Below are 72,089 nucleotides of genomic sequence, written 5' to 3' on the forward strand. Positions count from 1 at the left end.
GTCATAAAATCGGTCTTGCCCATTTGTTAAATCCATTTAGCAGAAAAAACAAAGAACAAAACAAAAATAAGTTAGACATAACAAGAGGTTGAGGCCTTAATCCAATGGCAATTCAGTTGCAGCAGAGATTGATGTCTCTTAATATATTATATTCAGAATCAAATTAAGTAATGAATAAATAGAACTCTTAGATGTGTATGTGCGTGTAGTGTAAATGAGTTTGTGATATCTAAAATCGAAGATTGTTCAATCTCTCTAACCAAAAAAAAAAAAACCCTTACCATGATTTGGTCCTTGTGTATATGTGAGGTAATGTCAAAAAAAAAAAAAAATGAGATGAAACAAACGAAGAATAAAAAAAAATATTGGACATATCTAAAATAAATACAACAATTTTTTACGTATTAAATTGTCATATTTTTATAAATTAGATTTCATTACATAAAAATGAGAAGCTACTACAAAAAAGTATTAATATACTGTATTAAATATATAATACACTAGACGTCACTAGTATATAAATAAATAAATATCTTTTAATATATAATATTTTAAATGACAAATATAATTTTTTATTTTTAAATAATAAATATAAAATATATAAATATAAAAAATAAATTTTTATTTATTAAGATCAATCATGTAATAAAATTTTTATAATATTAAAAAATTATATTAAAATAATATTTTAAATTATAACATAAAAATATAAAATAATTAAATTTTATTTTATATTATTTGACAAATAATTAGATTGTGATATTAAAATTTTATTAACTAAATACTTTGTTAAAAATATTATTATATAATATAAATTTTTATTAAAATATTTATAAAAAATATAATTTATTAAAATGTTGATCTTTTTATTTTTTTAAATTTAAAAAAAGAAGGTTTCGAATAAAAAAATAGAAACAAATAAAGAATACGCATATCTTTTATAAAAAAAAGCATATTGAAAAATAAAAAATATAAAAAAAACCATAAGACGCAACGCCGCAACAAATTAAACACGACTTCTAAAAATATTTTTTTATTTTTTTTTTCTTTTTTCATAAAAAATACATGTATTTCTTATTTTTTTATTCAAAATAATTTTTCTTAAAAAGGTCGGTTTTTTCATGTATTATATATAATATTTTAAATAAATTATATTTTGATAAATATTTTAATAAGAATTTATATTATATAATAATATTTTTAATAAAATAATTAGTTAATAAAATTTTAATATAAAAACTAATTATTTATTAAATAATATAAAATAAATTTAATTATTTTATGTTGTAGTTTAGAATATTATTTTAACATAATTTTTTAATATTATAAAAATTTTATTGTATAATAATTGATTTTAATAAATAAAAAAAGATTTATATTTTTATATTTATATATTTTATATTTATTATTTAAAAATAAAAAATTATGTTTGTTATTTAAATTATTGCAAATTAAAAGATACTTATTTATTTATATACTAGTAACGTTTAGTATATTCTATATTTACAATAAGAAAATATAAGAGAATAACGTTTTTTCTGAACACCGTAAATAATAGGTTAAAAAAGAAGGTAATTTAAATTTTAAAAATTAGATTTTTAATTAATGAAATATAATCAGATTTTTTTTCAGCTTTTTCAACACTTACCTAATTCTAGTCTCTCTCAGCATCGTGCTTCTTCTTCTTTTCTCTCAGCGCCGGCGTCGCCTCTTCCTCCCTCATGTCGCCGTCCTCTTTCGCACCGCTCTCTCGCCCTCATATCGTTACCCTCCTTAATCGCACCTCAGTGGGTGCGTCCTCTCTCATGTCGCCCTCCATCACGCCATCGTGGCACCAGCCATCGTTCGCGCAGCCCCGTCGTCGTTGAAGCCCGCCGCCCCCACTGCCGCCGCATCATCGTGCCGCTCCTTCATCATAGGCACACTCGTCACCCTATGCTGCCTGACGGCCTACCCCTTGCTCCTCCCGACGGATGCCACCAACACAGTAACCTCCTCTCTGCAGTGCTGTTTCAATTTTTATGTTTCTCGTGTCATTAATTTTTCAAGTTTGAATGAAGGTGTGTTAGATATTTTGTATTCTTTTGATGTTTTGGAGTTTTTTTCATGAAGTTTGATGTTTAATTTACTCATATTGATTTGTTTTATGGATGGCAAAAAATACCAACGGGTCGAACTGAGTCCAAGTTGGGTCTAAACTCAACATATATAAACAACTTCAGTGAGCCAAATCAGCTCATAACATCACAAAAACACTAACCTAGTTGCTGAAGTGAGTTGAGAGAAGAAAGGGAATTTACTATTCACATCCATCTTAAATCGATCACAACTCGAGCTATGATGCTTCAATTCACGTCCCGTTTGTGGTTACGCGAAGCTCTCGCTGAGTCCGTCAGTTCTAATTAGGATTTGCTGATAAGATTTTAAATTTCACACTCCATTCTTTAACCCTAAGAATTTCAAAAATTTAGGTTTAGGTTTTGAATAATTTTTGTGATTTTGGTTGTTTAGGTGCCATGAAATAGTGGGTTATTGTTGGTTTGTACCTCAAACACCATTGAAAAAGGTAAGGTTCATCTTTACCCTTGTGGATTTGTGAATTTGGTGAACTTTAGATATTAATTATGGTAATAATGATATGTATAGCTTGAAATTGTAATTATTGGAGTTGATTTGGAGCATTGGAATTGAGATTGGTGGATTATTTTTTATTGAAAACTTGTTGGAATCAAATTTGGTAATTTGGTGCATATTGGGAATCGGCCAAGGTATGGTTTCAGTTTCCTCTATATAATGTGTAATGTTTTGTGAACCTTAGACTAGTAGACCTTAGGATATAATTGAATTGGTTGTTGATAATTGTTGAATTGATGGTATGTGATGATGATTTTGATGATTTTGGTGATTTCGATGAATTATGATGTTGATTATTGATGTTGAAATATGATTATGGTGGAGAGCTAATATGATGATGATAGATGATAAATGATGATTGTATGTATGGAGTAATATTCATGGATGATATTTGTTCATACCATGGCCCAACACTATGGTTCGGGCCAAAACACACTAAAAGGCCCGATCCAAAGATTGGCCTTCGCTTCCCACCGACCTCCTCGAAAGAGGTCGGATCCAACACAGACTCCTTCCCTAAGAAGTCGGGCTTGAAGGATAGCTGTCAAATAACACTTATTCAAATAAGTAACTGCCCCTAAAATCTCTCAACCCACTTCTAGGAGCCATATCCCAACTACCCGAAGATAAAGGGACGGTTATCCATCTTAAAAGGTGGAACTACTCCAACAGTGGTTATTGGTTCACCACTATAAATACACTGACATCTCTCAGGTATCTCTAAGTTCCAATACTTTCTAAACCTGCTTACCCCCTTGCTGACTTAAGCATCGGAGTGTCTTTGCAGGTACCACCCCCCATTCTTTCATACACACAAGTCGGACGGCAGCTCCCGGACGTAAACCAAGTCGGAGACCACCTCCTCTTAACGCTTGGGCCAATCTGACAAGCCCAATCCACTAGCTTCAGGTTACCCACGTAACATTGGCATCGTTGCCGGGGACCTGGAGTTCGACCAATGATGGCGGATGATTTGAACGAGGATGGAAACACAGCATCTGATTCTGAGCAAGAAAATCAGGACGCTGGTAACAACGACAGAGCTATAGTCACTCACCAAGGGGTGACTAACCAGCACAGAGAAGGCACCTCAGGGGTAAAGGACCCAAAAGAAAACTCCTCTGAGGGACACGAATCAGGAAAAGAAGGACAACCCCATGCAACCGATCTAATGGGATTGTTCCACGGCCACCAGGGGCGGCTGGAGTAGCTGGAGCAGGAGTTGAAACAATAGCGAGAGGCGGAGAGAAGCCTGAGGAGGGAGGTCGAGCGAAGAAAAGAGCTTGAAGAAAAGCTCTCAAGATTAGAATCCACTCTCCAAGGATGGAACCCTCGCAGTGACCGAGAAGATTCTCCCTTGTGAGGGGAAGAACCGTTCTGTGAAGACATAATGAGGGCAAAAGTTCCAAGAAACTTCAAAAGCCCCGATATGGACCTATATGACGGGACTACTGACCCAAAGCATCACTTGAGTAATTTTAAAAGTCGGATGTACCTAGCCGACGCTTCTGATGCCACTCGCTGCAAAACCTTCCCGACGACCTTAACAAAAGCAGCGATGAAATGGTTTGATAGCCTCCCCCCAAGGTCGGTCACCAGTTTCGATGACTTCTCGTGTAAGTTCCTTATGCAATTTTCAATACAGAAGGATAAAGTAAAACACGCACAGAGTCTTCTGGGAGTAAAATAGGAGGTCGGAGAACCTTTGAGAGACTACATGGAAAGGTTCAATAAAGCGTATTTAGAAATTCAAGACCTGCCCACAGAGGCAGTAATCATGGGCCTAGTAAATGGACTGCGAGAAGGCCCATTCTCCCAGTCCATCTCAAAAAAGTATCCGACTTCTTTGAGTGATGTATAAGAATGAGAGGAGAAGTACATCAACATGGAGGAAAACGCCAGGCTTTGAGAACCAACTTGGCAGCTTGGGCACTCTCACTCATCAAAAGAGAAAGAGAGATAGCCCAAGAAAAAAGAAGAAGTTGGCTTTGAAAGGCCTAGAAAATACCACTCCTATACTCCTCTACGAGTTTACCTAGTGGATGTCTACAGGAAAATTTTCCATACTGAAAGGCTACCTCCCCCTAGACCCATCAAAAACAAAAAAGGGAGAAGTCGTGGCGAGTACTGTGAGTACCATAAGCTATATGGTCACTCAACAAAACGAATGTTACGACTTGAAAAATGTGATAGAAAAGCTGGCCAGAGAAGGTCGGCTTGATAGATATCTCATAAAAAGGTCGGATCATCATGGTAAGAGAAAGCGAGATGAGGTGGATAGAAGAGACCTACCACCGCAGACCCCAGAAAGACACATACATATGATCTCAGGAGGGTTTTCCGGAGGAGGTCTCACCAAGTCATCTTGCAAAAGGCACTTGAAGGAAATCTACCAGGTCGGGGGCGAAGCTCCCGACCTTCCAACAATCTCTTTTACTAAGGAAGATGGGCAAAGCATAGTTCCCGGACATGATGATCCGATAGTGATCACTATGATCCTTGCCAACGCCCATCTACACAGAACCCTGGTGGATCAGGGGAGCTCGGCCGACATCCTGTTCAAACCAGCATCTGATAAGCTAGGATTGGACGAAAAAGAGCTAAGAGCTTACCCTGATACCTTATACGGGTTGGAAGACACACCGATAAAGCCACTAGGATTGATACCTCTACACACAACTTTTGGAAAGGGGATGAAATCCAAAACTCTAAGTATCGACTTCATAGTCGTCGATGTGGGTTCAGCCTACAATGCTTTAATAGGCAGAACAACCCTAAATTGGCTTGCAGCGGTGGTATCTACCCCCCACCTTTGCATGAAGTTCCCAACACCAGAGGAAATTACAACCATCAGGGGAGATCAAAAGTTGGCAAGAAAGTACTACAATGAAAGCCTAAACCTGAGAGGAAAAGGCAAGAAGGTTCACACCATTGAGCTCGGAGGAGTTCGAGCTAAAGAAGAATTACGACCACAGCCCGGGAAAAGGACCGAAGAGGTACAGATAGGGAAGAAGGAAGGAAAGAATACTAACATAGGAGCCAGCCTGAGAGAAGGGTTGAAGCAGAGCCTTATAAAGCTCCTACAAGAAAATTCCGACCTCTTCGCCTGGAAAGCCTCTGATATGCCAGGGATAGATCCCGAGCTCATGTCACATAAACTGTCAGTGTACCCCGGATCGCGACCTGTTCAGCAAAGAAGATGGAAGCTCGGACTTGAATGGGCCCAAGTGGTGGAAGAGCAAGTACAAGCCCTCCTAGAGGTCAGCTTCATCAAAGAGGTCAAATATCCGGCTTGGCTGACAAATGTAGTGCTAGTCAAGAAACAGAACGGCAAGTGGAGGATGTGCGTCGATTACACTGACTTGAACAAAGCGTGTCCAAAAGACCCATATCTACTTCCAAATATTGATACCTTAGTAGACTCCAGCTCGGGGTATCAATACTTGTCGTTCATGGATGCATACTCGGGATATAACCAAATTTCGATGTACAAGTCGGATCAAGAAAAAACATCTTTCATCATGCCTAAAGCAAATTATTGCTATGTGGTTATGCCTTTTGGGCTAAAAAATGCAGGAGCCACATATCAAAGGCTGATGAATAAGGTGTTCGCACCTCACCTTGGGAATCTAATGGAAGTATACGTGGATGACATGTTAGTAAAAACCAAGGATGAGGCCGACCTCCTGACCAACCTCTCGCAAGTTTTCAGCACCATTAGGAAGCACGGGATGAGATCGAATCCCGCAAAGTGCACCTTCGCGGTGGAGGTTGGAAAATTTTTGGGATTCATGCTAACATAAAGGGGGATTGAAGCGAACCTCAACAATTGTAGAGCAGTCCTAGAAATGAAAAGCCCGACTTGCTTAAGGGAGGTCCAGCAACTAAATGGCCGACTTGCAGCTCTCTCTAGGTTCTTGGCAGGATCAGCATTAAGATCCCTACCACTTTTTTTCCTACTTAGAAAAGGATGCCAGTTTGAATGGACTCCTAAATGCGAAGAAACATTCCAGAAGTTCAAAAGGTTTCCAAGCCAACCTCCGATTCTTACCCGACCACAAGTTGGGGAGGAACTCGTCCTGTACTTGTCGGTAGCCGACAAAGTTGTAGCATCAGCTCTAATACAGGAAGATAAGGTCGGGCAGTATCCTGTGTACTTCACCAGTAAGGTTCTACAAGGCCTCAAATTAAAGTACCAAAAACATGAGAAGTTTGCGTATGCCTTAATAGTAGTCTCTCGAAGGCTACGACCTTATTTTCAAACTCACACAATAAAAGTCTGAACGAACCAGTCCATGAAGCAAATACTTCAAAAAAGAGACATTGCAGGCAGAATGGTTCAATGGACTACAGAGCTATCCGAGTTCGACCTCAGGTATGAAATCCAGACGGCAATAAAAGCTCAATGTCTCATCGACTTTGTAGCAGAATATGCGAGAGACCAAGAGGAAACCACCACGGCATGGGAGCTATACGTGGATGGATCCTCTAACAAAGTTGGAAGCGGTGCAGGCATAATATTGGTCAACCAAAAGGGAACTCAAATAGAAGTCTCCCTCAAATTCGAGTTCCCTGCTTCTAACAATCAGGCAGAATATGAAGCCTTGATTGTAGGGCTAAAACTGGTAGAGGAAGTCGGCCGACCAAAGTAGTCATGTTCAGCGACTCCCAGGTGGTGACCTCCCAGATCAATGGAGAGTACCAGGCTAAAGATCTCAATATGAAAAGGTACTTGGACAAAACCTTGGAACATCTTGGGCGGTTCTCAGAAACCGAGGTAAAACACATAACTCGGGATCTTAACAGCAGAGCAGACGCCCTTTCCAAGTTAGCAAGTATCAAGCTAGGAGGGAATAATAGAAGCTTGATACAAGAAACTCTCAAATAACCCTCAGTTGCAAAGATAGATGGTAGACAGGACGTCCTTGAAGTATCTGGACTGGACCTCGGATGGATGAACCCACTAATCGAATACATGAAATTCGACATCCTACCCAAAGAGGAAAAAGAGGCCAAGAAAATCTGGAGGGAAGCACAAAACTACACTTTTATAAAAAATATCCTCTATAAAAGAGGGATATCTACACCATTGTTAAAGTGTGTCCTGACCTCAAGGACAACAGAAGTCTTAGAAGAGGTCTATAATGGTATCTGTGGGAACCATCTTAGTGCAAGATCTTTGGCTAGGAAAGTCATACGAGCCGAGTTTTACAAGCCAACCTTACAGAAAGATGCCACCGAATTCGTAAAGAAGTGTCAACCATGCCAAATGCATGCAAACTTTCACGTTGCTCCCCCCGAGGAGCTCATTAGCATAACTTCTCCATAGCCTTTCACAAAATGGGGATTGGACCTATTAGGACACTTTCTCCAAGCGCCTGGACAAGTAAAATATCTAATAGTGGGAGTGGACTACTTCACAAAGTGGATCGAAGCAGAACCATTAGCCACAATCACAGCCTAGAGTAGTCGAAAGTTCCTCTACAAAAATAACATTACAAGGTATGGAGTCCCCACTCCATCACCACTGATAACGAAACACAGTTCACCGACTCTACCTTCAAAAATCTAGTAGCCAGCATGAAGATTAAACATCAGTTCACCTCGGTGGAATACTCACAAGCAAATGGGCAAGCTGAGGCAGCCAACAAGGTTATACTGGCTGGGTTAAAGAAAAGGCTGCAAGACGCAAAGGGAGCATGGGCTGAAGAACTCCCTCAAGTACTGTGGGCCTATCAGACTACACCTCAGTCTGCCACAGGAGAAACACCCTTCCGACTTGCTTATGGCATAGAAGCCATGATACCAGTTGAAATCAGCGAGCAAAGTCCAATGGTAAACTTCTACGACGAAGTTGGCAACATACAGGGACACAAGGAAGAGCTCGAGCTACTCTCTGAAGTCCGAAAACAAGCCCAGATAAGGGAAGCAGCGTTGAAGCAAAGGATGACAAACAGATATAACAAGAAAGTCATTCGAAGAAGCTTCGTCCCAGAAGACTTGGTCTTGATTAGAAATGACATCGGAGTCAACAAATCGAGGGAAGGAAAGCTAGCTGCCAATTGGAAAGGACCATACAAAATAAGTGAAGTCTTAGGAAAGGGATACTACAAGGTAACCGACCTGAGCGGTACCGAACTACCTAGGTCGTGGCATGCTTGTAATATGAAAAGGTACTATAGTTAAAAGCGAACTCCACTCCCTGGTATACTCTTTTTCCCGACTTCATGGTTTTTTTCCAAAAGGGTTTTCCTGAAGGGGGTTTTAACGAGGCATCAAAGTGGAGGCTAGGGAGCAACAAGTCCTAAAGAACTCTCCTAGTAGCAAAAAGTACCTCCAAAAATAAATAAAGATCTTTTTCATTAAATCTCTTTACAAATTCCATTATTTGTTATTATTTTCTTATGAAACGCACCGACTTAAGCTAAAAAAAACGTAAAAATCCCGCGACCGACCTACGCGGTCGGCAGGATAAAACGACGAGGTACAAGTCGGTGTAAAGAGGTTACACGGACGATCATGATAACTCAGAATCCCAAGACCCTAGAACGACCACCTAGTCGGGGGATCCGAGAAAAAAGAAATACATCGCAAGAATAACCTAAGTTACGAAACAAGTTCAATAAAATAAAAATTGGACACAAAAGGAATACAAAAAGAGATAGGGAAATCCATCAAAGGTCAAAGGCAGGAGCTGTCTCAAGTCTTTGAAAATCAAGCAACTTAGACAAAGCAAAACCTGCCAAGAAAAAAAGTTTTTTACAAAACAAAAAAAGAAAATCGCAGAGAGCATGCACATGCCAAATATATCTCAAGTCCTTATCCAAAAAAGGGCGAATTAAAATAATGCAATTTTTTGTTAACGGCCAAAAGGCCAGAAGAGTCAACAGCAAACCACAACAAAAAAAAAGAGATAAATTGTTCAAATAGGAGCCCACAAGCCGGGCCCCAAATAGCTGAAATCATCTAAGAGGAAGGATTAGAGTCACCAATTGGAAGAGAGTTTGGATCGGCAACAGGAGAGGTCAGAGCAGCCTCGTCAGTAACGGGAGTCGGAAGTTCTGAAGATGTCGGAAGAGTCCCCTCTTGTTGTTCCTCACGAAGAGGAGACTCAATAAGCCTTTTTCCCTGGGTCTTCAACTCAGAGTCTGTCTTAGGTCATGGAGGAGAAACGATAGCTCCGTTTATAAAGATCTTATCAGGATTCAGAGAAGAAAGGTCCAGGTCAAGAGCAATAACTCCTACCTGCTCCTTAAAAATCCTCCAGGCCTCCTTCGAGCTCTCCGCCACGGAGTCCTCTAAATCCTAATAAGCCTCCCGACCTCTTTCCAACTCCCGTTGGAGATCAATATTTTCGGAGAAGACCATGACATAATTTTGCTCCGCCTTCTCCTTCAGGCCCTCTACCATGGCACACTAGGCCATCAACTTCTTCTCCCTTTCCTGAAGTCGAGACCTCTCCTCCTTCAACCAAGTAACTTCTCCCTGGAGCCTCTTCTCTTCCTCTTGATAGAGGACAATCCTCCCCTCCAACTCCTCAACCTTTTGGGTAGAACCCAAAGAGCTAAGGGGAGTCTTGTCCAAAATATCAAGAAGTTTTGTACATACCCCGACAGCCCGAACACTCCCCCGAACTAAAATTTGAAGATTGTTTCGAATGGAAGCATAATGTGAGTATGGGGGAAGATGTGATTCCGAACGAATTTGGGACCATCAAAATCAGTTTTCCCAAAAAGAGAAGAGCCAGACACCGAAGTCTTACGCTTCTTTTTCTCAGGTTCGGGAGATGGTCGGACTGGGGGGATGGGGGGAGGAAGAGAAGAAGCAGAGGCAGAAGTTACCATAATGGGACGAGAGGAGGTCCCCAGATCACGAGGAGGAGGAGAAGGAGGAGGAGGAGGAGCGCCAGCGGCCCTCACAGCGTTAGCCCGAGCCCAAGACCTTCTCTTGGCATCCTGAACTTTCTGGTAGGAAGATCCACTGTTCACCATCTCTGAAAAGAAAAAACAAACAAATCAATATACAGATCGGAAAAGCATCACAAACAAGTCAGAAGCTAATCTACAACAAAGAAAGACTACCTATCTGAGTCCGCACAAAATTCGGAGAACCCAGGAGAAATTTTTTGGTATCCAAATTAGGGGCTCTCCCCCAAACTTCTCGGAAGAACCCCACTACAGCCTCTTCAACCTCATCTAAATCATCTAGGCCGTACTTCTCTACCGGAGAGGCCTCTAGCCAGTACAAAGGAAAGCGGGGGTTGGAATTTTCATCAAGAAAAAAGGGATGGTGACCATCTACAGCTTGGACTTTGAAAAAGAAATTTTTGAAATCGTGGAAAGAATCGTCAAATATAGAAAAAACTTTCCGACCTTGAATGTCCCAGAAAAAATCCACTGTTGCTTATTATTTTGCCCACTAAAGGGCTTGGTCATATGAAAAAGGTAGAAAAAGATCTTCAAAGAGATCGGAAGATCTTGCTCTTGACTAACAAGCCAGTAAATTCTCATAAAACCCCAAGAATTGGGGTGAAGTTGGGTGGGAGTAACTCGGTAGGGGTGCAACACACTTATCTCAAAATCTGAAAAAGGCAGAAGAACCCCCAGGCAGGTAAAAAGGCAGTCGTACATAAAGAGAAAATGGGGATCAGAACCAGAAATTCTCCCATAACAAACCCGGTCTTCAGGATTCGGGGCTATCAACTCATACTTGGGCTCATCTTCATCAGAACCACAAATCCTATGATGGGTGCGAAGGTCAGTGATGTAATCGGTGTCCACTAAGGGTTCCTCCCCAAGAATAGTATCATCTACCCACTCAGAAACGGAAGAAGACATCTTTTCCAATAAAAAGAAGTGGGTGAAAAAGCGACAAAAACCTACAAAGAAAAAAAATGGAAAAGGATCAAAGAACAGAGCCTCTAAAATTCGAGACAGCCTCTCTAAAAGAGCTAGAAAACAGAACCGCTAGACCAACGCATTCACTAAGAAACTAAGAAACCACAAGAGGCAGGCAAACCTCCTCTAAACGCACAAAGCAAAACATCAACGTAAATGATAGAAAAGGAGAAGGAAAGGCTAACCTTTATTGATAAAAGCAGAAGAAAGCAGAGGCAACAACAATGCAGAACTCCAAGAAGGAGTGCAAAAAAGGCTTTTTCCTTGAAAAAGTAAGGATTGCAGGTAAGAATTTTTCAGAAGACGAAAGGAAACAGAGAAAAGAGAGGGAAAAGTATTTATAAACATGCCAGGGGCATAAAGCTAAACTGACGCGATCATTAATGCTGTTACCAATGTAACTGCTCCCCACGTGTATTTACAAAAACCCCCAATGGATGCGACGTTTGATTAGACACGACAGTGGAGAAAATTGGAAATCACATCGGTTTTAAAATCACGTCGGGTCCAAATTCACGTCGGCTATGCACCCGAATTCATATACTCGAATCCAACTCATAAAAAAAAGAGATAGGATTGGAGTAGGGGCACTGTTCATACCCTAGCCCAACACTATGGTTCGGCCCCAAACACACTAAAAGGCCCAATCCAAAGATGGGCATCCAACATAGACTCCTTCCCTAAGAAGTTGGGCTTGAAGGATAGCTGGCAAATAACACTTATTCAAATAAGTAACTGCCCCTAAAATCTCTCAACCCACTTCTAGGAGCCATATCCCAACTACCCTAAGATAAAGGAACGATTATCCACCTTAAAAGGTGGAACTACTCCAACGGTGGTTATTGGTTCACCTTTATAAATACACTAACACCTCTCAGGTATTTCTAAATTTAAATACTTTCTAAACCTGCTTACCCTCTTGCTGACTTAAGCATCGGAGTGTCTTTGCAGGTACCACCCCCCATTCTTTCATACACACAAGTTGAAGGGCGGCTCTTGGACGTAAACCAAGTCAGAGACCACCTCCTCTTAACGCTTGGGCCAATCTGACAAGCCCAATCCACTAGCTTCAGGTTACCCACGTAACAATATTGTTAAAATTTGATTGAGGGATTGGTAAATTGAATGATGATTAGGTATGAAAATGAAAGAGAAAGTGAAATGGTAAGTGATGGAACATATGGATGTAATTTTGGGTGTTGAACAGTGAGTTTTGATATGAATTAGAATGTATATGATTTGGTTTGGATTTGAGATTTTGGAAACTAGAGAACTTTGATGATTTTGTGCAAAACCTTATTTTTGACGCTTTGACAAGAAATAACTTGGCCTCCAGACCTTTATTTTTTATGAAACTTGGTTTTTATGAAATTTGGGTCCGAGAGCTTTTAGACGTTCAAAGAACAGACAAAAAATGTTTTAAAATGAAAAAGTTATGCGCGTTTGAAGTTCGGTATAAAAATCTAATTTCTACAACTTACAAAATTTTCTAAGTCTGGGAGTGTATGCGTACGCGGATATCTGCACGCGACGTGAGCATTGGCCACTACCAAGTGCTCTCGCATACGCGAGCACTAGCATGCGTAGGCGAGCATGTATTTTAAGGCATGCGTACGTGAGTTTTTAACACGCGACGTGAGGATTCCATTCTGTTTTGGATACTCGCGTACGTGAGCAGGGTGTTGCGTACGTGACCACCCTTTTTCAACCATGTGCGTACGCGGGATAAGGGTTCCCGTATGCAAGACCCTTGTTTTGCTAAAAAATAATTTTTCTTCATTTTCAAGGGTTCTCTAGCTTTCCAAACTTCTTTAACTTCTAGTTAAGATTAATTAGACTCTAAGACTAGTAAAGATGAGTTAGTGATTTAAATTGGTGAATTTCTATTATGAGTTTAGAAGATGGAGACTTAGGTTTCTGGAGTACTGAGGATGAACTAGTTGGATATTATGATGGAGTACTATATTGATGATGAACTTAAGGACTTGAGAATTGATCATGTTTAAGGCGAGTTTGGAACTTGGAGTTGAATGATGAATTTGTTGAGTACTAAAAGTGATCATTGAGAACTACTGATATATACTGATTTATACTGGGACTGTTGAGTTGTTATGCGTCTGGCAAGGACGGTGGTTAATCCCGCTTACGTTGAGATGTGAGGTCTGTGGCTGAATATCCCGCTCGCATCCTTTTGGATCACAAGAGTGTGTCGGGCACTATATCCCTTGGACAGTGTGCCGGGCACTATATCCCTGGGAGTTCCCATTTATATTCGCGACCGAAAGGCGACATTCCCATGGAAATATGTTGGGTTGGTAGTTGAACCGACAATGTGATATCACAGCCAATAGGACAGGCATTCATCATGTGTATTTTCTATGTGGTTGATTGCTTTGTTTACTTGCATCCTATGCCTAACTGTATAACATACTTAATTGCTTCTTGATTTACTTGCTATATATGAACATTATTTGTGTATTACTTATATGTAATTACTTGTGTTTTCTACTGGGATTTAGGAAGTTCGGTAGGCAGTGGCGATGGGATCGCATGGAGGTTAGGCTGGTGACACCTGTGGGACAGCGGTGTAAATGTTATCTTAGAAATCCCATAAGATAGATGATCTGTTTAAAGATTTTATTAAATTGTTTTATAAGCTTAATTCTTATGCTTGATGTGAAGTTCTAAGATTGCCTTTGGCGTCCGGAACCTTATATGTTTCATTACTAGGCACTGTTACCATACTGAGAACCTCTGGTTCTCATACCATATGTTGTTGTTATTTTTCAGATGCAGGTCGCAACTCACCTCGATGAGTTACGGGATGGTGACAGAGCGGATGATCTTTTACTATCTCTTTTGTATTTTTGGATCATTTTAATGTAGATTATCTCTCTCTTTTGTATTTTTTTTGTAACTTTGTAGCCTTAAAGGCTTACTTTGAGAGACATATGTTGCTGTTTAACCTTCCAAAAACTCTGTTATATCTGTATATAATTTAGTCGGCCTAAACTCCGCGAGCTGTGCCTTTACGCTTGTAGTTATCGTGTGCATTTTGCGCTTTTCTATCTCTATCTTGAGCTTTATTTTATTCATCGAGCTTCTTGTATTACTATTTCCTTCTATATATACTACTGTATGAGCGTTAGAATTATCGTGGCACTTTGTTATCCTTCACTTTACAGCTAGAGGTAAGGCTCAGGGTGATAAGGTGTTATATAAACAAACACAGTCACTTTGAAAGCACGGGAAGCAAGGTTAGCTAAGTGAGGAATACCTGCAATATCTTTCAAAATAAGATTGATACAATGAGCAGCACAAAGAGACCAAAAAATATTTGGATACTTGTCATGAATAAGTTTTCCAGCAGATACATAATTAGAAGCATTATCAGTGACCACATGCACAATATTACTAGGTCCAACCCACTCAATAACATCAGAAAACAAAGTAAACAAGGTATCGGCAGTTTTGATCAATTAGAAGCATCAACAGAATTAACAAATGACATACCAGCTGGACAATAAACTAGAAAGTTAATTAAGGTTTGTTGCCTTTGATCAATCCAACCATCTGCCATTAGCATACAACCGGGGCTTTTCCATGAGCTCCAATACTTTTCAACAAGCAATTGGCACTCTTTCTTAAGATCGACTAGCAAATGAACTCTCATTTCATCATATGATGGTCCCTTGAAATCAGGTCCAATTGCATCAATACCATCCAATGCAGGTTGAAAGTAAGGTGATTGAATTGCGTTGAAAGGAATACGTGCATCAATGATCCATTTAGCAAATCCCAACTTAGCCTTGTGCATAATTTCTTTACTGCCAAAACACTTTTCAAAGTCGGTTGAGACCCTGGAGTAGTCCTTTCTTTAAAATGACTTCCAATTTGTGTAGCAACAACATCTTTTCTCTTTTCTTTGTCTACCATTATTGTAGGAACAACAGGATGTACAAGATTAGGCGATTCAAACTCTTGTGCTTGTGGTTCCACACCATAAGACTCATTCTCAAATTTTTTTCCATCTTTTGTTTATTTTCCATCAAAAGCCTTTTGAATTGAATTTCAACCTCTTCAGTGACTTTGTTACATACTTAAATTTGTCTAGGAATTTTTGTAAAGTGATATTTCATTCTATATATACCCCCTCCATTATAAGTATTCAAACAAAAGATGCATATATATTGCGCCTTGTGATTTTTGTCATACTTCACAGTAAAATATTCCCAAACCAGGTCCGATTTTCCTTGAGAAGAACTGATAAACCGCTATTTTATGGTTTATTTTTATTGAATTGAGTGAATTTTATCCATTATTCTCACACTTATTAATATAATTCGCATGTTTTACATTTTTCCTTCCTAATTTTGTGCTATGATTGAAAACATGCTTCTTCGGCCTTAAATTCGCTAATTTTAATTCTCTCTTATTACCATTCGATGCCGTGATATGTGTGTTAAGTGATTTCAGGTTTTCTAGGGCAGGAATGGCTCAGATAATGGAAAAGAAGCATGCAAAAGTGGAAGGAACACAAAAAATCAAATTTTTCAGAATCTGATAACGACGCGCACCCATGGGCAACGCGTATGCGTGACCAGTGCAGCAGGCAAGCGACGCGTACGCGTGGCTGATGCGTACGCGTGATAAAGCGTCACGTGCTGCAGATATCAAAAAATGCTGGGGGGATTTCTGGGCCGCTTTTGACCCAGTTTTAGGCCCAAAAAGACTGCTTAACGGCTGCAGAATGGAGTTAGAAAGGAAAATCAATCATTCACACATTCATTCACATTTGTTAGGTTTTAGATGTAGTTTTCTAGAGAGAGAGGCTCTCTCCTCTCTCTAGGTTTCAAGGTTTTTAGCTTTATTCTTCTCAAATTCAGATTTCTACCTTGCTTTTATTTAGTTTTCTTCTACTTTTATTTATTCTAGTACTTTAGTTTGTCTACTTCTATCATTGATTCCTTTATGTTGCCAATTTAGTTTATGAATTCTTCTTGTTTCCTTTAATCTTTATTAATGCAAGTTATATTTTCATGTTTATGATTGTTTCCTTTACTTTGTTGTTATTGTTTTCTCTTGCAATTGTTAGTCTTAGATTTTGTCATGTCTTGTTAATTTTTTATGTTTTTATTTTATGCCTTCCAAGTGTTTGATAAAATGCTTGGTTGGATTTTAAATTAGATTTTTATGTTCTTAACTTGGATTGATCAATTAAAGACTCTTGAGTTATCGCAATTCTTTTGTTGATTGGTGATTGAGACTTGCTGGTTGGTTTAGGCTTCATTAAATCTAGTCTTTGATTAGGACTTGTGAACTTAAGTTAACTTTGCTCACTTTACTTTCCTTCATTGTTAGAGGTTAACTAAGTGAAAGCAAAAGGTAATTACCATCACAAGTGACTGTGATAATGGGATAGAAATTCCAATTCTCAATCCTTGTTAGGACTTTTCTTAGTTGTTATTTTATTTCCTTGTTATTTACATTACTTGTTCCTTATTTCAAAACCAAAAAATATACTTTTCCATAACCAATAATAACTACACTTCCCTGCAATTCCTTAAGAGACGATCCTAAGTTTAAATACTTCGATTAATTTTATTGGGTTTGTATTAGTGACAAACAATTTAAATATTGATTGAGGTTTAATTGTCAGTTTAGACTATACCTGCAATGTAAGACCCATCACTTTTGAAAAGTCTTATTATAAACAAATTTTAAATCATATATTTATTTACGGTTTTAATTTCAGAAATTATTTTATATATAAATAATTAAAAGTAGTTTCGATTAATTGAAGTCGAAATAAATTAAGACTCTTATCCAATTTTACAATTGTTGAGTTTTTCTATATTTAAATTATAAAGTTTAGTAATTATAAAATAATAAGAATTTTATAATTATTGATTTAAATGATTAAGATTTTGGAATTTAATACTTTAGTTTTTATGAATAAAGAAAATTAATTGTATTATCTCTAAATCTTGAATTTGAGCATTTAATTGAAAGTAATTTGTGAAATTGATGAGCAAATAGTATTTTCTATATATAATTAGTGTCGATTTAATTTGGGTTTCAATTACTATATTATTTCCATTTCTATTTGAAATTACTAAACTAACCATAACCCTAATTTTCACACCACACTCCTACCCTTCCTCCCTAACCCTCAGCTGCCACACCCCAGCCCCCTCTTTCTTACTCTCAGCAGCATAACCCCAAGAAAGAAGAAGGCATAGGGGAATCAGAAACACAACACACACACCCACAAAACACTTTTGTTCGAAGGAGAAGAAGAGAAGAGTAGGGAGGAGACCACGCCGGTGTGTCGGGCTTCACCACCGTCGTCGCGTCGTCGTCGTTGGCTCTGCGAGTTGCCATCCGCGTCACTGCCATCGCGCCGCTGCCTCCGTTTCGCGATGAGAGAATGTTTGCAGAGGGAGCCAGGGGAGAGAGAGGGAAATGATCCCGAACCAGACTGGGAGGGAGAAGCCATCCCCGTGCATCCTCGTTGTCGTCGCTGGAGATCTGGCTGTCGTCGCCAATCGTCCTTGCGCCGCGTCAGAAACTGAACTGCAAACAGAAGGGAGCGCGAGCCATAGCCACAGACGGAGAAGAAAGAGCGTGCGTAGAGGAGGTGAAGCCGTCGCTGTCACCGTCGCGTGTGGAATCGCCGTCGTGCCTGGTCCCCGTTGCTGTTGAACTTCGACCGCCGCCGTTTCTGCTGCCGTCAAGCCTCGGTTAGCACCTTCGGAGCGCCTACCACCATTGTCATTGGGGAAGCTCACCAGAGTTATCAGAGGCTGCCGCGGGAGAATGACGCTGCGTCACCAGAAAACCACTGCTGGTAAGGGTTTTGTTATTAGCTTGGTCCTTTTTTAATTCTGGGAATGTTGTAGTCACTGAATGTTGCTGCAGCCGCCGCCTGGGTCGCGTGGAGGGAGGAAGAGCCACTAGGTGTCGCCGCACCTTGTCTCCGCCGCCTCTGTCACCGGAAATAGCCGCTGAGTCCTATGTGTTAGTAAGCTCTAACCTTGCTTCAGCTTCTTTATCCGTTAAGTTCTCCTTTGCCATAAGAGTTGTTGCTAAGGCTATTTGTGCTAGGAGTTTATCGCGAGTTGCCGTTGTTCTGGTCACCGGCTGTGGCGTTGGTGTTGCCGGAACCGCCATTGGGGCTACCGCTACTTGGTTCCCTCGAGTATGGTAAGCGTTTTTGTTTTGAAGAGTCGTTTAATCGCTACTCTGTTATCATACGCTGAGGTTTTGCAATGTTAATGGCTATAAGATTGAGTTTTGGTTGTTATATGTCGCGATTAGAGTTGCTGTGGTTACTGTGAAAGTGGCTTGGAGCTGAGGTTGCGGTTGTCGGTGATTTCGGATTGAGAGAAAAGGTTCCTATGACGCGTTTGGGTTATGGTTTTGTGTCTTGAGGTAGGGGCTTTTCTAAAAAGCTATTTTATATCTGGAATTGTTATAAATGAATACTGGTGTGAGAATTATATACTTTTAGTGATTGTACCAGTCTTATGTATTGTTTGGCTACCTTGAATGAATATGATTATATGTTTTGATTAGATTATTGTTTGGTTTTGATAAATGAATTGTTGCTGAACTATTTCTTTAAAGTTTTGAAAATGAGTTTAATCAGTTGATAATGATTTGATTTTGAAACGGTTCCCTTGAGATATGAAAATGAGGTGACTGTTGGATTTAGCTTGCTTTTCAACTGATTATGGATTTTGGACCGTTGAAAAGGATTGTGAAATGGTTTAGTTGGGACCTGAACCGGGTGGCAAAGTCAAAGTTTTAGGGGAGGTGCTGCCGAAATTTCTATAAAAATCCTAGACTCTGTTTGAAAAGTTATTTAGAAAGGTTTGGATTTGAGAAATTGTATTATTTGATTTATTAAGAAAATATTTATGTTTTTGAGCTTAATTTATTTAAGTAAACTATATGTCTTGAGTTCGATTTATTTAGAAATGAATTATTTTACCATTTGAATCACTGAAGGAAAATATTATGTTCTAATATTGATTTTAATATAAAAAGGACTTTTGCTTTTGGTTAGACTTAAAGATTTTGTTCAGAGGAGCTTTTAGTGATTTTAAAGGAAATTGGACTTTGACTGAATAATTGTGTTTGTGACATTTTGGAAGAAGTTAGAGAATTGGTTTTAAGGAGAAACCTGAAAGTGGTTTTAATTTAAATGAATTGATTCCGTTTCAAGTGAATTGACTTTGGATTGGGTTGGGACTTGTGACTTTATATGATCCGGTTTTATAATAAACTCTGTTTTTATTTGCTTAAACCAAGGATCTGTGATTTTAAGAATTTAAATGAATTTTTAAGAAATTGAGATAGGTTGTCCTTCCTTAAAGTCTTGAGACTCGGCTGAGAAATTTTATTATTGAATCCTATATTAGGATGAATGATTTTGAATCCTTCAAAGGAGATTTTAATTTGGTCTGGTTTTGGAATTTTGGAAATATGATGCTGATGGTGACTTTGTTTTAGAAAAGAGAAAGTTACATTTGAGGAAAAGTGGCTATGAGGCTGAAAAGATTTGTGAAATGGGGATTTTAAAGCCAAGGTTGGAAAGAATTGATTTTCGATTTTAAAGTAAATTGAATTGAGAAAAAGTGATTTATGGCTTGAATGATGATTTTATGAGTTTGATGATGTTGGATGGTGGAAGTGCTTTTATGTTATGAGCCGGAATGGCTGTATATGATAATGAATTATGGCTGATTGTGGAATATGTTATGAGCCGGATGGCTGAGTATGAATATGAATGATTTTGAGCTGATAAAATGATTGTTGTACTTCCAATTATCTGAGATACGAGTTTTCCTGGGTGAAAGCAGTGGCTAGCCACCACGTGCTCCAGGTTGAGACTCGATACTCTGCTGACCCTATGTCGTAAGTATGGCCAGATACTGTGAAAGTTCCGAATGAGCTCGCCCCCGTGAATAAACACCAGTAAGGGTGTTGGATATGAATTATGATTATGATTGTGAATAACTCGAGTTGGGGATGCACGATAGAGGGACAGTCTAATGGTTAGCTACCAGGACTTGTCGGGTTGGCTTTATAATTGACAGATGATATCATCAGCCACTAGGACAGACATTCATCATATGCATCTATGTGACATTGTTAGGGTGTGTATATTGTACTTGGTTTGCCTTTGTGATTACTTGTGATTATATGCTAATTGCTCTACTTGCAGTAACTGTTTGTTTGTGCTTGAACTTTTCTATTTGTGTCTGCGATTGTGACTCTGTTGGACTGTGGTGATTGGTTGTTTTTGGGTTGTTTGGGCCTAGGGCCGTGGTTGATCATGAGGTGGGCCAAAGGCCATGTCTGGTTGATGTTTCTGGTTTGGAAAAGTATAAAAAAAAACTAATCTGACTCAGCATAGATAAACCTTTTGAAAGGCTTTTGAATTTTAAGAAAATGACCAGTTCCTCTTTCAGAAAAGATTTCATATTTTTCTTTTATAGTAAACCTTTGCTTTTGAAAAGATGCATAAGGCGGTTATTAATCACTGTAACGATTTTATCTCGCGTATCCTATTATAGTAATTATGCAACCCTATAGTGAGAACCCTTTCGAGGATGATGTTCTCACTCCCCTACAGATCTTCTCTTTTCAGGTTATAGACGACGAAGTTCAGAGGATATTAATTATTTTCTATCAGATGATATTTTTGTATTGTTTTAGTATTTATGTTTCCCTCACCTTTAATTTTGCAAGTCTTGTAAGAGGGATAGAATTTTGATATGAGATGTTTGTAAATAATTAATAGGTATGTATGTAACTTATATATATATCCTGTGAGTATTGTAACTTATATTGCAAGTCTGGATGTTTGTTATTTTGAAAAATTCGGTTCAAGTTTTAAACAGGCTCATATTTTAGTATTAAATATTATAAGAGTCGTCGTAATACCCGAGCTATCAGAGTGGCGCAGCCGGAAGCGTAACTTTGTGATAGTTAGGGTGTTGCATTATGGTATCAGAGTGGTCCTTCCTATAGAGCCTGAGGAATGGACCGACTATGCTTCAATTGCATACTCTGAGTGTTTGTCATGTAATAGGTCTTGTTCGGATAACAAGAATTAGAGCTTTATGCACATGACGGTCTATTGATTAATGCCATTAGCCTTGCATTGCATAATTCCTGAGATTAAGTTTGGCCGGCTTAATACTAGCGAATTATGTATATGAAAGAACTAATGGGTTATCATAGATGATATACGAGTTTTGAGTAAAGCGAATCGCGGGTTTTGAGAGCGTTAGAAGCGATTTCTCGAGGTTATTCGGTTATGTACCTTGAATTTCTGTTCGAGTCGACTTGTTCTTTCATAGCCTAGCTTGAAGTTCTTGTTTGCTAATTCTTTTGAAAAGTAGTTTGATTTTTTTCAACCGACGCGTTCGCGCCTTGTTTATGCCTTTCTTCTTCCTTTCTTACATACTTCTTCTCTCACTTTTCAAAAGTTCACTTATCATTTTTCTTATCCTTCATTCTCTTTTACAAATTGCATTTGCATACTATCATTCATTCCATTTTCACTTTGTGAAAATGTGAAAAGAATGTTAAGGACATATTCATGCATTCAATACCTTAATCATATGCATTGAGAAAAACAGAAGAAAAAGAAAAACCAAAAATAAAAAGAAAAAAAAGAGAAAAAGAAAAAAAAAGAGCAAATAATATAAAGGGGACAAAATGCCCCAAAGTAAATGGTGATAGCAATGCATATGTACTGTACTCAAAATTGGGATGCATGAATATGTGGTAAACATGGTTAATGGGTAGTTAGACTTTATATTCTGATTATATAGATTGTCTTAAGTTATGTGGAAAGTTTAGGTTAATTAAGGATTCAGATGTTAGTCTACTTGACCAAATACAATCATACATTGACCCTAACCCCATTACAACCCTTAAAAGACCTCTTAATATGTGTATTTGTGCATTAAATTTTTGTTGATTGGTAGAAGAAAAGCAAGCCTTAGAAAGCAAGGTTAGTAGAGAATTGAACCTTAAACACTTGAGTGATTAGAGTGTATACACTTTCGGTGAGGGTTCGATGCTCGATTCTTTGTTCCCGGCTTTTATGAGGTTTCTTCTCGCAAGTTTATGTGTGCTTTATTTTATGATTTGAATTAGTGAAATCCCATTCATATTTGTTCTTGGAGAATTTGATTTACCTTTAACCAAGTAGGTAAAAGCATTTTGCATTTAGTCACATTCATATAAATAGGCTGCATTTCATAATTTCTACCATCCCTCTTCACTCTTTTGGTTCTCTTGAGCTTAGCAAGAGAACATGCTAATGTTTAAGTGTGGGGAGATTGATAAACCACTATTTTACGGTTTATTTTGTATTGAATTGAGTGGATTTTATCCATTATTCTCATACTTATTCATATAATTCGCATGTTTTACATTTTTCCTTCCTAATTTTGTGCTATGATTGAAAATATGCTTCTTTGGCCTTAAATTCGCTAATTTTAATCCTCTCTTATTACCATTCGATGCCGTGATATGTGTGTTAAGTGATTTCAGGTTTCCAGGACAGGAATAGCTCAGAGGATGGAAAAGAAGCATGCAAAAGTAGAAGGAACACAAGAAATCAAGTTTTTCAGAATCTGATAGCGACGCGCACACATGGGCGACGCGTATGCATGACCAGTGCAGCAGGCAAGCGACGCATACGCGTGGATGACGCGTATGCGTGACCAGGAATTTGTTCAAGCGATGCGTACGCGTGACAAAGCGTCACGTGCTGCAGATATCAGAAAACGCTAGGGGCGATTTCTGGGCCGTTTTTGACCCAGTTTTAGGCCCGAAAACACTGCTTAGAGGCTGCAGAGTGGAGCTGGAAAGGGAAATCAATCATTAACACATTCATTCACATTAGTTAGGTTTTAGATGTAGTTTTCTAGAGAGAGAGAGGCTCTCTCATCTCTCTAGGTTTTAGGGTTTTTAGCTTTATTCTTCTCAAATTCATATTTCTACCTTGCTTTTATTTAGTTTTCTTCTACTTTTATTTATTTTAGTACTTTAGTTTTTCTACTTCTATCATTGATTCCTTTATGTTGCCAATTTAGTTTATGAATTCTTCTTGTTTCCTTTAATCCTTATTAATGCAAGTTATGTTTTCATGTTTATGATTGTTTTCTTTACTTTGTTGTTATTGTTTTCTCTTGCAATTGTTAGTCTTAGATTTTGCTATGTCTTGTTAATTTTCTATGTTTTTATTTTATGCCTTCCAAGTGTTTGATAAAATGCTTGGTTGGATTTTAAATTAGATTTTTATGTTCTTAACTTGGATTGATCAATTAGAGACTCTTGAGTTATCATAATTCTTTTGTTGATTGGTGATTGAGACTTGCTGGTTGGTTTAGGCTTCACTAAATCTAGTCTTTGATTAGGACTTGTGAACTTAAGTTAACTTTGCTCACTTGACTTTCCTTCATTGTTAGAGGTTAACTAAGTGAAAGCAAAAGGCAATTACCATCACAAGTGACTATGATAATGGGGATAGGAATTCCAATTCTCAATCCTCGTTAGGACTTTTCTTAGTTGTTATTTATTTCCTTGTTATTTACATTACTTGTTCCTTATTTCAAAACTCAAAAATATACTTTCCCATAACCAATAATAACTACACTTTCCTGCAATTCTTTGAGAGACGACCCGATGTTTAAATACTTCGGTTAATTTTATTGGGTTTGTATTAGTGACAAACAATTTAAATATTGATTGAGGTTTAATTGTCGGTTTAGACTATACCTGCAACGCGATAATTTTTGTGAAAATCTTTACCGACGTTTTTCCTCCGTCAAGAACCCGTTTGAGATTCTTGGATGGCATTATCTTGTGGTTGTTGATCACTTTGTACTTGTTCCATCTAAATTACATAAATATACAAATTACAAATTAGTGAATTACATACAGCAGCTATTACAATAATTACAGTAAAATTCAGAGAATTACATACAGTAGTTAGGCCAACAATTACAGCTAAATTCAAAATCCAAAATTGAATTGCTGCAACAGCCATTACAAAGTGAGTTACATACAGCAGCAATTACAACAATCACAGTAAAATTCAAAACCCAACATTGAATTACGTACAACAGCCATTACATATAATTAACTAATAATTAATTAACTAAATAATCCAAAATTGAATTACATACAGCAGCCATTACAAATAGAACTCTGCATCGATCCATATAATTAACCAAATAAAGAACTCTGCATCAATTCATATAGTTCATATCAATTCATATCAATTCATATAATTAACCAAAAAAAAAGAACTCTGCATCAATTTATATAGTTCATATCAATTCATATAATTCATATAATTAACAAAAAAAAGAACTTTGCATAAATTCATGTAGCTCATATCAATTCATATAATTCATATAATTAACAAACAAAAAATTAGTTGAAAACCCAGTACAACTCACTGCAGCAGAGAACAGAGAAGGCGGCTAGGTCTCGGCGGCAGAACAGATGTCCAACGATGTTGACAAAAAAGCTTCCGACGACCAGACGAGCTGACGACGCCGACCATGAGAGCTTCAGAGTTTAGACAACCAGATGAATGACGTCGTTAACAGCAGCTTCAATCCGCGACGGTGACTTCCTTCCGCCCGTTGGAGGTCCTTCTTCCCGGTGACAGTAGCTCTGATACGGCATCGATTATGGTAGACTGGGAGGGATGATGGCCTCCATTGGAGTTGGATGAAGATTGGAACTTAGTAGTGAAATTAGGGATTTAGGGTTGAAGTGTTGTGGCTAGTGAGTGAGGAAAAGGGGACTGAGTCTCAACATAATGGGCTGGGTTATGGGTTACTAGGTAAGAATGTGGGTAAGTGGGTTCTTTTTGTTTTATTTTGTTTTGTTTTTTTTTTTGTCAAAACAATGCCGTTTCGGACCCATATTTCAAAATCAGTACTTTTAAAAAGTTGGCCGGTTCGACCAATTTACCGATTAACCACCGATTTGACTTATTTTTTATTAGTTTTTTGTATAACGGTTCTAAGAATTAACCGGACCGATTATGTGACTGATTCTTAATTAATCCAGTTGAACTGGCTAATTCAGTCTGATTTTCATAACCTTAAATTTTAGAGAAGATAAGGAATTAAAAAAAATTTGAAAAAAGAGTATTTTTACCCAAAATTTAGATAAATGATAATTTTAAAATAAAATTTTACATTAGGAACCATTTTGAATGTAAGACCATTTTGGAGGCGATTTTGATTTCCAATCTAAATTATAAGGCTAAAATTATATTTAATCCTGAAATTTATAACAAAATTAAATTTTGTGTGGAACCATCATAAAATGTTTGCAAATATTTTCTTTCTAGTACCGATCTAAAGGAGAGAACAACCACGGTATATAAACATTATAATTATTCCTTTATCAAAACTTTTCTAATATTCATTTATTTTTTTCTATGGAACTGTATTCTAATTTCCAATGTATATTTATAATAAGGCGAAAGCTAGTGCACTCTAGGTAAAGTAGGGAGTGCAGCACTCTTTAAAAGTTAATCTGCTATCAAAAGTAATTAGGTAAATTAAATTTATTTATTATTGTTATTTTTTTTTTGTCATGGGCTGAACAAACAAACCGGCACTAACAAAAAAACTAATTCGCTCGTTTAACACAGGACTATCTTTACACCAGAAAAGTACTCACAAAAATTTGATCGACTTCCTGTTATTGTTGATGTGATGTCTTCAAGCATTTTCACTGTTTTGCTAGCAGGTGCTTCCACTATTGTTCTGTCTAGCCACAGATTTTGACGCTCTTGAACCCACCCCATTCCACATCTACCATAAATGGACCTTCAAAGTCCGAAAAATTGCTGTCATAGAAAAGGAAGACGCTGTCTGTCGCCGCTGTTGGTTGGCTGATTTTGTAGAAGAACCCGGTCTCCATGAAGGCGCCATGATTCTTAGATGACAACGCAATCAAAGCACAAAATACATGACAGTTACAACAAGTCCATTATCTTTTATTTTAAATTATCCTCAACGTGTACGTAATAGAATGAAAAATTAAAATACAATTATATTTAAACAATTATATGTATTATTTTTATTAATTTATTCAAAAAATAATTAAATTTTGAAGCTAATTGGTATAAAAAATTACATATATAAAATAAAAAAAAATTATTTGTATAAGAATGAGCCTAATAAATAATTATTTTATTTAATATATAATTAAGAGTATTTCTTTCTTTGCCAACGAGTTATAGTTCAAATGACATAGTCTCTATATTCACCTAAGAGTTGGTAAAAAAAGAATATTTTTTTTATTAACTTTTTTAAACAATAATTATTTATTTTACATACAATATAGAAATATATGAATATAATATTTATTGAGTAGACGCAGTTACAAAAAAAATTTATTGTCATAGTATTTGAACCAAAGAAAAAAAAGTATTATTTTAAGAAAAACTAATAATATATTTTTAATAATATTCTTAATACAAAATAATAAATTTTAAATATTTTTTAAATAATATATATTAACTAAAATAATATAATTATCCCAAATAATATATTATAAATATAGTAAAATGACATATTTCAATAAAAAAATTGTTAATAAAAACTTATATGAATTTTTGTTTCGCACAAAATAAAATTATTATATGTTTGTTTGCTTTTTACGTTGTATATATATTTTTTTAATTAAATTAGTATAATACAAAATCTTTTATCATTCTATTCATATTTAATGTTTTAATTTTGTTTCTCACAAAATAAAATTATATATATATAACACAAAATTTTTTATCATTGTGTTTATATTTAATATTATAATTTTATTTCACACAAAATAAAATTTATTTAAATTTTAATATTATATACATAATATATATATAACACAAAATTTTTTAGCATTGTGTTTATATTTAATATTATAATTTTATTTCACACAAAACAAAATTTATTTGAATTTTAATATTATATACATAATATATATTTAATATTATTTTTTTAAGATTCTAATATATCTTTTTTTCTAGATTTAGTACATGAATTTTCAACTTATTTTTTATGTATTATTTATTTTAATTCTAAAGTCCAATAATTTTTTTACAGACATATTGTTTTTAATATTTATATACTATTTTTTTATTTTGAACTACAGTCCAATACCTGAGACTTAAAAAAAAAATCTAAAACTTATCAAAAAATGATTAACCTGATTAACAGGTTACCTTTTTAAATCCAGACCATTCAAATAAAATATAATAAATGAAGGGTTCAGATTTACGAATTCACAAGGTGTGTAGCACTCCATACTTAGCAAGGAGCGTTTAAGGATGAGCCTTATAATCATAAGGAGGAAGATTAAACCACAAAAGGATTATTAACAAGAATGTGGAGAATGTCTCATCAGGAGTATTATTCAGCCTTTGAATGTAGCACCAACTTCTTCATAATCTCTAATAAAATTTCATTCCATGTATCTATAGGCCCTGGCAAACACCAATGAACACAATCATTTTGAACAATTTTGGATGCAAATGGAAAAGGATTCATATAAGGACCTGGATGGCCATCTGGTCTCAACAATGCTAACTTAGTCACATCCATTATCTCTAACCTAATTAACCCTCCAAATTCTTTGGCTTTCTCTTTAGCAATTTCCACTTCTTCCATCTCAATCCTTCTTATCTCAGCATCCATTCCTTCAACCTTCTTCTCCCCATCTTCATAAGGCTTATCCTTCAAACAAGTACCACCTTTATTCCACTCACCTTCAAAATGAGACGGTGAATACGTTCTAACTTCTAACAATCACATCGAGTTTGTCACCTTTAGTTGCTTTCGCTTCGATTATGGTATTAAGAGCAACCCTTAAAGCCTGTCTTAACGGATCATAAAAATCATTAACATGATGATTGCAATAACCAAGTTGTGGCAACTTTAGGCAACTTGAAATTGAACCACCCTCATAGTAAATTGAAGGAACATCAAACCAATGCCCTAGTGAAATTACAATCATGTCCATTTCATCCAAGTCCCTTGCCCACCTCTCATTAACATGATCCAAATAAATTGTATTGTAATGTGGCCCTTTCTGGGACCTCATATCACCTCTCACAAGAAATGGGGACCAATAGAAGGACAAGTTTGCATTGTGGGAGAGAATGTTCCATTTTCGTGAACCTTTATGGTACAGACGTTTTGGTTTTGATGAGTCATCATCATTATTACTACCAAGCATGCAAATAAGGGACTCAATTTGGTTCCTAGCAACAGAATCTCCAACAAATGCCACGTGTCTGTTCCTAATTAGTTGGAGAAAAGTACTAGGATCAAACCTAGGAAGGTTGCAATCATCATTGGGTTTCCATCTCCAATAAAGATACTCTGTGTTAGGCCTTCCATTAGCGATGCAATTTTGATTTTTCTTCATCTTGCAATATTTGGAGGTTCCATTATACAAAGGTCCTCTTTCGTCACGGACCCATTTGCCATTGGAGTAGTCACATGAATTCTCATTTGCATATTCTATTTTTCCTGAGGAGAAAAAAAAACAGAACATACATATTTAGAAACAATTTCTACTCCTCTCTATCTTAGATTTTATTTTCATCAATTTGTAACAGTTGTGTGTTTCTACGAACTTTTATTGCCAACTACAAAATAAAATAAAATAAAAGCTCATCAAAACTTTGCCAGAAACAATCATCAAGTATAGATCAAATACATATCTTTAGTAAATGAATAGAAACCATATCCGGTTAATAATTCAAACAAGCATATTATTCATATAAATTTGTTGCATATGAATGATTTTCCTTACAAGAATGAAGAATAAGTACCTGAAGAATTAGAAGAGGTGTTGATCATGAGTGGGGTGGAAATGGAATAATATGGAAGTTTGATTTGAAATGTAATGAAGGGAAGGGGGACAAAGTAAAATGAAATTATGAGTCCAATAATGGGAAATATGGCATAGAGAGTGTACGAGACTTTGAATGGGTTTGTAAGACCCATAATCTTCTAATGAACGTTCGTTACCTTGTTTCATATCCTAATAACCTTTCTTCTTCTCTTTAATATCGTTCTTCTTCTTGTTCTTGTCTTGGCCAAGAGAATTAAGAAGGGTAATGTCTAACATGCTCACAAGATAATTAGGAGCATCCATACTCCACATAATGATCAGAGCTAGTAATTATTAATCTATATGTATTTATAATCACCAAAATGTGATAATAGAAAACCAATGTGAATTTATGATGAGAAACTGGGTAGAATTGAAGGAAGAATGAGGGGACCAATAGAAGATAAGGTTTGTGATATTTTAACCTTTGATGCCGTGAATAAGATACAAACGAGAAGGGAATTTTTGAGGGAATTAATAAGTGATCTTTCCTAGTTTGATATCAGAGACAAACACAGAGGGAAAAAATATAAAAGAAAAAAAAGAATTAAGTATTCAATTCAGATCTGTACAATATTCTTGTTTCTTCCCAAGGATAGTTAATGAATAAAGAAACTCTACATTATAAGGAAGAGAGAATGAGGGGTAGCCTAAGCGACGGAGCCAAAAAAAAAATTTAGGCGCGAGGATAGAAATATTTATACTAAAATAAATGTTATTAAGTATTGTTAATTATATTAAAAATATAATAAAAATATAAAACTTAAAAAGAATTAAAAAAGCGTCCCCATTTCTAAAAGCGTGGCGAAAAGTTTTTGATCTTGACATGCTTTTAAAGCGTCCCCATTTCTAATATCTCTGCACCCCTAAAAAAGCGTGGCAAAAAAGTTTCCACTGAAAAAAAGGAACTCCAAGCCCCAAACGCGCTACACTAACTCATCAAACTTCTACTCTTCTCCTCTACAACACTATTACACTAAACGCTCTGAAAACCCTAACACTCAGCAAATCATGGAGCTCTGAAAACCCTAACGCTCAGACTTCTACTCTTCTTACTAACACTCACATTCAACTTCACCTCTTCCGCTCCAGCCGCCGCGTCGCCCGCCACCTCGTCGTCTTCGTCTCCGCCGGCCTCGACGCAAAACCCACCGTTCTCGTCGTCGAGAAGCTCGGCGAGGCGGGCCTCAAGCTGCTCAAGGAGTTTGCTAACGTGCCCTGAGGAGCTCTGCACTAAGATCTCGCTCTGCGACACGCTAATCGTCAGGAGTGGAACCAAGGTCACGCGCAAGGTGTTTCAGTCCTCCGCCGGTAGGCTCAAGGTTGTCGGAAGGGCCGGCGTCGGGATCGACAATGTGGATCTGGCTGCCGCCACCGAGCATGGCTGCCTGGTGGTTAAGTCCTCATCATCAGCACTTTCTACTCCAACAAGGAGATCTTCCTTCGCGAACTCATCAGCAACGTTTCCGACGCATTGGACAAGATCCGATTCGAGAGCTTAACTGATAAGAGCAAGCTCGATGCTCAGCCGGAGCTCTTCATTCGTCTCGTCCCCGACAAGGCCAACAAGACACTCTCAATCATCGATAGCGGAATTGGAATGACCAAAGCAGGTACCGTAAAATGCACTTCCAATTTTGTTCTGTATTTAGTCATGTGCTGTTTCTTTGAGTTTGATTACTGATTTGTTCGTGTGCGTGTGTGTAGATTTGGTGAATAATTTGGGAACAATAGCGAGGTCTGGGACGAAGGAGTTCATGGAGGCGCTGCAGGCGGGTGCTGACGTCAGCATGATTGGACAATTCGGTGTTGGGTTCTACTCTGCATACTTGGTTGCCGAGAAGGTGATTGTGACCACTAAGCATAATGATGATGAGCAGTACATTTGGGAATCCCAGGCTGGTGGCTCATTCACTGTGACCAGGGATACCAGTGGGGAGCAACTCGGAAGAGGAACCAAAATCACCCTCTTCCTCAAGGAGGATCAGGTAATACAGACACCTCAGCCCCATTTTGATTTCTATTAGCTCAGAAGTTTGATATTTTTGCTGTCGTTTTCTTCTGTATTGGATATGTATTCTTTGATTGGTGTTTTTATCTATATGATGTGGATATGTTTGGGTTAATAGGTTATTTGACGTGTTATATAATTCACCAATAGTAATATTTGATATGAAGTTTTTGTTGCAATGAGTTCGAAGGACACAAAAAATAATAATGGATAATTATGAACACGTGGAAATCGGAATCTTAGGAGTGTAAGGAACAACATAATTATTTCTGTATGAATTTATTTAGAAACACATTTAGGTCTGCACATCAATTTGATTCATTAAGTGCGTGCTTAGTTTTTAAACTTTAGGGGAACATTTAAAATGTTTCAGGTATTTTTTAATTGAAAGTTGCTTTAATTTGAGCTTGCAATGGAGATGATGGCTGAGTGATTGATATTGTCTTTGGTTTTAACAGCTGGAGTACTTGGAGGAGAGGAGGATTAAGGATCTTGTGAAGAAGCACTCGGAATTCATTAGTTATCCCATTTATCTTTGGACTGAGAAGACGACCGAGAAAGAGATTAGTGATGATGAGGACGATGAACCCAAGAAATTGAACTCTCAATTGTTGTATCGTCGTGTGTGCTGAAGTGAAGTAGCTTGAAGTCACATGTGTTGTACCGAGAAATGATTGATGGGGCGCGCAGATTTCATGAGCAGGATCCTGAGGTGAAGAGAGAGATCTATTCACGTGATATTTCAAGGATGGTGTATTACAACACCAACTTTGATTTGTACACAACACCTGCGGTTAATTGGAGGGATACACTCACTTGTGTATTGGCTCCAAGACCTCTTGATCCTCTCCAACTCCCTTCAATCTGCAGGTACATATGGTTTCTACTTTCTTCTTTCTATTTGTTGAAAGAATAGTACAGAATTCCATCATGCTAGTGGTTCCAACAACATACTAGTAGTTAGTTAATGTAAACCTTAAGAGATAGAGAAGAATCAAATGAAAGAGTGAGAGCTAATCTTTGTATAAAGTGAATTGTCATTCAGATCTTTTATAAGTGTGTAAAGAGTTACACTGCAGAGGTATATATATACACTTGTACTAAGCAAAGCTAAGCCAACCTAACTGCTACAACTACTTAGGTTTTTTTATAACTTATTACAGACCCTACACATTCAAGAACTTAAAGACTCATAAGCTGAACTATACATTAACAGTTAATTTTAGTTCTTGATACCAAATATATTAGTTATTAGTAAGTTTAGTGTATAAAATAAACCCAGAAGAGCTGCTGTGACTTTTAAGTGAACAGTAATAATATTTGGTGAGATTGATCCTCTTGAAGTATTCTATTCATAGCTTGATAAGACAATGTAGAGTCTTATAGTAAACTTGGTCACCACAACTTAATTGAAATAATTGCTCCATAGTCTGATAAGAATTTTGTGTTTTCTAGCTATTCATGATTGTGAAATCTAATTTCCTTGAGATATAATAATTAAGTATGCAGAGTATGTTAAGAAATTGGGACTAGTTCTATTTGAATTGCTTTCTGAAGCATTAGGCCTTAATCCCAATTATCTTAAAGACATAGATTATGCAGAAGGGCTTTTCATGCTTAATCATTATTACCCTCCTTGTCCTGAGCCTGAACTCACTATGGGAACAAGTGGCCATTGGGATTCTAGCTTCCTCACTGTTCTCCTACAAGACCAAGTTGGTGGACTTCAAATCTTCTATGAAAACCAGTGGATTGATATCACTCCCATTCCTGGTGCTCTCATTATTAACCTTGGTGATATGATGCAGGTAGTGATTATTTTATCAACTTTTTTATAGATATTTTTACACACTGCTTTGTGGCTATGTGATTTAATGCTTCAACATCATTTTTAACAGCTAATCACAAACAATAAGTTTGTGAGCTCCAAGCACAGAGTTTTGGCTCGAAAAACAGGTCCGCGAGTTTCGGTTGCATGTTTTTTTAGACAGCATCTTCAACCTGAGATTTCAAAAGTGTATGGACCAATAAGGGAGTTGGTGACAGAAGAGAATCCTGCAATGTATAAAGATATCACAGTGAAGGAGTTGATTACACACATGTATGCCATAGGATTAAATGGTGTCTCTGCACTAGAACACTTCAAGCTATTATGTATGCCATAGGATTTAAATTCACCTTATTTGAGTATTTGTACTGGACTCACATGTTTAATTTCCTTAACGAAAATAGATGAGGAAATACATCTCAGTCCTCTACTACTCTAAAACTCGAGATCCTTCAGCGCAGTGGTACTTCCAATCTGCTAAAGTAAAAAATTAGTTTGATAGGCATTGTACAGTATTTATAGTGGATACCTTTGTTGGTACTTCAAACTGCTTTTGTCTTGATGATTGTTCTGGTAACAGATTTTGTACTTCTTTGGCAGATTGGAAATTGTTTCTAATTGTAATCTGCACACAACAAACAAGGATTCAGTAATTGAGGAACCTGTTTCTAGCATGGGAGTTTGTCTGAGTGCCCAAGTTAAAGTTGAGAGCCTCTACAACACTGGTATTCCTTCCTTAATTCTCTTCTTCTTGGCTATGACCCTTTTAAGTGGAAATGCCTTTTTTACAATAATTGAGTTTGGATATTTGTGCTTGCATGTATATCATTCAAGTTTGTCCCTTTCTTCTCTCTCAATGCTTTTGAAGGAACCAAGGCAGAATTTTGATTAGCTAAAAACGATGGATTTAGGCATTCTAAGAAAACTATATATATTATGATTGAGTTGATCCCATAGTTTTCTTAGATTATATTATTTTATTTCTAGAACATACTTAATGATTGGGATGACGAAGAATGCTTGAAGATATTAAAGAATTGCTGGAACCATACACCGAATGATGGGAAGGTGATTGTGGTGGACAAAGTTCTTCCTGCAGTGCCAGAGCAGACAGATGTTGCTAAGATGGCTTTCAGGTCTGATGATGTTTCAAATGCCAAAAGGGAAGGAACGAACCTACCAAGATTTGTAAATCTGTATAATGATTGTCAAATTTGGTAAGCTAATTGAAGTATTGGATAGCATTGTATTTTTTGCTCAAGTTGAAAAGCTTATTGAGAAATTAGAGTTTTGAACTCGAGATTTATTTTGTATTTGAGTATTAATGTATAAAACAATTATAGCAAAAATTATATATGTCAGTAATTACTATTTAATTTGTCTTATAATAAAAATTGCATACTGGTTTGGTAATAAAAAATGACTGAAAATTTATAGTGTAGTGATAAAGGTAAAGTCAAAAAAAGGATTTTTTTTTTTATATAATTTGATAAGGCTATCGCCACGCTTTAAAAGCGTGGCCGTATCTCTCCCTATAGCCACGCTTTAAAAGCGTGGCCATATCTCTCACCTACGGCCACGCTTTTAAAAGTGACAATTTGTAAAAAAGAGTGGCAAAAAAAAGCGTGACGATAGGCTGAAAAAAGTGTGGCGATAGAGCAACCACCACCCTTTTAGAGGTCACTCTTTCAAAAGCATGGTGGTAGCTCAAAAAGCGTGGCAATAGACGTGTTTTCTTGAAGTGGTCACTCGTTTTACCCTGCACTGTGCTTGTTTTCTGATTCTCGACGCTGCACACGCTTTCGCCGCCGCTACACTCAGATCCACCACTTCATTGTTTTTTGTCACCTCTCTGTTCCTCTTTTTCATCAGCGACTCCGATCTCTGTCCTTCTCCCTCCACCTCTGCCTCTTTGACTTACTCTTTTAAAGTTCCATTTTATTATTTCCTTCACCTTCTTCTCCAACTTCTTTTTCATCATCATCATCAAATTCAATTCAAGTGAAGCACTACCACCACTCAGAGTAGGCTTAATATGAAAACTTGGCCGAACCGTCGGCCATTTGAAGGCATATGCGGGTAGGCTTGACTTCTCGGATCAGTCCGAGTTTCTTTATTAGTGAAGAAGGTATCAAATTGATACTCACCCCCAAGGTCACATAGAGCCTTCCTTGTGCAGGCGTCTCCCAGGTTGTAGGGTATCACGAAGCTTCCAGGATCTTGGAGCTTTTCTGGTAGGTCCCTTTGGATGACTGCACTGCACTCCTCAATGAGGAAGACTGTCTCTACTTCCCTCCAGTCCTTCTTATGGTTTAATATGTTTTTCATGAACTTGGCATAAGAAGGTATTTGTTCAAGGACTTCTGCAAATGGGATTTTGATCTCCAATGTCCTGAGGTAGTCTGCAAATCTAGCAAACTGCTTATCCTTTTCCGCTTGGCAGAGTTTTTGAGGATAAGGCATTCTATTTCTGTATTCAGGTATGCTGAGAGGTACAGAGGGGGTGTGTCTATAATACCAGACTGAGGGGTACTAGCTGGCTTAAGAGGGATGTTCTTTGAATGGACACCTGCTTGTGGTTCCCTAGCTAGGCGTTCAACGCCCAGGCTGCTCCCTTCCTAGCGTTGAACGCCAGTATTGCTCCCCACTGGGAGTTCAACGCCCTGGATTATACCTTGGGATGTTGTTTTCCTATTTTCTGGCGTTCCCTCTTCACCTTGCTTCTCACCGTCATTAGATTGGCTGTTTAGTGTCCTTCCACTCCTCAACTGGATGGCTTGGCACTCTTCTCTTATCTGGTTAGATAAGTGTTGTTTGGCCTGATTCAGCCGTGCCTCTATTTTCTTGTTCGAGGCACGGGTTTCTTGCAACATTTTTTGCAAACTCAGCAGTTGTTGTGTGAGAGAGCTTAGTTGCTGAGTTAATGATTCATCCTGTTTAAGAGGGTCTGGTTCAGTGTACACTGCCTTGACCTCTCTGTTTATTATAGTTTCACCAAATGAGTATAAATGCTGGTTACTGGCGACGGTCTCAATGAGTTCATGAGCCTCTTGAACTGTCTTTTTCATGTGGATAGAACCCCCTGCAAAATGATCTAGGGACATCTTGGCTCTGTTGGTGAGTCCATAATAGAAAATGTTTAGTTTCACCCATTCTGAAAATATTTCTGTGGGGTATTTTCGCAGCATCATTCTATATCTCCCCCAAGTATCATAGAGAGATTCACTCTCTTCTTGGTTGAAATTTTGAATATCCAGTATGAGCTGGGTTAACTTCTTTGGGGGAAAGTATACTAGCATATTCCATGTTTTCAAGCTGGACTTGGGTTGGTTATCTAACCACCTTCTTGTTTGACCTTTCACAGCAAAGGGGAATAGTAGCAGCCGGTAGACATCCTGGTCTATCCCTTCAGCTTGTACTGTGTCAGAAATCCGTAGGAAATCTGCAAGGAAATCTGTGGGCTCCTCCTGTGGGTAGGGGTGGCAACGGGGCGGGTAGGGGCAGGTTTTTGCTCTACCCGACCCCGCCCCGCCTGACAAAAAACCTGCATGAAACCCGCCCCGCCCTACCCGCGGGTAGTAAAATGTTAAACCCTAACCCGCCCCTGCGGGTACCCGTCCCGCCCCTACCCGCCCTATAATTATTAAATCCAACAAATAAAATAAAATTTTAAAAATTATATAACTACCATTTACAAACATAACATAAATTAAAGTAAAAATTTATATATGATATAATATTATTAATCATTTTACTAATTATTTTATATATGTTACATATATTATATATTAAAAATATATACCGGGGCGGGTTTAACCTAAACCCGACCCCGCCCCGCCCTGCCCAAGAACCAGCCCCGTTTAAAACCCGCCCGGTGCGGGGGCGGGTAATTACCCGCCCCGAGCGGGTAGGGGCGGGGTAGTGTTGCCACCCTTACCTGTGGGAGTCCCTGGAACTGGTAGTTTTGCTGCACTAGAGTGATGAGCTGTGGGTTGAGCTCGAAGTTTGCTGCTCAAATAGGAGGTACGCAAATGCTTCTTTCATAGAAGTCAGGAGTGGGAGCTGTATAAGACCCCAGGGTTCTTCTGGGTGGTGTATTCCCAGTTGGGTCCATAGTGGACTTTTCCTGCTTCTGCTTACACAAACGATAAGCAAGAAAAATTGGAAGTCTCTATGTCACAGTATAAAACTCCTAGTGAAATGTCCAAATTGGAATTAAAATTTAAAAGATTTTGAAATTTGATTTTGAAATTTGAAAATTGGATTCTAAAATTTGAATTTTGAATTTTGAAATTTAAATAAGACGGGAGAACAAAATTTTTTTGAAAAGGGAAAGATACGATAAAAATTCAAACAGAAATAGAAAGACAACTAATAAGACACCAAACTTAAAATTTTTAGAATTTAATAAACCACTATTTTATGGTTTATTTTGTACTGAATTGAGTATATTTTATCCACTATTCTCACACTTATCCATATAATTTGCATGTTTTTAAGTTTCCTACTGAATTTTGTGCTATGATTGAAAATATGCTTCCTAGGCCTTTAAATTACTAATTTTTAATCCTCTCTTATTACCATTCAATGTCGTGATTCGTGTGTTAAGTGATTTCAGGTTTATGAGGCAAGAATGGCTTAGAGGATGGAAAGGAAGCATTCAAAAGTGGAAGGAACTCAAAGAACTAAAGATTTGAGAAGCTGGCTTCGACGCGTACGCATGGATGACGCGTGTGCGTAACCAGGAGCGTCGTTCAATGACGTGTAAGCATGACTAACGCGTACTCGTGACCCACGCGTACGCGTGACTAGCGGCACGTGCTGCACTAAAGTGAATATGCTGGGGCGATTTCTGGGCTGATTTTGGCCCAGTTTCATGCCAAAAAATAAAGACAAGAGGTTGAGGATGGAGCTGGGAAAATAATCAATCAATCAATCATTCATTCATTCACACACTTTAGGTTTTAGATGTAGAATTCTAGAGAGAGAGGCTCTCTAAGTTTTAGGGTTTCTTCTTTTATTTTCAGTTTCATCTAGGTTTAGGTTCTACTTCTTATATTGATTCAAGTTACTCTTTTAATTTCTTGTTATTATCTCTTTGCATTCCTTAGTTTATATGTTGTTACCTTTACCTTGTTGCTTTATTGTTCATGACTCCTTGTTTGGTTCCAATTTCCTTTTAATGCATTTTGAGGTATTTTATGTTTATTGTCGTTATCTTTAATTTGTTGTTATTGTTCTCTTGCAATTGTTAGTTTTAGATTTTACTATTTCGTGTTAATTTTCTATGTTTTTGTTTTGTATCTTCCAAGTGTTTGATAAAATGCTTGGTTGGGTTTTAAAATAGATTTTTGTTTTCTTGGCTTGGATTGGGTAATTCGGAGACTCTTGAATTGTCAAAGTCTCTTGTTGATTGGTGATTGAAAGTCGCTAGTTGGCTTGAGCTTCAATAAATCTAATCTTTGATTAGGACTAGTGAACTCAAGTTGATTTTGTTCACTTGACTTTCCTTCAATTGTTAGAGGTTAACTAAGTGAGAGCAAAATGCAATTACCATCACAATTGACAATGATAATGAGGATATAAATTTCAATTCTCAACCCTTGTCAGGACTTTTCTTAGTTGTTTGTTTATTTTCTCGTTATTTACATTACATGTCTCTTATTACAAAAACCCCAAAAGATATCTTTTCATAGCCAATAATTGCATACTTCCCTGCAATTCCTTAAGAGACGACCCGAGATTTGAATACTTCGGTTATTTTTATTGGGTTTGTTTAAGTGACAAACAAATTAAACGTTGAACGAGGATTGTTGTTAGTTTAGAACTATACTTGCAACGCGATGTTATTGAGAAATTCTAGACCGCCATTTTCCTCCGTCAGAATCAAACAAAGAAAAATAGCAAGAACAGTTCGAATACCAAGAAGAAAAATAGGACACTTTTTCAAAAATTTAAGAAAATGAAGACACAAAAAGACACCAAATTTGAAGACGGACACATGACTCAAACAAAAGAAGAAGTTTTTATTATATATATATATATATTAAATAATTTTTGAAATAAAGAAAATATAAAATAGAATCAAAAGAAAAACAGTAAAAATACCTGATCTAAGGAACAAGACAACCATTAGTTTGTCAATCACAAACAATCCCCGGCAACGGCAGCAAAAACTTGGTGCGTAAAATTAAACTCTGCACAACTTAACCGGTAAGTGCACGGGGTCATCTAAGTAATACCTCAGGTGGGTGTGGGTTATCCTGCAATCTGTGGTTATCCTGCAGATCTCAATCAGGCGAATAGAAAGATAGTTGTTGGGTGTTGTAAGCGCATAAACAAGCAATAACAAAAGCGATAAATGATTGGTGTAGAGACAGTAATGGTGGATCAGTTAAGGCTTTAAAGATGCTTCTTCTTCTGGATTAATACGTCATACCCACTATTCCAATGATGAATGATTCATTCAATGGCAAGGCTGTAAGTGATTAGGCCAATGGTCATGGTCACTAATCTCCTCAGGTCTAGACCAAACATCCGAACAGACTAGATCAATCTGGGACAGGATGAAGCACACGTGACTCAATCTCTTGACGATCCTACTCAAACGACACAGACAAGGTCAGATCTTCCAAATTAGAGATTGATGATCTTATGGGTCTAGCCCTTAGAGCCATAGGAACCTCAGTTATCCCAGACTAACGAGATTTTATGTCACATACCCCAATTAGCCCAGATAATTCTATTGGAACCCGTGATGCATCATCAAGTTGTAGTTCAATACTATCCGGGTCAGGACTCGTAACTCATGTAGAATCGAGATTCTAAGGATGAAGAGTGACAATGCATCATAGAATAGAATCAAACATTTGTTGGAATGGAAAAGTACTTGTATTAATTCATTGGAATCAGCAGAGCTCCTAACCTTAACCTAGGAGGTTTAGTTGCTCGTATTGTACAGAAAGTAGTATCAATTGTTCTGAGGGGATGAAGATCCTAAACATGGGTGATCTTCGCCTATATATACTAGCCTAATAACTAAGAAGTACAAAAATGTGATAGACTAGACTAAAGGTGCGAAAATCCACTCTTGGACCCACTTTGGTTGAGTGCTTGGGTTGAGCTTGGCGTCCAACTTGAGGAATGGGCGTTGAACGCCCATTAGGGGGTTGTCCATGCTGCCTTGTGCTCCTTGGGTGGCGTTGAATGCCATGAAGGGAGTGATTTGGGCGTTCAACGCCCCAAGAAGAGTGATTTGGGCGTTCAATGCCCAATATGGGTAGTCTCCTTCGAAGAAAAGTATAAACCATGATGTATTTCTAGGAAGCCCTGGAAGTAGCTTTCCAACGCTGTTGAGAATGCGTCATTTAGATCTCTGTAGATCCAGAAATGCTCGTTTGAATGCACGGAGGTCAGAATCTGACAACATCTGCTACGCTTTCCTTGCATCTGAATCGAACTTTGCCAAAACTCTCCAATTTCAGCCAGAATTTACTTGAAATCATAATAAATCACAACAAATCAAAGTAAAATAAAAAAATATGAATTTTTCACTGAAACCTATTAAAACATAATAAAACTCAACAAAACATAACTAAAATACTAGGAAAATAATGCCAAAAAGTGTATAAAATATCCGCTAATCACCACCGTTGCCAAGGTCTTCCAGTTCCAGAGCCACCATTGCTGCGTCGTCCTCAGATCTACTCTTTCAATTGAAATTGCTTCCGACTTGTAGCTGTGGACTCGAGGATTCAGAACTTGAGGAACCAGGAGGTCAAAAGTGGTAGAGATCATCATTACAATTGTTCGTCGTTTTTGTGATAGAGTGCTAGCCATCGTCATCCACTTTTTCTCGGTGATTGGCTTGATTATCATAGCTTCTCTGCATAGTAAGATTTATTGATCAATGTGATTCATTTGACTTGATGTGAAATTCTGCATAAATTTGATAATATCCACTAGTTAGGTTTAACTGAACTTGATTTCATTAAAATTTTGAACTTTGAATTTTGAAATTAGGAATTGTTGCAACGAATTGGTATTATCATTTTCGTGTAACACTGGGTTCTACTATTTAATCATTATTTCCCGAATGTATTGGCAATATAGCAATTTGACAAAGCTTATTTCTGTGTTACATATCACCGTGGTGTTTTTTTGAATTTTGTTATCTAATTTTATTCTTTACACTTTACATTATGTTTTGCTTTTCAGTACATTGATGAGTTAGATATGAAAATAAAGAAGTATCTCAGAGGAGAAGCTGCTTCTTTTGAGGTATATAATATTATTATAGTTTCTAGAATCAATACGTTGGCAGCCAATTATATTATCTCTTAATCTTAATTTATAGGATTTTAAAGATAGGAATCTCAAGCAGCTACCTGTCAGAGAAGAATTATATGACAATGCTACGAAAGTTACTGCCAAGGTGGAAAAAGTAAGCTGTTTTTCATGTGTCTTTTATGTTCAACAATTAAACTAAATTTATCCTTTTGTTTAATGATCTCTATATGACATGCTATAGGAAGAATTCAATTTTAGTTGTGCATTATATTCTTATTTGAAATTGACTAAATTCAAGATTAAGTATTAGATTTAACTAAATCTAAATTTGATGTGTGAAGAACTTTGAGAATTAAAAGAAATCTTGTGCTTGGTCTGGGATTACCGAGATCAATCAGATGATCCATATTCAAGGTTTTATATATAGGTTCTTGTTTGATGTAGTATATTTTTTATCTGGCTTGTTGAATTTTACGTTATCAAGCTAGTAATTAACTTGGACAAAACAGTTGGACAAATAATAATGGCATAAAAAATATTTCTCTTACGTGTGAAAATTAGAAAAGTAGTTACCAATAGTGTCCCATAATCCAAAGTCAACTGTACTGCCATCAACCACAACATTTACACTAAAGTTGTCAAAAATTGTAGGCACATAGTGCTAATTTTTTGCTTAAGTTTAAGCTTGGTTTTTTTCTCCTATTTGAAAGGCATGCTAGCAAGTTTTAGTGATAATTTCTTGCTTGTTTCTATTTGTAAATATTCCAATATTATACTCTATTTTTTGTTTTTCTTTTAAGTATTTATGCATTCTTGGATTGGCGTGACACTCCTCAAATCTTGAGTGCAGATCACAACATTTAACATTTCATTAGTTGTCCATGGAACCATTGCGAAAAAATGATGATTTTTAGAAGGTAATTTTTTCTTCTGCAAATGGAGAGGCACTAATACTCTTTTTGCAGCATGACTTTCCTTAACTCCTGTGAAATTGATTCTTGTACAGGAAGAATCTAACCCATATGTTGTTCGCATTAGCATGGGCATCTTCAGAGTCTTGGTTAGTTCTTTAGGGATAACAACCATTACAACAATTAGAAGGATTGTATCAAATCACAAGGCATTCCAGGTCTGATTGCGCATCATCATCATCACATTTTTTTTCTTTTCAATTCTTGTTCGAATGTTAGCATATTTATAAAATAGTCAATGATAAGTATATTGAATTAGCTTTTTATAAAAAAGAAAGAAAAAAGGAAAATGTGAATTAGTTAATGACTAGATCACCTATATAGGGTTCGTTGAAAGGCTAGATGTTTTGACCTGTAAATCGGGTGTCTTTGTGTTCGAACCATAAGAATACAAAAATTAGCCTTTGAGATCACTTATGGGACAAGCTCTCTTGGAGCATAACACAAAGGAAGAAAGGGAAGCAAGGTATTGGCAGCTTCTTTTTTTTTTACCGGTTTTATGTCAATTGTTTTGTTAGTTAGGCAAGAATTTGTTTATTCTTCTGACATAATTTTTCCTTTCACAATCCTCAAACTTTGTCTTTGGAACTTGGATTGGGATTGACTATTTTGACTACAATTTACCTTGGTAAGTAGCTTAGTACACAAGCCAAGATTTTACTTTGGTAACTGTTATTCAATAATGAAAAGGCAAATAATCTTCCATATTATCACATGGGCATATGATGAAGAAGAATCTACTGCTAGAGCATATGATTTAGCTGCACTTAAGTACTGGGGAACATCAACTTTCACCAATTTTCCGGTATGGTAATAGATATTCCCTATTAAGCGATAGTCTATTTTAGCTTAAGCTTAAATGCAAATTATTTATGACCTAATATCCTCATGCTTCTTCCTACAGATATAAGATTATGAGAAAGAGATTGAGATCATGCAAACTATGACAGAAGAAGAGTACTTGGCTACTTTAAGGAGGTAAGATAGATAGAATTCACAAGATTGGTTTAAGAGAATTACCAAGATCACTTCACTCATATTTTCACTTTCTTTTTAACTTGCAGAAAGAGCAGTGGCTTTTCAAGAGGTGTATCAAAGTATAGGGGTGTTGCAAGGTGATACTCCAAAAGAAAATATGAACATCATGAGTTCTGGATTGCAGTAGATGAATATGAATCACTAATACTTGTTTAGTATATTACAGGCACCACCACAATGGTAGATGGGAAGCACGGATCGGAAGAGTTTTTTGGAAACAAAAATCTCTACCTAGGCACTTACAGTAAGTTAAATTGCTAGACCCCATAAGAGCTCTACAAAACTAGATTGAGATTCTGCGTGCACACACACACAAGCAATAGTTAACCCAACTTAACTTGGATTAGTTGAAGCTTAATGGATTTTAGATACTGATAATTGTGTTAAAACAAAATTGCATATCTATTGACTTTCATTCACAACTTCTCTAGACATGTTGACCAGAATCTGAATTTCCACTGTCCTGCAACAGGCACCCAAGAAGATGCTGCTCGTGCTTATGACATAGCAGCCATCGAGTATTAGTAAAGATATATTCATTGAACAAGATATATTGGAATTATAGTTCATTTCCATTTCTATAGCAAAAATAAAAGTCTTAAGATATATTTCTTTTTCATAATATTACTTTTAGTATAATTATAGGCTTGTAGCATTTTTTATTGTTTAGATTTGTAATATGATTTATTATTTTTCAAGAGAAATGTATGTATCAATATTTGAGTTTAATGAAATATCTCATTTTGTAGTAATTAATTTGAGTATATTATAATTAAAAAAAGTCTTAAGATTTTAGCGGCAATAGTAATGGCAACTAAAAGTGAATAACATTACAATTTTAGAATAATTTTTAGTGGCCATATAAATTGCCGGTAAAATAGATTTTGGCGGCAATAATAATGGCTACTAAAAATGAATAACATTGGAATCTTAGAATTACTTTTGGTGGACATATAAATTGCCAAGAAAATAGCCATTAAAAGTTATATACTTTTTGCGACTATTAAAAATGTCTTTACTGGCAAATATTATAATTGCCGCTAAAACCTTTTAGTGACAAAGTATAAGACGGATAATGTCTAATTGCCAGTAAATATATTAGCGGTTATTTTTATTGCCTCTAAAAGCAAAATAAATGGTCGCTAAAAGTGATTTTTTTTTTTAATGAACAAGTAGAACCAACTCAAGTGCAAAATAAACTAATTCAGGAACAGGAAAAAAAAAGAAACAAGGGGAAGAGGAAGTAAATTGAAAAGATAATAAAAAAGAAAAGGAAGGAGAAGGCATTAAAGAAGACCTGAAAAAGCTTAGGGAATGGTCGTCGTCCTCGTAAAGAGTCAAAACTCAAAAGATACACCACACAGTTTGAAAAGTGAAAGCACTTTAGTGTCTTGTTTTTGTTGTCGCTGCTGTAACTCGTTATCGCCGCTGCTTCTCACTGTCGCTGCTACTCCTTGCATGCTCCACGGTCATCGTTGCTGTTTCTATGTTTGTTTCTGTTTTTATTTCTTCTATTTTTGTTTCTGATGAAGAAAAAGAAAAAATACTGTAATGAAAAAAAGAAAAAAAAATAATTTAGTTCAAAATATGATTTTAAAACTACATTAAATCATAAAGACGATTTTATATGTAAAAAAATATTAAAAACAAAAAAAAATTTAGTCTATAATTTAAAAATTAAAATCATACTTAACTCTAGATAATATCACCTAGCTAAATTCAAGAGCATAACATTTTCCATCAATGACATTGTAAAAGGTAAAGGTGGTGATGTGAGTCAGTTCCTCTTCCAGTCTTCCACCTAACTTATACTTTCTTTTTATTATAAAATAAAACTTGTCACGAACTTGTAGTTACCCACTAATTTCAACCATTGTAACTGTCACCGACACTATTAAGGGGGATAAATAGACAATCACGTACTCGGCCCTAGATATTCATAGTTCAAAGTACAGTACCATATGTGTCTGTCTGTCACCTACAAAATTCACACTACTCCTCAGTCACTTAGAATGTTTATATCATTCTTGATTATCCTGAAAATGTAACGTTAAGCTGCAGTTTCTAACCGTAAATTATAGTTTAATTAATCAAACAACTGATGATAATTATTATAGCAATTCCAGTAACCTACTCCATTCGTGATCAGATTAAATTATTCTTGTTACCATTATTTTAGTCTTCTAGAAGCTTCAACGTGAACGCAGTTAGTTGTCCAGTGATATATTAATTGCATGTGTCATGCTCCAACTCATCACACATGAAAAGGCAACTTTTTTAAAAGAAATAAAATAAAATAACCTATAAGAGATGATGCCGAGTTATATAATCCAACAATATATGAGAGAATATCTTCATCAATCATATATATATATATATATAATCAACTTCACATGAAATTAATAATTGAGAATCGTTAGATAAAAATTTAGTTAAATTAGTCAAATTATTTAAAGTCTCTCAACTATCAACGTTACATAAAGTTAACTGCACATGAATTATTAACATACATATATATATATATATATATATATATATATATATATATATAAGAGTCACTTAGATAAAGACGTTTAAAACATCTTTTTTTAAATATATTTTTTAATAATTAAAATTCAATACATATAATTGATTAAATCGTGTTATTTTTATCAAAATTAGATCAGACAAATTGATTTAGCCAAAAAATTAATAAACTAAATCTTGAATTGGTCTAAATTAATATTTTTTTAATAGAAAATGATTACAATACCCTTATCATGGAAAATAATAAAATACTCTTATTATATATATATATATATGAATTATGAAAATCTTAAATTCTAACTCTTTTCTTCCTTAGTGCCGTCATGGGGTTAAGATTTAGGGTTATATATATATATATATATATATATATATATATATATATAATGTGAGTATTTTAGTCATTTTTTATAATAGAGTATTGCAGTTATTTTTTATAAAAATAAAATATTAATTTAGATCGATTTAAAATTTGGTTTATCGATTTTTTGGCTAAATCAGTTCGTCTGATCTAATTAATTATGACAAAAATAATACGGTTTAATCGATTACATATATAAAATTTTAATTGTAAAAAAATATCTTTAAAAAAAATATTTTAGACATTTTTATCTGAGTGACTTCCTACATATATATCTGCATATGAATGTCAAATATCGAAGTAGTTATTTACTAAACTAGATAATTCTAATTAATCTTCACTAAGCTTTTTTTTTTTTTGGCGGGTGAAATCTGATGTCAAAGGTAATAATACGCAAAAGAGAAAGTATAAAAGAATAGCACATATACTTAATAACGCAAACAATGAATTAAAAAATGTCAAATTAATTTTAAAATTTAAATTATTAATTAATTAAATATTATTAGATTTTAAAATTTAAAATTTAAAATTAACACTCCTAAATACATTTACACTACATCGATTTCTACTATTTCATCATAACAATATTTTTGACTTCCACCTCACAGTCTTCATAGTATCCCGTCGGTTCACATTCACATTTCACCGTCGCCGCCAAAAGCAGCTTTGACGCAAAGTGCTTGCTATCCGAGAGTGCCGCTGTCCTGTGATACATGTGCAGCTTCAACCATTGTCGTTTCACGATCCTGTGCTCTTGCCTACGCTGCTTTTCACGACCCCAGGGCTGCTGCCACCTCCACAGTGCCCTGCCAGTCCTCCTCCACAATTCACCATCACCGCCCGCGAAAACTTTGATGCGAGGTGCTTGTCCGTCCGAGAATGCCGCTGTCCCGCGATACCTGTGCAATCGTAGCCACTACTATTTTGCGATCCCGTGCTCCCGCCGCCGTTGCTGTTCACGACTCTTATCAATTAAGTCGGATGTTCATTTTACTAAGTATGCAGATGATTCTTTTAATTCTAAAGTGGATGTTTATTTGGGTATGCCATTACTTGATTTGCTTGATTCTACAAGCACAAGCTCCGTAAAATGTTCATTTTACTATGTATGCATATGGTTCTTTTCACTAAGATATAGATGTTTATTTGGGTCATACTATTTGGGTAAACGAAGCAAAACAGCATGCGATGAAAATGGCAAAGACACGATGCAGCGGCATGGAAGCAAGGGCAGAGGTGCAGGGAGCGCGATGCAAGGAAGAAGAAGGTGCAGCGGCGGCGTCGATTACAGAGAACACATGGATGGTGTGATGCATGGGAGAAGAAGGTGCAGCAGTGGTGCGGCGCGTTACTTCTTCAGACGATGGTGGCGCTGGTGAGGTGCGTTGGTGACGGGGCGACAGGAAATGGGGAGTAAAGCGGCTGCAATAAAAAGAGAGAAAGGTGGAAGGTAAGAGACTAAGGTTGTAATGGATAAATGGGGTGGAATATTTTTTGTTTTAGTGGGCCTGGAGTGCAACTCATTGTTCACGTTGTTCGCACCCCGAATAAAGTTAAAAAAAAAAAAACAATCCACCCAAATTATCCAACCAAAGAACCCCATTCAATAATTCAAAAATTTTAACCATCCATGATACCTTAATTTACCAAAGCACTAGCTTTTTCCTTAAACCCTCTGCTATCGCCACTTCACCAACCAGCCCCTTTCGCCGGCATCACTCTCTCCCTCACTGGATATCATCATCCTGAGTTCTTCACACCGTCGCTTGGTCACTAACTAGCCCCATCGTCGCCGTCGGGATCCTCCTCACTGAGTCACCGCCACGTCAAGGAGAATTTGAGATAACATCAAATCTAATCAAATAACCATCCACTTAAGAATAAAAATAATCATCCACATGCCTATTGAATTGAACATCCAGCATATTTTAATTGTATCTAACTAAACCCAATCCAATCAAATAACCATTCGCATACCTACTAAAATGACTATCCGACATATTATTGAACTAATATGTATCACCTTCAGAAGTTTAGATATACATACAGAGGTAATAAGTAATAACCTTTGGTTAAGAACCAGTTGCACCGATAACTAAAATGGTCTTTTCCTTGAAATACTCCTCAACACTATTACTTGTGAACTCTGCCATATCTAATTGAAATAACAAATAGTTGTAGTAATTAACGGTATATGAAAATGCGTACTAAATCTTATGTAGTTGTTTGGCTCTATCAATAACTGCTACAAAATACTATTTACGGCTGCGTCTGCATGAGCTGCAGAGGGACAGCGACACACGATCAAGATGCAGCGGTATCAGTGTGAGGGTGCAGCAGTGTCAGCACGAGCCGTGGGGGGACAGCGGTGTGGGGTGAGGTTGCACGGCGTGCATGGACATCGGTATTTCGACTGCATTGCATTAGGCGTGAGACTGCGGCGTCGGAACGGCTGTCTCCAGCGCCAATGGCGAGTTTTGGGCATGAACCGGAGATTGATGACGGTGAGTTTTAAGCGTGGAGGGAAGGACCATCGGGATGAAGGATGATGTGAGTGGAGGAGGGGCAGGAGGAGGGTTGAGATGAAATGGAAACGTGATGTCACAGTATATTAAAAAGAGGTTATGTTGCCTAATCCTAATAATTTAAATTCAAAAATTAATTATTCTAAGAAATTGAGAATCTGATTTTAATAATTAATTTAACTTTTTTTTAAGCTATTATTCACATTGTTCAACATTTACATTGTTTACCTCTATTTTTTTAATTGCTATCATCAATAATTCAATATACAACATTAATAAATATTTTCTCTCACACAACCACAAAAATTAACAAGTGCAATACTAGATTAATGCACAAATTCTCTGTATAACCATAAAAAAAATGTATAAACAAAAAAATCACCTCCCTAATGCAATAGTCACCACCACCTATATATGTTTAAATAGTATATTAATTACATCAATAATATTTCATTATTCCCTTGGTTGTTATTTCCACTTCTTGATCATTTCAAGAAAAATTTCATTCCATGTATCTATAGGCCCTGGCAAACACCAATGAACACAATCATTTTGAACATGTTCTGGAACCCCTTTAGAAAATGGAAAAGGATACATATAAGGACCAGGATGACCATCAGGTCTTAAGAGTGCTAATTTTGTTACATCCAATGCCTCAAATCTAATAAACCCTAATAATCCACTTTCATTATTGGCTTTTTCCTTGGCAATTGCCACTTCTTCCATCTCAATCCTCCTAATCTCAGCATCCATTCCTTCAAGCTTTTTCTCTTCTTCCTTATAAGGCCTAGTCATTGAACATGTACCTGCCTTATCCCAATCACCTTCAAAATGAGCAGGTGAAAATGTCTTCACAATTACATCAACACCATTATTATTGGAATTTCCATTTCTACCCCCTGCTAGTTTCCTCTCAATTATGCTATTAAGGGTAGTCCTTAATGCCTTCCTTAATGGATCATAAAAATCAATTTGAGTGTGATTAAATTCAGCAACATTCAAGCTTCCCAAAATTTTCCCACCCTCATAGTAAATTGAAGGAAGCAAAAACCAATGGCCAAATGAAATTACAATCATATCCCAATTACCGATATCCCTAGCCCACCTCTCATTAACATGATCCAAATACATAGTATTATAATATTGCCCATTATTTGATCTCTCTACACCTTGAACAAGAAATGGGGACCAATACAATGAGAAACTTGAATTATGAGAAGGGAAGTGCCACCTACGGAATTTATTGTCCTCACCATTTCTATACACAAGATTTGGTGTTGAAATTGTGGTCAACATGCATAGTAGTGACTCTAATTGATTCCTAGCAAGAGAGTCACCAAGAAAAGCAATGTGCTTGTTCCTAACAAGTTGGAGAAAAATGTTGGGGTCAAACCTTGGAAGATTGCATTGACTTGGCTTCCATCTCCAATATAGGTACCCTGAGTCAGGTCTTCCATTTGGGGTGCATTTCTCAGTCCCTTTGACCGTTCCACATGTGGTTGCATTGTACATAGGGCCTGTGTTGTCACTCACCCATTCTCCATTGGAGTAGTCACATTGGTTCTCTTCATCGTCATAATAAGCCTTTTCCTTTTCTGCCACACCGAGAAAAATTAATAATAAATTACAATGCATTTATGTGAAGCATTCTAGTAATAAACCAACAAACTTAATAAAGCCCCATGTCACACGTTGTTATATTATGTGTGAGTTGTGAAAATAAAAATTTTGGAAAACGGGTTTTTTTTTCAAATTACCAAATACAAAAAAAAATAAGTGAAAGAGAGCTTATTGTGGAATTTAAGACCAACAAATAAGTAATAATCAATCACTTTCTCTGCTTCAAAATAATTGTGAATCTAGATAATAAAGTGGTGCATTGAAAATGTATTTGAATAATTCAGACACGTTGAGTTTCCAATGCACTATTTTGCTTAAACTCACAGTTATGTTTTGAAACAGATGTAGTATATATTTTTAAGCAAGATAGAAGAAAGTACACCATGCATAAACATTGCACGATGCATATACCTGTAGAAGAAGAATTTGTTGTTAATGACGACGACGAAGAAGGAAAAGAAGGAGGAATAGGGGAAGAAGAAGAAGAAGAAAGAGAAGAGTGGTAGGTGATGGTGATGGAGTTTGAATGAGGAAGATGATGAGTTTGTGGAGGAGAGGGAGGAGGAAAGGAAAGAGGGTAAAAGTGTAAGCAAAGCAAAGCAGTGGGAAGAAGAGCAATAGGAAGCAAAGCATAGAGTGTTAATGGAAGAATTCTCTTAATGAGACATAATGATTGATCCTTGAATGGGTTTGTAGCATTTCCCATCTTCTCTGCTTTTGTGTTTGTTTATGTTAATGTGGAAGTTGAAGAGGTAGATAGAGATGTTTGCTAAGCACAATATTGGATCTTCCACAATCTCTGAAAGTTTTCACAAGTTGTGTTTTTGTGGAGATTCGGTCATGGAACACTGAAATACAATGATTGTATTCATTCCGGATTTGTTGCAGAGCGAGAAAAGGCACAAATGATAAGGTCTTCTTATCAATTATGCGCAGTAACTAGAGCAATTTACTCCTCTTCCTTTTGTTTGACTTGTCATACCTTAATAATTAAAGTCGAAACTCAGATGCAGTCGATTTCACGTAGCGGTTAGATAATTTAACTGATTTGACTAAATTTTCATCTAATAACTTACAATTATAAGTAAATAAATACAAAAAGTAAAAAAAAAAAGATAAGTTTTGTTATTGTGCAATTTATCGCTTATATATAGTTAGTTACTGCTCTGTACTCTCCTCTTTAATCTTGTTCCCTACCCTCCGTTTCTGGTTCATCCGTTCTGTTTTGCTCTTTTTAGTAGGAGCAGATTTTTGTTTTCATATTAGAATTAGTATTTCTGCTATTATCTTGTACATTAAAAATGGATATTAAATATCAAGAATAGACACCACGAAAAGCGGGGGACAAGCATTTAATCATTTATAGTGGTAAAATATAAATAAAAATATAAAAAATGATAATTTCACTCTAGATGTGATTTTTTTATGTTGTATATTCAGGGAGCTAGAGTTTTTTAATGGAGGGGGTCAACATGTAATATATAACTTGACAAGAGAAAAGAAATAAAATTAAGAAGGTTAAATTGTAAAATAATCAATTTTTTATATAAAAATGATCAAGTTAGGGGGGACCATTGCCCCCGTTTCTTAATACCAAAATCCATCCCTTTGTATATTATATGAAATATGAATATGAATTTATAAAAAATATCAGTATCAAAATAAAAATGACAATATTCATTTCTAAATATAAAACCACAGTTTTGTAGGTTTTTTTTTCCCCTTTAAAATCGCATTAATACTTTTCCCCTTTAGTTTGGTTATAACTTTATTTCTTTGCACTTATACTTCATCAACTCCCAAACTCCCAATCATTCCAATAATAAATTAAAAAAAAAAGGTCGTTCTCTAATTTATAGTGTTGGTCACTACTTTACAATTATTTTCTGGTTCTTTTAGGAAAATGGCTTCTTATACAGGCAAAGTCGAAAGACCAAAATACCCCGTTAATAATCTTTCTGTTTAGCATGTTCTAGTTGCAAGCTGAACACAGGTGCTACATTTGCAAGGACATAATTGTCTTAATACTTTACACTTTACAGTAGCCATAGCCCATAAGGGCCATGGGGTTCCCCATTCATCGGTACCATTTTCATTTTTCAACGACAAATTCAAAAATCAAAAGTGAGTTTTGGCATTCAAAGGTCTTTTTTTTTTCCTTTTAATTTGCTTTTTGAATTGCGATTTTTTCCGTACGAAATAAGTTTTTATTGATATATTCTTTAATAATAATAAAAAAATTGATATCTTCTTATTCATAATACATTTTATAACCTCGATATAATGAATTATGTAATAATGACTTTATATGAATTTTTTATTTAATTAGTTTAGTAATTATAGTATTAAAATATATTTTAATGATACAGGTGAGAAGTGTCGGTGACTTCCAAATGGTAGAATTTAAAGAATAAAGGGAGAAAGAGAGATGAAAAGTGTTGCATTAAAAATAAATGAATAAATTGAATGAATAATATTTACACATGAGTTTAGTTAGTATTTATAGTTCTAGTTTTTTGTTTATTGAACTCAAAAAATTATAACTAATACACATTTACTTGCACAATTAATCATAACTCCTAACTAATTATAATAGTAACTAATTCTAACAATTTTATAACAGTGATCACAATTAACTCAACTTCGTTATATGCTTTTTCTTTTGTTCCCTCTCAAACGAAGGATTACATTGTCCTTAATCACGAGTTTGGAGCAAAATTCAGTGACCTTTTTAGAAGAAATTACTTTAATCATAGCATCTGCCACTTGTGTATCTCCTGAAATATGATGAACTTGAATGTCTTTATTTGACACATGATTTCTGACAACTCCCAAATCTACCTCAAAGTATTTGGAACGAAAATGACATACTAAGTTTGCTGATAGCTGAACCGCTCCCAAATTGTTACAGTACACCTTAGGATGTGCAGCAATATGAATTTCAACTAGTAATTTTCTTACCTAAAGCAATTCAGCAGCTCCAATGCCTCTCTACTTAGGGGTGTTCATGGATCGGATCCGATTCGCGTATCTCCGGTATTTATTCGAATCCAATATGAAAATTGTGGATATGGATCCGATCCGCACACTAATAAGATCGGTTTGCGAATTTTATGTAGGTATCGCATATCCGTAGATCTGCAAAAATAAATAAATAACTAAGTAAATATTTTTTTATATTTTATTTCAACTAATAATTGTCATATATGTTGTATTATTATAATTTTATTATTTAAGAAAAGTATGTTTAATATTAGTGTTAAGTACGATTTTGGTCCCTAAAGTATAGGCCGAAAATTTTTTTCATCCCCAATCTTTTTTTGCATACAAAATCGTCCCTAAAGTTTAGTTTAATTTTAAAACCATCATTCGGACCAAAATACCCTTCCCATTCTTCATCAAAATACCCAGTTTCTATTCTTCTTTTTTTCTTTTGCATCACCGCAACATCTCTTCTTCTTTTTCTTCTTCTTCATCACAGCACCAGCAACAACAACAATAAAATCAGAAGCACAACCAATGTAATAAAGATAAAAAATAGAATCAGAAATACAAAGCTCAGAAAATTGATTTTTTTTCTCAGATATACAAAGCTCAGAGAAATGTTGTACTGTGCATTGCAGCTTGTTTTCTCTACTGGTAAAGCACTAGAAGATAAAAAAAATCAGAACGCAAGAATCAGAAGAACAAAACACAAAGAGATCAAAGATCAAATTAGAAGCAGAAGAAATTAGAAGCAGAAGAAATAATGAACAATAAAATCAGAATCAGAACCAGAAAATCAACTCAGAAGCAGAAGAAATTAGAAACAGAAGCAGAACGAATCAAAAATAGAATCGGAACCCTAGAGAGGACCAGTGGTAAGGACTAGCGGCGAGGATACAAAGCAGCAGCAAGGAACAGAAGCGGCGGCAAGGAATAGAAGCATCGGCGGCAGTGGTGAAGCACGACATCGACGAGGTACCCCTCTTCCTCTCCCTGACCGCGCGTTTTCTCTCTCTCTCTCTCTCTCTTCACGAGCTCTTCGACGGCGGCAAGGTGTGGCGGCAAGGCTCGCGTCTCCTCTCTCCTTCACAAGACAAGGAGCAACGGCAAGTGGCAACGAGCAGCGGCGACAAGCGAGAGGAGGATGAGCAGAACGACGACGTGGCGGATTTCCTTCTCCCCTCACGTGATTCCCTTCTCCCCACCTTTCCTTCCCCCTTCTTCTTCCCTCCCCCTCCTCGCGTGATTCCCTTTTTTAGGTAGGGATAATTTGGTAATAAAACTTAAAATTTTGGTAAATATGATGATTTTAAAACTAAGTTAAACCTTAGAGACAATTTTATATGCAAAAAAAGATTGGAGACGAAAAAAATTTTCGGCTTATACCTTAGAGACCAAAAAATTTTGCGCATATTCACGGTGTTCATCCGAATTCAATCCAAAAATTGTGGATATGGATCCAATCCGCACACTAATAGGATCGGATTGCGAATTTTATGTAGGTATCCGCATATCTACGGATCCGCAAAAATAAATAAATAAATAATTAAATATTCTTTTTATGTTTTATTTCAACTAATAATTATTATATATATTGTATTACCATAATTTTATTATTAAAAAAAGTATGTTTAATATTATTTTAAGAGCAAACATGTTTAAAAGAGTAGAAAAAAGAATTTTATTGATATTTTTTTAATAAAAATAAGCTTTTCAAAATATTTTTGTGTTTTGCGGATATATCCGATCTGCAAATATGTGGATTGGATCAAGATTTTGGCCATATCCGATCCGCGTTCACCCCCTATCTGTACTCAGCCTCGGTGCTGGACTTCAAAACATATTGTTGCTTTTTGGAACTCTAGGAAATTAGGTTCTGGCGCATATAGACACAATACCCTGCTGTAGACTTCTTATCCTCTATGTCTGAAGCCCAACCAGAATTAGAATAACCTGTGACAGCTAAAACTGAGCACTTTTGCATGTGCAGTCTAACTATTCTTGTTCCTTGTAAGTATATTAGGATTCTCTTCACTTCCTTCCACTGAGGAGCCCATGGAGCTTGCATGAATTGACTCATCTTGTTCATCGAAAATGCTAACTTTGACCTTGTAACAGTAAGATATTAAAGACTACCTACAACAGACCGATACAAACTTAGATTATTGAACACCTCGCCATCTGTGGAAGTCAGTGTCAGATTTGATGTCATTGGAGTTGGAACAGCTTTGTAGTCTTGCATTGATGCCTTTAGAAGAATATCCTTGATATACTTGGTCTGTGATAGCACCATTCCTCCATCACATGTCTTTGTTACTCCTATACCAAGAAAATAGTGAAGGGAGCCCATGTCTTTAAGTACAAAAGTCTTGTTTAGCTGCTGAATAATACTACTAATTGTGTTTGATGAGGAACATGTGATGACAATGTCATCCACATACACAAGCATAAAAGTGATTGAATCTTTTGTTTTTCTCACAAAAAGACTAACATCAGACCTTGTTGGGGTGAAGCTTAAGCCTTTTAATGTTGTTGAGAGCTTAGTAAACCAGGTGTGTGTGACTTGTTTAAGACCATATAGAGAGCGGGTTAACTTGCAAACCACTTGTGAGCCACCAATTCAAAACCTCTTGGTTGAGTCATGTGAATTTCATCATGAAGATCTCTGTGTAAAAAAGCATTATTAACATCCATTTGTCTTATGTCCCAGCCTCTAGAGAGAGCCAGAGTTAGAATAATCCTTACACTTGCTGGTTTGATGACTGGACTGAAAGTCTCTTTAAAATCAATGTCTGGCCTTTAATTGAACCCTTGAGCTATCAACCTTGCCTTGTACTTGCTCACTGTGCCATGAGAATTTCATTTTACTCTAAACACCCATTTGCTTCCGACTGAAGATCTATCTTTTGGTAATTATATTAGCACCCATATTTGATTTCGCATAAATGCTGCATATTCGTCATTCATTGATTGCCTCCAATGAGGAATGGTGAGAGCTTAATTGTTAAATCTGTTGACTCACATCGGATTGTTGATTCACCTCAGCTTGAAAGACTCTAGGTTTACTAATGCACTCTTGGATCTTGTTACCATAGCATGTTTGTTTGCTGTTTACGAGGGAGGTTGTGACTGAGTATCGAAAGTTTGATGTTGATCTGCAGTTGACACGGCCTGTTCTTGAGTATCATGAGATTTGGAACTAAAAACTCTTGCCAATTCTGGTGTATGAGGCATGTGAGGCAGCTGGTTTGTGGTTTTTGGCACTAAAAGAGTAGGTTGATTATCCAAACTTGGTTAGGCTGAGCTATCCAAAGAATTCACTGGTGTAAGTACATTAGGTGGTGCAGTTGCTAACTTTTGCACTGAAATATGAGGTATTGACAAGGAAGGAACACTAGCTGATGGAGTTGAGCAAAGAACAAAACCAAAACTACTTTCTTTGTAGGGAAACACATCTTCTTGAAAATGCACATTTCTAGTAACGATGATCTTACCTCTGCTTGTGAGACACCTAAAATCTTTATACCCTAGAGTTGGTCCAAGATATACACATTGTTCTGACCGGAACTGAAACTTATGCTTGTTGTATGGCCTTGTATGAGGGTAACACAAACAACCAAACACTCTTAGCATATCAAGAGGTGGAGATTGTTGCATTAGCTTCTCATAGGGTGATTGATAATTCAATACTAGAGTAGATAACAGATTAATAAGTTGGGCTGCTGTGGTAAATACTTTCTCCCAGAATTTCATAGGCAAATGAGCTTTAGCTAATAGAGTTAACCCCATAGTTGTAATATGCTTGTATTTCTGTTCTGTGGCACCATGTTGTTAGTGCATATGCGGACAAGAAAAGCAAGGGACAATTTCTTCTATTCTCAAAAAATTAGCTAAACACTACAAGGAAACCTAATTTCAGCGGCTATATTAGGGGAGCGGTCAATTAGAACCGCCGTCGCTGCTACCCCAATTTCACATACCCGCGGTTGATAGCAACCTGCCTCTGAAAAACAAATCCGGCGGCGGCCATCGTTTTCACTCCACGGCAGTTCATGGAGTTCGCGCCATTCTATGCTTAAACCGCCTAATTTCTCTTTCGTTCGCACTTCTCGCTAGCTCCACTACCCACTATTCGCCATTACCTCAGTTCTTCATTTTTCCAAAACCTAGCTTGGCGCCCAGAACCCTAATTCCAGTGAATAAACCCTCTTCGTGCATAACGAAAATCTGCAAGGAATCATGGCTTAGCAAAAGTATATGGATTTATTCCTGTCTCTGGTAAGCTAATTGTGTTTTCCTTTGTTCTTTTTCGATTCAATTTTATACTTCTTCTAGTTAATAATCACTGATAACCCATTGTTGTTTCTCCTTCTTGTTCATCACTGTGAGAACGCACGAATTTCTCTCCTGGAAGTGCAAATTTCTGCAATTTAAGGTTACTCTGTCTCTTTCTCTACTATTAGGAATTTAGGGGTTTATTTGATATAAACTGTAAAGAGGAATTCATACTTATTACTTAATAATGTCTTGATTAAAAGACAATCTATCTTGAAACTAATAATAGGAAATTGTCTGATGAAGTAGTGCGCTTGAAGAAGTTCTTTATGTGATTTAATTTGTATGCAATCTGTGTAATTTCATTATTGGATTCATCATTGGGATCGGAGTTGCATATTTGATCATATGATCTGTTTAAATTAGTTCTCAATTGAGGTTTAAATTATGAAGTAAAATGAGCAACTAAGAGAAGAAAGGAGGGTGTGTTTGTTTATTTGTGAGCTAAGTAAAAATTCTACAGAGAACAATAATCATGACAAATAAAAAAACAAACAAAATCTGAGATACAAAACACAAGAAGAAATAGACCCAAAACTGATTGCAGGTAGAATCTTACTACAATGGAATAATAAAACTCCAAAGAAACCACCACGCATGCATATCAGAGAGGTATTTGATTTGTTTGATTAATTGATTAATTGGGTTTTGTAGGTCTTAAGCTGAAATAGTTATCCTCTCTAGTTTATATTCTTAGCAAAGGAAGCCAAATTGAGTCAAAACCAACTTTGGCACAGGTAATAATTATTAGTATTTTAAGATTTGTCTAATTTTGTTGATGATTATTGATAATTAAAGTTAAAAAATGGATTATTTAGTTTACTATGAATGCTAGCCCTGTTTTCTGATGTATTCATACTTATATAGTCAAATAGCTACTGCCAAGTGCCAATACTAAAAGTATAGATTATATTATTCCTATTCCACCACTGAACACATGCAAGTACCCAATAAAATGCTATTTACTAATTCTCCTATCAATCAAGTAAATAGCTACTACCCCTTTGTGTTTGTCTCGTCTATATTTGGTAAAACTTTGGTAAAAATTTTTGTTGTAGTGCATCAAGACAGGATCTCTTCCATTCTCAACCTTTGAGGTTCTTACAGCTCATCTCTGGAAGGTAAGTTAGTTAAGTTTATTGCGTGCTATTTATTTATCTATTTCTTTATTGATTATTATTAAAGTTTAGCTAATAATGAGTTCTTTTAATGAAACATTTTCAAATATTTAAAAAAAATATTTTGACAAAGATCTGATTAGCTGATATGAATGTTTATTTGTTTCTTGACCTCTTTTGTTTGCTACTTATTCAAGGGAAGTAAGTGTGTGCACCCACCATTATAATTGTTGAATCTAATAAACACAATGACATAAACATGATTTGGCAAGTTTTTGAAAGTATTAGCACATGCAACAATAGGCAAGGGGTCCACTGTTCATGTAACAAGTGACAATTGATATTCTTTAGTTTATCCCTTCTCTAGTTCTGTAAATTAAATCTAAAAGAAAACATGAACAATTTAAACAAACTTGGCCTTTAAGATAATAATTTATACTACCATCAAGAGTTAAAAACTTGATAAATGGTAAAGACAAGAGATTCATGTCCATGGATGAAAAATGATTGCTTCTGTTTTTTATTGATGTCATAAAGCATACATGCATCTGCTGCTGTCTTCGACTGAAACCAAAAAGGTGTTATGGAAGATTTCAGGATTTAAACTAATTGACAACTAAAACAACCCAAGAGAAGGAATTGGAACTAAGTGCAAGATAAAGAATAAGTTAACCTGATTTTTTTATTATTACTTTACATGCTTTTCTTTGATTAGAAACAGAACACATGCACACACATTTAGAGGTCCAAAAGGCTTGAATCATTATATAGTTATTCGTTAGTTTGGTGTCTCTTTATACATATATATGTGAGTCATTTAGCTTTTACAAATTTTTATAAACTAAAATAGTTCATGATTACTCAGATAAGATGGATGAAATTAGTTCTTTGCATAAACTTAAAACAGCTGATTTCCTATCCACTACTTCTCTTCCATGTTTGGTGTTGTGCACTTTCTTAATTGAAATTTTACTATATGCTTCAATAATAGATCATATGATGCAGAGACTCCATGCAGAGAACAATAAGCATTAGTCTATTGAAGCATAGACCATTCAACTTTAAATAGCGAATTTGACTAAAACAATTAGTATTATGCTAACTGCGTAGTTTAATGGAGACATCCTCATCAAAGTTGGTTGGTGATGGGGATTACCCTGTTATTTTTTTTCCGATAAACTGATTTAATTAGTAATTTTATCAAGTGTTTTTAAAGTATATATTCGTTAAATTATTTTTAATTTATTATTATATTTGTTAGGGAAAAATTAAAGATTTAGCTAGAGAATACTAGAAATAAAAGAGAAATAGTATTTTTTATTTTTAAGATTGATTCACTTATTATTTTATTAGTATTAAATTGAAGATGAGTGGTAATTAATTGAAAAACAAAGATATCAAGGGCATTTCTCGGAAGAAAGAAGTAGATCAGGAATTCAATAGTTGAAGCATGCTTTGGGCTACTTTGTGCAATAGGTTTGTGTCTATTTAAAATTCACACGTAGTGATATCATTGACATTTTTGTATACTTTTACATTAGGACTTTTCATGAATGAGAGCTCAATGAGTAAAATTACATCTTATATGGTTGACTAAGGACTCCAGACTAGTTTTGAATATAATTAGTACTTAATCAAAGGTAAATCCGAATGAGTACCTAACTTCTACACATGACAGATAGCCTGGTAATGGATCATAAAAATTAGTCAACTTGCATAAAAACTCTAGATCATAAATTAATTTATATAATCATTCATTAGTGTGCTCTCCGTGGTCTGCGATTATTTAGTTTCACTTGCTGTAAAAAACACTGGACGTGCATTTATTCTGATCATATTTCCATTCATTTGCTATAGAGATATTTATTTTGTTGTTAAGATGGTCTTGAAGTTATATTGTCTAGTTTTGAGTGCATAGCTAGCTAACTAATTATGAACTTTTTTTTGGATGGAATTGAAAGAATGGAGAATGTATAGTAAATAGTGATGATGCATTAACAGTTAAGTCTTAAGAGTAGTACCATCTCTCTCTTACTTTCTTTGTGAAACTGAAAATGCAACTGCATGTGAAACTGTTGCGTTTTATGTCTAAAATTGGTGCTAAGTAACAGAATATTTATTCCAACCCATAAGAGCAGTAAATGCATGCAATGATATCCAGTTTTTATTATTTTAAGAGAGGGGGAGGGGGCAAGGGAAAACTATGATTTGAGCTGGTTTTTGGAATTGTATTTTTGAGGTGCGTTTGGCAGGATAACAAGCCAATCTCTTGTGGTTTTTGCCAACCTACATAGCTACTATCTTTCATCCATGTTAATTCATTTTTCTGATTCTAATTCTAATTCTTATTTTATTATTTTTCTTTCTCAGTGAAGGCTGTTTTGTTTGGAAGTAACATACCTACCTATTCCATTTTACTTATTTGCTGATTCTTTTTGAAAAACAAGTAAGTAACATCTCTTTTCCTATGGTTGGTAGATTAGTATTTTAAAAAAAATATATATTTACATACTTGTTACTAAATAGTGCACATGGATTTAAACCAGAACAATACACTTTAAAGCTATGGAAGTTCTAGATAAATCGTGGATTAAGAGACCACGAAATTCTCTTGAGTATGCACAAGGTGTGTCGAGATTTATTGAGTTTGCTTTTGCACATCATTCTGCCGATGGAACAATCATATGTCCATGTAATGCATGTGCTTTTAAGAAGTGGCTAACAAGGGACGAGGTGTACGATCATTTGATTTGTACACAATTCCCAATAGGATATACATTTTGGTTTTATCATGGAGAGCGCTCGATAGGAGAAACTAGCAACGTCTCAAGTAGTATTTTTTCAGACTTACAACAAAATTGTATGGCCGATGAGCAGCATCCTATGGTCGAGGTTGATTCAATTCGAAACTTGATTAGTGAAGGTCTAGGAGTTGGTGGGAACATCAGAAATGGAACACCCGTCATAGCAAATGAAGTCATTGATGGTGGTGCTCAAAGATTGGATCCTAGTGAATCTCATGCAACTCTTGAAGCGAAAGGGTTTAGCGAGCTGCTTAAGGATGGAGAAGAGCCGTTATATGAAGGGTGTACGAGATACTCGAAGTTATCTTTTCTATTGAAGTTGTTCCATATTAAATCCCTTTGTGGTATGACCGACAAGTCCATGAAGATGATTTTAGAACTATTGAGTGACGCATTCGAATATGCAAGGATTCCAAGTTCTTTTTATGAGGCAAAAAAGATCATTTCTAAACTCAGTTTGGATTGCACGAAGATACATGCTTGCCCAAACAATTGTATGTTGTATTGGGGCGAAGATGAGAACAGGGAGACATGTAAGGTCTATAATAGGTCTAGATGGAAGACATATAAGAAAAAAGGTCCAGCTGAGGCATCGAGTATTATTGGTAACAAAAAGAAGAAGCATCCAGCAAAAGTTCTTCATTACTTTCCTTTAAAATCTCGATTGAAAAGATTGTTCTACTCGTCAAAGACTGCTGCTGATATGCGATGGCATGCTACAGCTGAGAATAAGGATAACACAATGAGACATCCAAAAGACTCTGAGGCCTGGAAAAAAGGTTTGATTTGGAGCACTCCAACTTTGCATCCGATCCACGAAATGTGCGTCTTGCATTAGCTACCGATGGCTTCAATCCACATGGAACTTTGAGTGCAAATCATAGTATTTGGCCTGTCATTCTCATTCCGTATAATACTCCTCCATGGACGTGTATGAAATCGACATCATTCATAATTTCAATGATAATTCCTGGCAAGAAAATGCCAGGAAATAACATAGATGTTTATTTGCAACCTCTAATAAAAGAGTTAAAGGAGTTATGGGTTGAGGGTTGCGATGCATATGATGCTTTAACACAAGAAGTCTTTAAGTTGCACGCAGCTTTATTGTGGACAATTAGTGACTTTCCTGGGTTAGGGACTCTTTCTGGATGGAATACATACACAGGACTTGCTTGCCCGTCTTGCAACTTCGATAATATCCCTCATCGTCTCAATCACAGCAAAAAGTATTGTTTTATGGGTCATCGTCACTTTCTGGATCAGAGACACAAGTTTAGATTAAACACCGTTCAATTTAATGGAAGAGAAGAAACAAGGCTTCCACCAAGAACATTATCTGGCAATGAAATCCTTTCACAAGTTGAGAATATTAATGTCACCTTTGGCCGAAGAAAAGAAATAGGAAGAAGTGGTAAAAGATTACGCACTGGTGGAACTGTTGAAGGAGGTGGTACTCAACAATGGAAAAAGAAGAGCATTTTTTTTGAGTTGCCATATTGGAAGTCTAATTTGCTGCGACACAATCTCGATATGATGCATATTGAGAAAAATGTATGTGACAACGTGCTATATACTTTGTTAAATGATAGTTCGAAGTCAAAAGATCACATAAATGCTCGAAGAGACCTTCAAGAAATGGGTATCAAGCCTGATCTGTGGCTAAGGGAAAATGGAAAGTGTCCTCCGGCAATTTATACTCTGAACAATTTGGGTAAGAACAGATTCTTGACAACTTTGAAAAACGTCACTGTTCCCGATGGTTATGCAAGCAACATATCAAGGTGCATTGATCTAGAGTCTCTTAAGTTGAGTGGGATGCTAAAAAGTCATGATTTTCATATACTTATGGAGCAATTATTACCGTTAGCTATGCGAACAGGGCTGCCTGATGAGGTCTCTGCAGTGCTTATTGAGATGTGTTCATTCTTTAGACAATTATGTGGTAAAGCGTTAAGTGCCCCCTGTTTGGAAAAGTTACAAGATCAAATTGTCCTCACGTTATGCCACATGGAAATGTTATTCCCTCCTTCATTCTTCACAGTTATGGTTCACTTAATGGTGCACCTTGTAGAAGAAGCTAAACTTGGAGGCCCTGTCCATTATAGATGGATGTACCCTATTGAGAGGTAAAATTATTAGCTTAGATCGTTATTTATAACTTTGTTGGATAGTATTTAATCTTCATTCCTGGATAGGTATTTAGGACACTTGAAGTCATATGTATGTAACAAAGCACAACCAGAAGGATCCATAGCGCAAGGATACTTAATGGAAGAAATTCTTACATTTTGCAGTAGAATATTAATAGCAAAGTAATTCTTCCATGAAGTAGTTGTAGAATTTTATGATTGAAGTGACTGAAGACCTTTATTATCAAAGTAACTCTTTATTTTAGGCTTTTAGCTTAGTTAAATATTAATAGCAAAATTCTTTTTCAATTCAATTTTAGTATTGCATTATTTGAATTTACTTTGATATGTAAATATAGGTGTTAAATACTGATTGTGTTGGATTTATGATTATGTAAGACTTATTAAATATATATTATATTTTGAAATACAGTGTTGATATTATTTTGGTCAATTTTTCTATTTTACTTTGAGATGTAGATTTTAATATTTGTAGTAGTTATTTTTTTTATTAGGATTGTAGCAGTAGGAAATAGTTTATATATAATTTTTTTTTATTTTTCAAAAAAAAATAAAACATGATACAGTTTTTGCGGCGGTTTTTAACCGCAGCAATTATCATGGTAGAAGTTCTTGTCAACCTTTCAGCGGCGGTTCAAAACCGCCGTGAATGTTCAACGATAACTAAAATTTCGAATTTTGCGGCGGTTTTTAAACCGCCGCCGTACACCCGCTCTGCCCTGTTCAGGCACATAGTGGTGGTTTTAAACCGCCGCTATTTTCCGATAGACTCTGGCGGCGGTTGTTCCCGCGGTTCTTCAAAACCGCCGCCGCTGCTATTCCGACGGTTGACCTGGCCGCGTTTCGCTCACCGCCGGGAGCTGATTCTAGCAGCGGTTATAACCGCCGCAACCCCCAAAATAACCGCCGCCGTTTTGCTGTTTTGTTGTAGTGAAAGTAGTATATTCTTTTGCATTGTCAGATTGAATAGACTTAATCTTTGTATTAAATTGCAGTTCTTCCATTTTCTTAAATTAAACAAAGGCTGAATGCAGATGAGACCGATTATGTAACAAGAAAATTCAAGTATATTTTGAAAAAAAAATCGATAAAATGTAGATATATAGTATCTTGATCCACTTATTGAAGGAATGGATGCAGAGCCCCAGATATCAGTGTACAACAACTCTAAAGGTGGACTTATTACAGTGTGGTAAAATGTGAAAATAGGAGTTGAATAGAATTTCCTAAACAATAAGAATTACAAAGACAGTTTGAAATAGTAAAAGAAATTCCTCTATCTTTAAGGACCTTTGACACTATATTAGAGGACGGATGTCCAAGTCTCAAATGACATAGCCTAAAAACAAAATTATTATCAATTGAGTAGAATATGCAGTAACATCTACATTACTGATTTATTCCTTTAAGCAAGCTGGACCAAATGAATATAAATCATTTCTAACAGTTATTCCTTGGAGAAGAATCTCCTTAGAATCCTGCGATTTAACCAAACATTTGTTAGGATGAAATTCAATCCATGCATTATTACCACAAACAAATTTATGAACACTAAATAAATTCTTTCTAATTTCAGGTACAAGTAGCAGTCTTTGCAATTTAAAAATATATTGAGAAGAAAATAGTTTTAATAGTGAATTGCTAACTTTTAAAATATCGTAAAGAATTTTCATGATCTACAACTACTTGTTTTTGACCATTATAATTATCATATTCTGTCATGCTTGAACCTTTTGGAGTCATGTGATGAATAGCGCCCAAATCTAAATACTAATTTGAGTCATAAATGATTGAAAATGTGACAGCTAAATTGCTCATAGTTACATTTATTTGAGGTGTATTTTAACTGCTTCCAAATTTTTGATCGAATCTATACCAGCAATTCATAAAAGTGTGTCTAAATTTTTTACAAAATTAACAACTGAACCGTAAAAATTTTGATTTCGTCCTTTACCAAAATGCTGCACATTATTGAACCTATCTCTGCTTCTAGCACTAAAACTACCTCTTGAGTTGTAGCCTCGGCCAGAACCTGACTTGACTTGATGATTTTTATGTAAGGAGAAAAAAAAAACACATGTTCATATTATTACTATTATTATTGCAGGAGTGGATTGCTTTGTACTTCTTTATTGACTAAGAAAATAAATCGTGAGGGAAAAAATATATCGGAAATGCAACCCACGTTTACTTGCCGTTATAACTTATAAGTTATAGAACTGTATTATACTGTTAATTATTTATTTATTTATTTATAACCTTGGAATAAACAAACAGGAATATATAGAAAATTCGAAATGCAGCCAACGTTTTATTTTAATCAAGATTTTTTTTTGTGACTTTATTTTAATCAACAATGCAAGCTGTATATTTCAATCCTAAATAAAATACTAACTGCTGATAATAAAAAAGTTGGATTATTGTAAGAGAAAATGCCAACCTTTTACGATTAAAAGATTTAGAACGTGAATCACCGTAAATAGAAAAATAGAAATGTTTAGGGCAATAATTGGCGACATGCTTTGCTTTAATTATCTTTAGTTGGTGATTAGCTTTATTATCGTTCTCTATTCCCTTCATCTTTTTTGTGTCCCAAGCTAGCTAGACCCTAAATTGAATGAACCGTTGGCGCGTTTGTTGTTTTAATTTCCTCTCTAGTATGCATGTCTCCAATCAATGTAAAGCAGCACATGTTTTTTCCTTAAAAATTTTCAAACCTCACCGAGTTTCTCAAACACGTGCGTGATCATTACTAAGGTTTAGTTATCATGTGGGTGATTATTATTACCATGTGTTTTTAAAGCATTAAAAAGTTTTTATAAAAATATAAAAAAATATTTTTAATACATTTGTTATGTATTATCAAAAAAGTTAAAATTTTTATTAATAATAATTTTAAAGATATATATCAATTAAATTATTATTATTATTAGAATAAACTCCACAAATTGTTCGTCTACAATCGTTCATTCACATAAATAACTTAATAATAATACAACATAAATTTAATATATTTTAATTTTTAACAATAACATAATAATATACTAGAAAGAAGAATAACATTACAACAATAAGACATATCTTTAGTATTTGTTAACTTACTTTTAATAGAGAAAAAATAAAGACTCTTAATCTAAACTCATATTAACTTATAAACTTTACTTAAGAACTATATCATAATGCAAACCTCTATTTTAGCTAATAAGTTATAACTCAAATGGCATAGTCTCCATATACTTACCTAAAAGATCGCGGATTCGAGTCTCTCTATCTTTCGTAAAAAAAAAATACCTAATATAATGAGTAATGACCATATTTATCAGAACCGAACTGTCAGTCGACCCGGCTAAATTACTGGGTCACTAGGTTAATGTTCAACTGGTGAATTACTGGTCGAACCGTTTGACCCAATAATAATTAAATAAATATATACAATTTTAATAAAATTAAAATTTTGATGCATTATATTTAGTTATGTAACATTACGTCAGTAAAAATAATTATTTTTTATATTAAACGTATAAATAGTTATTCAAAAGAATAGAGGTGATTGCTAATTATATAAAATATTTTATATTATTAATATATTAAAATTAAACTATAAAATAAACAAATACAATTTTTTTATGGAAGAATAAAAATAATATTTTATATTATTTAAATTGTATTGCTTTAATTTAAATACAATTGCTTTTAGTATAATATATATAGTTATTAGTCTTTAGTATGATAATAAGTGCATCGGCGTTGCTTTCATAACATATATAATTATTTACCTAATAGTATTAAAGAACATGTTACCCTAGTAGAAGATTCATATTCCTCTATTTCAGAGATTTCAAGATTAAGTCACACTTGTGTTAATTTTTGAATTGATCGATCCAAGTGTTAATTTTTGAATTGATCGATTCGTTGGGTTAAATATGTCCGGTTCAAACTGAATTGACCGATTTAAGACGAGTCAAATTAATTTTTTGCGGATTAATTGCAGAAATAATTAGAAGTGTAATTCGGATCGATTTAAAATTCGGTTTATTGATTTTTCAGTCAAACTGACCGATTTAATCCGAATTGATAACTATAATAACGACTAATATCCTTAATTTTTAAGAATAAAATTTGGTGGTAAACAACTTGCATTTAGTTTGCTACTTAACTTGTTTCCTAATTCTTATTCATGTTTGCTTTTAAATCCTTTAATATTCCATATTCTTCAATGTTTGGTCAAAACTTGCAATTCATATTTGACTTTAATTTAATTTTCTTTTTCTACTTGATTCTTCTTGCTTCTAATGTTTAATGCATAAGCTCATGATATTAGCAACTTGCATTAGTAAGCAATTAGAGATATTTTAATTTGTCAAACATATCAACTTCTATAATCTTCTTATTCTTCCTAACATTGATGAATTTAGTTTGCATTTCTCTTGGACAGTTGAATATGAGTTATCATATTAGAGATTTTATAATTTTTTACAACTTGATTAATGATGAATGACAAATTTGGAAAATAAATTCTCTCAATTTTTTTTAATTTTATTATAAAATATGATATCTTATTGTATATTTTTTAAATAAGACTAAAAAAAAATATGTGAGAACAAGGATGGATTTAAAAAGGACGAGTAGCGACTTTGGCTTCTCTAAAAAATTTTAAACTCCTATATGCTATTCTAATGAATGCATTACATAAAATGAAGCTTAATAGTATAGTGATAATAAAAGAGTTGACCATGTATCTTATATACTTAAAATTCTAACCTCTTCTCATATATTTATATTATTTGTATTTTTTTATTTGGTATAGAGTTTCTCATTTTTACATTATTTTTTGGGCAATTTACATAAATAAATTGTTTGTTCCTCAAATTTACGCAATTGCATTGTTTTAAAAATGAAGACGCAAATACATTGTTTCATATATCTATAGAAACCGCTACTGCCAGTCGCGGTTTATCAAAACACGTAATCCGCTATAGCCAGCAGCGGTTTACATGCGAATGGGGGAACACAGAAACCGCTAGAGGCTGTCGCGGTTTCTGTTTGTTGATGCTTGGCCATAAACCGCTACTCGCAGTAGCGGTTTATGTGTATTGGGACATGTGCATAAACCGCTAGAGGCAGCAGCGGTCTACGTTGATTAGAAACAATGTTTGTTTATGCTAAATTAAGTTACAAAAAGATTGAGAGAGAGAAAACGGAGTATATATTTTTTGCAATCATATGATTTATATGGATAAAAAATGAAGTAATTTTTAAAGAAAAAGTGTATCCTTTAGTGAATTTTTTTCTAAAAATAAATTATTTTATCATTCATGAGTTTTAGAAGGGATGAAGATAAAAAAAATTTAGTCTTAGTTTATATATTTTAGTTTTCTGTGAGTACTCACTCTTTGATTTGCTATTTAATCTCATTTTAATAATAAATACAAATAAAAAATTATTACATGCATATTTATATTTTTTATTTTATTCATCAAGATTATGATGCTATCACTATTATTTATCCAATTAATCAACTGTAAAATACAAATAATTTTTATTTTTTGGTATAAGACAACAAAGTTGCACAAATAAAAAAAATCATTTAGCTAGAACCTCAAATGCAAATCAGCAGCAAAGAACACAATCCATTTTCCAAACTCTCCAATCTTTTTTGTATGGTTGATATAAATAAGAGAGAATGAAGTAATTTTTAAAGAGAAAAATATATGATTTAGTAAACTTTTGGCTAAAAATGAATTATTTTATTATTTATAAATTTTAAAAGAGATGAGAATAAAAAAAATTAATCTTGATTTATATAATTCAATACTTTGAAGACTGTATTTTTTTATTTGTAATTTGGTCTCACTTCTAATAATAAATACAAATAAAAAATTTATTACATGCATATTTATATTTTTTAAATTATATTGTGAAATGATAAATTAAATTTTTTATTTATAATATTATTTAAATAGTATATACCATTAATTATCTCACAATTAATGGTATATACTATTTAAATAATATTATAAATAAAAAATTTAATTTATCATTTCACAATATAATTTAAAAAATATAAATATGCATGTAATAAATTTTTTATTTGTATTTATTATTAGAAGTGAGACCAAATTATAAATAAAAAAATACAGTCTTCAAAGTATTGAATTATATAAACCAAGGCTAAATTTTTTTATTCTCATCTCTTTTAAAATTTATAAATAATAAAATAATTTATTTTTAACCAAAAGTTTACTAAATCATATATTTTTCTCTTTAAAAATCACTTCATTCTTTTTTATTTATATCAACCATACAAAGGAGATTGGAGAGTTTGAAAAATGGGTTATGTTCTTTGCTGCTGATTTACATTTGAGGTTCTAGCCAAATGATTTTTTTTATTTGTGCAACTTTGTTGTCTTATACCAAAAAATAAAAATTATTTGTATTTTACAGTTGATTAATTGGATAAATAATAGTTATAAAATAAAAAATATAAATATGCATGTAATAATTTTTTATTTGTATTTATTATTAAAATAAGATTAAATAACAAATCAAAGAGTAAATACTCACAGAGTACTAAAATATATAAACTAAGACTAATTTTTTTTTATCTTCATCCCTTCTAAAACTCATGAATGATAAAATAATTTATTTTTAGTAAAAAATTCACTAAAGCATACCCTTTTTCTTTAAAAATTACTTCATTTTTTATCCATATAAATCATATGATTGCAAAAAATATATACTCCGTTTTCTTTCTCTCAATCTTTTTGTAACTTAATTTAGCATAAACAAATATTGTTTCTAATCAACGTAAACCGCTGCTGCCTAGCGGTTTACGCACATGTCCCAATACACATAAACCGTTACTGCCAGTAGCGGTTTATGGCCAAGCATCAACAAACAGAAACCGCGACCGTCTCTAGCGGTTTCTGTGTTCTCCCATTCGCATGTAAACCGCTGCTGGTTATAACGGATTACGTGTTTTGATAAACCGCTACTAGTAGTAGCGATTTCTATAGATATATGAAATAATGTATTTGCGTCTTCATTTTTGAAACAATGTAATTGCGTAAATTTGAGGGACAAACAATTTATTTATGTAAATTGCCCTTACTTTTTCTTTAAATTTAAATGTTACACTTATTATCATATAATATTTTAATATTATTTATAATAACATTATTTTTAATTTTATTTAATTGTTTCTTGTCTTTTTTACTATTTCTTCTTAATTTTTATACATATTATTATATAAAAAAATTTTAATATATTTTAAATTCATATAACAAATTATTAGTGTAATTGATTTATATTATTTTATGTCATATTTTTTAATGATATAAAACATAAAATATAACTCACTGTCACGTGAACATTTAACAAAATAAATTAATTAACAAAAAAAATTTAAAAATAGATATTTTTATATTTTATTAGATTTAAAATAAAATATTATAAGAATTGGAATAATTTTTTTATTTGACAAATACTTATTAATATTTTTCTTAATTAAAAGAAGACACTAATCATCATTATTTTTATATATATTACCAAATTTTTGACATTTTTTTTATTAGATTCTTGGATCTGTCCTCTGTAAAATATTACATTTTATAACAAAATTAAAAAAAAGAAATTGAAAAATTTAATTTCTTCAAGTTTATTTACATATTTAATATTGTCTCTCTTAAACTAAGTTTGTAGAATTAAGTATTCTAAACATCTTTTTTAATTTTATTATAAATTATTGATATGTTTAGTTTAATTATCAATATAGAGAAATGATCAAATTAAAAATTTTCAACAAAAAAACAAAGGCAGCAACAAGAGACCTAGGCTGAAACACCTGGCAAGGAAGAATACTATTAGAGAGAATAATAAAAATGTAGTTAGTGCCAAAAGAAGGCAGGAGAAGATGGAGGAATAGCAGGAAGGTGAGATGTTGAGTAGTGAAATTGAAGCTGTTGATGAAAGGGAGGAGGGTGCCTACCCAAATCAGGCACCCACACTGATATGAAGATGATGATGTGGAATTGTCGGAGTTTGAA

General features: G+C 35.1%; 3 protein-coding genes and 3 pseudogenes across 9 annotated transcripts; 4 read left to right on the top strand and 2 right to left on the bottom strand.

Annotated features, from left to right (window-relative positions):
• Positions 1-27,959: 27,959 nt before the first annotated feature.
• Positions 27,960-29,793, bottom strand: LOC107641827 (xyloglucan O-acetyltransferase 1-like; annotated as a pseudogene). Its single transcript, XR_015883620.1, has 2 exons — positions 29,422-29,793; positions 27,960-29,116 (listed from the first exon to the last, which is right to left on the bottom strand). The product of XR_015883620.1 is annotated as a xyloglucan O-acetyltransferase 1-like (transcript).
• A 547-nt stretch (positions 29,794-30,340) lies between these two features.
• On the top strand, positions 30,341-32,274 carry LOC107640516 (heat shock protein 83-like). Its single transcript, XM_088488580.1, has 3 exons — positions 30,341-31,096; positions 31,191-31,471; positions 31,953-32,274. Exons 1-3 carry the CDS (start codon positions 31,084-31,086, stop codon positions 32,124-32,126), a joined length of 468 nt encoding a protein of 155 aa, XP_088344706.1. The 5' UTR covers positions 30,341-31,083; the 3' UTR covers positions 32,127-32,274.
• Positions 32,230-38,299, top strand: LOC107643522 (1-aminocyclopropane-1-carboxylate oxidase homolog 10). Of its 5 annotated transcripts, none has more exons than XM_088488578.1 (5): positions 32,230-32,364; positions 33,082-33,302; positions 33,393-33,595; positions 33,923-34,047; positions 34,310-34,698. In XM_088488578.1, exons 2-5 carry the CDS (start codon positions 33,108-33,110, stop codon positions 34,318-34,320), a joined length of 534 nt encoding a protein of 177 aa, XP_088344704.1. In that variant the 5' UTR covers positions 32,230-32,364; positions 33,082-33,107; the 3' UTR covers positions 34,321-34,698. The 5 variants fall into 5 exon arrangements, 3 of the variants coding, with proteins under 3 accessions (XP_088344704.1, XP_088344705.1, XP_088344703.1); XM_088488579.1 differs by having other exon boundaries at positions 32,232-32,364; positions 33,097-33,302; XM_088488577.1 differs by having other exon boundaries at positions 32,237-32,364; positions 32,997-33,302.
• On the top strand, positions 34,448-44,145 carry LOC107641825 (AP2-like ethylene-responsive transcription factor At1g16060; annotated as a pseudogene).
• Positions 44,146-49,332: 5,187 nt separating this feature from the next.
• On the bottom strand, positions 49,333-51,611 carry LOC107641823 (xyloglucan O-acetyltransferase 2-like). Of its 2 annotated transcripts, XM_088488248.1 has the most exons (3): positions 51,499-51,611; positions 51,061-51,448; positions 49,333-50,624 (listed from the first exon to the last, which is right to left on the bottom strand). In XM_088488248.1, exons 2-3 carry the CDS (start codon positions 51,353-51,355, stop codon positions 49,498-49,500), a joined length of 1,422 nt encoding a protein of 473 aa, XP_088344374.1. In that variant the 5' UTR covers positions 51,356-51,448; positions 51,499-51,611; the 3' UTR covers positions 49,333-49,497. The 2 variants fall into 2 exon arrangements, with proteins under 2 accessions (XP_088344374.1, XP_016200750.1); XM_016345264.3 differs by lacking the exon at positions 51,499-51,611 and having other exon boundaries at positions 51,061-51,498.
• Positions 51,612-61,652: 10,041 nt separating this feature from the next.
• LOC148563688 (uncharacterized) lies at positions 61,653-64,210 on the top strand (annotated as a pseudogene).
• Positions 64,211-72,089: the final 7,879 nt, after the last annotated feature.

The sequence above is a fragment of the Arachis ipaensis genome, chromosome B5, assembly GCF_059453495.1.
Source record: "Arachis ipaensis isolate K30076 ecotype BB chromosome B5, ASM5945349v1, whole genome shotgun sequence".
Lineage (NCBI taxonomy): Eukaryota > Viridiplantae > Streptophyta > Magnoliopsida > Fabales > Fabaceae > Arachis > Arachis ipaensis.

What these genes read in the sequence shown, in the direction of transcription:
- LOC107640516 (XM_088488580.1), top strand. An exon ending in TCTTCCTCAAGGAGGATCAG is followed by an intron (nt 31,472 to 31,952) that starts GTAATACAGACA and finishes TGGTTTTAACAG; the next exon opens with CTGGAGTACTTGGAGGAGAG.
- LOC107641823 (XM_088488248.1), bottom strand. Translation starts at nt 51,355, where the DNA reads ATGGGAAATGCTACAAACCCATTCAAGGATCAATCATTATGTCTCATT. An exon ending in AACAAATTCTTCTTCTACAG is followed by an intron (nt 50,625 to 51,060) that starts GTATATGCATCG and finishes TCGGTGTGGCAG; the next exon opens with AAAAGGAAAAGGCTTATTAT.
- LOC107643522 (XM_088488578.1), top strand. Translation starts at nt 33,108, where the DNA reads ATGCTTAATCATTATTACCCTCCTTGTCCTGAGCCTGAACTCACTATG. An exon ending in ACCTTGGTGATATGATGCAG is followed by an intron (nt 33,303 to 33,392) that starts GTAGTGATTATT and finishes CATTTTTAACAG; the next exon opens with CTAATCACAAACAATAAGTT. An exon ending in AAGGAGTTGATTACACACAT is followed by an intron (nt 33,596 to 33,922) that starts GTATGCCATAGG and finishes CTTCTTTGGCAG; the next exon opens with ATTGGAAATTGTTTCTAATT.